The sequence below is a fragment of the Budorcas taxicolor genome, chromosome 15 (genome assembly GCF_023091745.1).
Source record: "Budorcas taxicolor isolate Tak-1 chromosome 15, Takin1.1, whole genome shotgun sequence".
NCBI lineage: Eukaryota > Metazoa > Chordata > Mammalia > Artiodactyla > Bovidae > Budorcas > Budorcas taxicolor.
Genome location: NC_068924.1, coordinates 46,084,335 through 46,142,292, shown reverse-complemented (window position 1 = coordinate 46,142,292; position 57,958 = coordinate 46,084,335). Strand labels below are relative to the sequence as shown.

Below are 57,958 nucleotides of genomic sequence, written 5' to 3'. Positions count from 1 at the left end.
CAGTCATGACTCACTGGAGAGCTATGCATATGGAAGTTATTAAGCTCTATTATTTCTTTCAGTCATTTCAGTCATTCAGTCATGTCTGACTCTTTGCAGCCCTATGGACTGCAGCATGCTAGGCTTCCCTGTCCATCACCAACGCCCGGAGCTTGCTCAAACTCATGTCCATTCAGCCAGTGATGCCATCCAACCATCTCATCCTCTATTGTCCCCTTCTCCTCCTGCCTTCAGTCTTTCCTAGCATCAGGGTCTTTTCCAATGAGTCAGTTCTTTGCATCAAGTGGCCAAAGTATTGGAGCTTCAGCTTCAGCATCAGTCCTTCCAATGAATATTCAGGGTTGATTATCTTGCTGGTTTGATCTCCTTGCTGTTCAAGCGACTCTCAAGAGTCTTCTCTAACACCACAGTTCAAAAGTATCAATTCTTTGTACCTCAGCTTTCTTTATAGAGCAACTTTAACATCCATACATTACTTTAGCCCCTCTTTAATTCCTTGTGAGTGATCACTACTACTAAGAATACAGAGAGGATTAAGAGTAGAAAACCTGCCCTTCTGGTCTCCAGCAGTACTCCTGAGCTTTTTTCTCTCAAAGAGGCACTCTGTTTCTACCAAGTTAAGGAACATCTAATTCTAGGATGAGAGATCTGTATTCCTACTCCTAAACAAAAAACCACACCAAAATTACTAACCGAATAAAAGAAGCACTCTTTGTAGAGGTACCAAGTTTGTGCATTCATCCTGTGTCACAATTACTGAAGATGTTTCTTGCATTGGAGATTAAGTCAGACACTTATCTTTGAGAAGTAAATGAAACACAAAAGACTCCTATATACCAGAAGCTTATGGCTTAAAATGGAAGCTATATACAAAACTACTAATACCAAAAATGAAATCTAAAATGTAATAATTCTGATTCAGGATGCTGGATTGAAAATATGATGTACTTTCTCTCTCTCCCAAAAGTCTCATTTAATAGACAAAGAATTATAAAAATAACAATAACAGTTCTAGGATACAGGGAAGTGTAAAACGATTAGTTCAAATATTTTCTGAATTTTCTGGATCCATAAGTCAAATTGGATTGGAAATATAGAAAAAACAAAATGAAAAAATCTGCAAACCAATGTAAATGTGGATGGTAGAATTATAAGTTAGGGTAAAGAAGTTAGTGAAGTCGCTCAGTCGTGTCCAACTCTTTGCGACCCCATGGACTGTAGCCTACCAAATTCCTGTGTCCATGGGATTTTCCAGGCAATAGTACTGGAGTGGATTGCCATTTCCTTCTCCAGGGGATCTTCCCGACCCAGGGATCAAACCCGAGTCTCCCGCATTGTAGACAGACGTTTTACAGTCTGAGCCACCAGGGAAGTTCAATTCAGAGATAGGAAATGTTCTTATTAAGAGATCTAGGGAATGCTCCAACCTTAGAACAAATAATAACATAAAAGAAAAATCATTCAGTGAACTGATGAAATTATTCTTGTAGTGTCAGAGGAGATGGGTCACTTTAGTATCCTGTGCACACAAAGTGGCAAGGAAACCAGCTCCCTCTATAAATGAAGGAGATGTTGCTGAATCTCCAAGCCCTGTCATTGCTGTGGGGCCAGAGAGAATCAGTTAATTCTGAGATAGTAAACCAGCAGGAAAGACAAGAAGGTTAATCCAAAGCATCAGTACTAACATTTAGCTGAATGGCTACACAGTGAAATACTTTCATAATATTGATAAATATTTATCATGGATAATCACGGAAAAGAGAAAAAGTACAAGTAAACACTGCTAGGAATGAAATAGAGGATATACCAGAGAACACAGTAGGAAATTAAATAATAAAATAATTTAAATAATTTTCTCATACTAAACTTGGATGTGAGTAAAATAAATAGATTTTTAGACAAGAACCACAAATCTTTTCAAAGGGAAATTTTTAAAGACATCCTTCAGGCAAAGAAATATGTATACTACTAGAAAGATCTGAGATGAAAATTATATACTGCTTAAGCTATAGGTTAGTCTGTTGTAACAAAGATCCCAAAAAAATACTGTGGCTTAAACCAACTTCAAGTTCATTTTTGTCAGAGATTTAAGTCAGGTTTGGTGGCCCAAGAAGAATCAGGACACAGACTTTTCTATAATGTAGCCCTGCCATCTTCAACACATATTTCCATCTTTTGATCCAAGCAAGCTGCTTCACATCCACATTCCAAGCACTGGAAAGTGGTATAAATGGAAGGACAAAGCAAATTACTCCTTTTGTAATCTACTCAAACTAAATACCTCTAGTGTCAAAGTAGTTCTTTTCCAGTGTGTGTGATACAGCATAGGCTTCCCAGGACAATTTTACCATAGTTTAAATCCGAGTGATGAGAATATGCAATCCCTCCTGCAATAAGAACTCAGACCTATCCTCCTTTACTCACCCACGTGTGACAACCAAATTAATGACTTCATACTCAGCTTTATAATAGAAAACTACTTATTAGAAGTAAAATTTACAAAGAAAGGAGAAATTGGAAACACTAACCATCTACCCTACCACTTCTACCATGATGGAATCTCAAGATAGGATACTCTGATCACTTGAGCATCTTCCTTCTAGGTACCAGTGACTTGATTTCTTCCAGGACTAAAAAACATTGTAACTTTTTTAAGGACTCAAAATAGTTAAGATCAATATTAAGGCAATATCCTACAAACAGGCAACAAATCAATTATGACAATCCTCTTTTAACTTTTTACCCAGCTCCTGTTAGCAGAGATGGAGGGAGGCCTCATTGAAATCACTCCATATCCACATTTCAGAAAGAGTAACTCAGTTTAAGCGGCATAACTGCTTCTAAATTTACTAATAAACCTATGTTTATCAACATCATATTCTAGCATACATTATAGTTGTGAGATACAAATAATTACATGGTTACTTTTTCTTGGTTAAATTAATACTTTTCAAATACATAAATTCAATGCTTTATCTTATTCCTTCTTTATCCAAAGAAAAATAAATTAAAATGTAACAAATCTGAAATACAACAGATCTTTTTAAAAAGAAAATCACTATTCACATGTGGTTCTTCATTAAATACAGGGATATCACATTATTCCCTATCACAGTATCTGCTCCACATAAGTTTGTTTTAAATAAATAACACCCATATTATTTCAAGAAAAGGTATTTTCTCACATTGTGACTGTCTCAAATGATTTGAGAAATGTTCTTACTACACAGGAGCCTAGTGACCTGAAGCTCATAGCACTTACAAATTTTGATGACACTCAGAACTAAAACCAGACAAACATTGGAACTTTCCATACACACTCTAGGAGATGTTGCACAGTCAATCATTAGACAGAGAAAATGGCATACCCAGAGCCAGCGTGTGTGTCTCCTAACCCGGAACCCCTCCATCACCAGGAATAGAGAAATGTTTGGATTAGGAAATAAAGAACGGAGGATATATTCACAATCAGGCTCTCTAGGCACATCCCAATCAGCCGTGGAGCCAAGTATTCATGATGTTCTTTGCCATGAGACTATTACAACCAGAAGGACTTCTCACAATAGCAGTGGACTCTATCCATTTGGCCAACACCAACCATGGGCTCCTGGCAGCATGGCTGGAAAGAACCTTTGAAGAAAATGATTGAGATGTGTTCAGATCTGTCCTTTTATGTCAAACACCCTGAGTACTCGCTGGCGAATCTGCTGAGTCTTCACCCCATAGACCAGAGGATTGAGTGCAGGTGGCACCAGGAGGTAGAGTGTGGCCAGAAGAACATGGACGTGATGGGGCACCTGCTGGCCAAAGCGGTGAGTGAGGAAGGAGAACATTCCAGGCACATAGAAGACCAGGATGACACAAATGTGAGATCCACATGTGCTAAAGGCCTTAAGTCGGGCCTCACCCCCTGGTACCTTCAGCACTGCCCGCAGGATGAGGGCATAGGAAACACCAACGGCCAGGACATCTAGACCAACCACAAGCAGCGCCACTGTCAGCCCATAGACTCGGTTCACTGTGCTCTCTGAGCAGGCGAGTTTTACCACGGCCATGTGCTCACAGTAGGCATGGCCTATGACGGTGGCCTGGCAGAAGACAAGTCTCCTCAACAAGATGGGGAAGGGGAGGAGGAGGAGCATCCCCCGCACCAGCACCGCCATCCCGATGCGCCCTATGACCCTGGGATGCAGGATGGTAGAATGGTGCAGAGGGTGACAGATGGCTACATAGCGATCCAGAGCCATGGCCACAAGTACCCCCGACTCCATGGAAGAGAAGGCGTGGATGAAGAACATCTGGACCAGACAGGCGGTGTACCCGATCTCATGGGCGTGAACCAGGAGCACTGCAAGGGTTTTGGGTGCAGTGGAGGAGGCCAGGACCAGGTCAATGCCAGAGAGCATGGCCAGAAAGAGGTACATAGGCTGCTGCAAGGATGGGTCAGTCCAGATGGTGAAGAGGATGGTGACATTGCCCAGCAGGGCAAGGAGGTAAAGGACACACAGCGGCAGTGCTATCCAGTGCTGGCTTTCCTCTAAACCTGGGATGCCGATCAGGAAGAAGGATGGCTGGACCGGCCTCCAGCTGGAATTACTCAGGGTTTTCATCAATGGTTTGGAAAGAGAAGAGGCAAAAAAAACCAAAATCATGATTTCTTCATTCTTTATGGATTATCACATTGTCCAGATCTGGCTACCATCTTCATGAGATGAAGAAAGAAGTTTAAACTGTAACACAAGAGAATAAAATCAGATACTAGGAGGAAAATCTCTTTTTCTTCAGATAATTTAGCAAAGGCAAGATATCCACATATCTTAATTAAGAGAGACTAGTTTCATTAAGGGATAAGGGTAAGCATAGGCTGCTTTTAGAGATATGTTGAAACTCAAACATTCAATTACTTCTAGTCTGACAGTGTCTACACAGAAGAATTCTTTTTTTGCCCCTTGGCATTGATCAACACTATAAATCAGTCTGCTATTTTTTAAATTAGTATTCCTCAGATTCCATGACTTAGCCCTCCACCAGTGTTTCTCTTATATCCCCAGTCCACCGCTTTCTACATTTACTTGTTAGTTATATGTTGCTGATTCCAAGGGTTCACTCTTTCCTCTCTTCCATATTCTGTACTTTATCCCTGATTGAGCTCACATGAGTTTAAGTATTTATATACTTTAATTTATATACTTCCAAACAGCTTTTTTTATGTCAGATATCTTTCTGAAACACAAATCCACTTTTCCACTTGCTTCCTAAATATCTGTACCACATGCTCAACATATTCAAGACTGAATTAACTTACCTATTCTTCCTAAATCTGCTCTATTTCACTTTTGCCATGTTTTTGTGAATTACATCACTGTCAACCTTTCCAACCCAATATACGAACTTGAAATTACCCTTGCTTATTATGTCTCTCTTGCCTACAAAGTCCCTTGGACAGAAGAGCCTGGTGGGCTACAGAGATTCCGACATTACTCAGTGCGAACGCCTGAGCATGCACAATTCTGTCTCTCATCGTTTTTACATAATCACAGTATCTGTTGACTGGATTTTTAACCCTTCTTATATCCACTTCTTTTTCTCAACCCCCAATGTCAGTGTTTAGGTCATACTCCCTACTCCTCCAAACTGGATTGTTTCCTTAAATCTCTCTGCTTTTGTCACTTATCCTTTCAATCCACTCTTTATTCTCAAGCCAAAGGGTTCTTAAATGCATCTAAAATGCAGATGTCATCATGTCACTCCTACAGTTAAGTTTTTTTAGTTCATTTAATCTGTGAAATAAAACCTACATTTATGACTGGTATACAAGGTTTTCAAAGTCTATCTTTTTGTATCAGTTTGACTTGCACTTAAAATATTCCCACATGTATAGTTTACTTGTTTTTCGAATTATATGAGTATACCATCCTATTTTACATGGGCCTTTTTAAGTATTCTTTGTCCTCCTCTTTATCTGAATTGCTGTTTCTTCAAACTTCAGAGTCCACTGTCTTCTGCCTCTTAAAAAGAATTCACTGACTATGTTTGAACCACTGATTGAGTTATGGGCATTTTATTTTATTATCCTTCTTTGTTCATCCACAATTTTCTGTTTTATCTGTATCATAGAAATTCTTTCAGTGTCTTAATGATTTATATCAAGTAAAGGACCATGTCTTATTGAAATTTATAATTATCAGCTAGCTGGCAGAGACTTCATGATGTAACAGGCTAACACAAGCTGTGCAGGAAGACAGATTAAAAGTTTAATTCTGCACCATTCGCATTCTAAATGAAATCTTGGTATGATACTTAAACTCTCTGTCTATGATGCCTCATCTGATGGTACAGCAAATATTATGTCTTACAAGTGTTTATAAATATTAATTAAGTGATGTATATCGGTTTACTATAAATTATACACAAACTCATAGCTGGTTCTGTAATCTTACCTCAAAGGCAAAGCCTATTATGATACTTCTCCATAGCAGTCCTGGTGACTGTGAACAGGCACTGAGCAGGGAAGATGTTATTACCAGTTGGCAGGTCCCAGAGGCCACCCAAACCCATCTGAATAGAGCCAAAGGTAACCTCCCAATTGGTTAGAGGCACACAGAGCTAAGTCTGCTGTCCCAGGATAGCTGATTGGGTAAGCAAGGAGTCGTACCTACCCCTGAACAGATGGCTAATGTTGGTCCAGTGTTGGTCATCATTTCTAAGCCTGTACATCCTGATTACTATGATAAGAAATTTCATGTTCAGGAAGCTAAGAAACCCCACATTGCTGTGTAAGCTCAGACTTCTCATATTCACAGGTCAAACTCAGACCCAATAAATACTTTGGTGGATTTTGTACTTCAGTATGTTCTATCTTCCATCTATTGTGAATGTTGTGTGCTAAAAGTTACCATAATTGAGCCATTCCTTTGGACAAAGAGCTGATTCACACAAAATTGCTTCTCTTTCCTGAGTGTAGATCTTGCTCAATGACTGGTCTATGTACAAATACAACATCCTGACATATTTTCTCCTATATGAAACAACATTGAAGTACCATCCCAGCTCAAGAGCATCCCTATGGAATCAACATCAGCATCTGGGATAACTGGATCACAGTTTAACTTCTTTCTCTGCCTCATCCTGCTTCCTTCACTCTTGACAGGTGTTATTTCCAAGCATACTTCAAAATAAGCCACCTACATATAAATCTCTGCATTAGGTTTATTCTACGGAACCTAACGTAAGATGAATGCCACCTGTCTCAGGTGAATTGAGCACTCTGCTTCTGTTTGGGAAATTGTGGCAAGCATACAAACATCAACTTCAATACTATAGCAAGTATAGGATAAATACACATCTTAGACAACTCATCCCAGGAAGTTTCCAATGAGGTAGGCTAAGATCTTCTTTATCATATCTTTCCATCACCAGGTAAACTCTTCCCTTGGTCCCATCTCAGATAAAGCAGCTACCAGTCCACCCCAGGGACCATGTTCATCTTTGGGATACAGTTTCTAGTGCAGTCTTTTCATTCTTCCAGTCTACAAACATTTCACTTATAGCTATCAGGAAGTCTCAGTTATTCATTTATTCAATAGATATTAAATATCTACCAAATCTAAGTGCTCTAATAGATGTTGGACAAAAAAACAGCCACCAACAGCTGACGTGATAAAATGGTCCTTGTGATCACAGATCATGGAATGATACTTTTAAATACATGATCATAAGAATAACTAATAGAAGTTATAAGTGTTATAAGTCAAAACTAAAGTGTTTTATGAGAACATTCACAGCCTGGAGAGTTCAGGGAAGCCATCCTAAATTCAAGTTCATGGCCAAAAGAATGGGTTCAAAGTAAAGAGAGGGGTGAGAGCAAGCTGAGGATACAAAATTCCTGAGGCAAGAGAGAAGGGAGCTTGGTATTGTCAAAGACCTGAAGAAATCATGACATTGGGGAATGTAGTTCTCAGGAATTTAGCCTGGCCTGTAAGTAAGACTGTAACATGCACGTTTTGGGTCATTTTAAAGGGCAGCAGAAAGTTATGAAGATTTTAAGCAGAAGGTTGAAACACAATCAGAATCTCATTATTAAATCTCATACTAAGAGTGTGGATAGGAAGGAATGGTGCGTAGATGATGGGACATCTGTTGGAAACAAGCATAGCAATCTTTAATGAGGTTCAAGTATAAGTAGACGTCATGGGAATCTGTAAATGAGATAGGACTTTTGGTAATAAAGAAATGAAGAATAAGAAAACCTAGAGTGTTCAATGGATCATTCACCCTGAAGTCTCCCTCCAGGACTATGGGTAGCCAAATAATAAAGAAGATATTGATTAAGTCATCATTTGATGAAAGAAGAGATATTAGTAACAGCGAGAGGTAGAGGATGATATGCATGAGTGACATGAACCTCGAAAGCAGCAGTCTGTGCTTGTTTGTTTGCTAGTCTGTTTTTACAAAAAAAAAAAAAAGAAAGAAAGAAAGAAAGAACTGAACATTGCATTTGGGAACAAGAACAGTAAACTCAATTCCAAATCAGAGGTAAAAAAGGTGTGAGAAAATGGATGTTCCCCACTTAGTAGGAAGGGTAACATTTTCATTCAAAAAATATGAGAACTATGAGAGTACCATCTTCATACACATTTAGTAGACATTAAATGACAGAGTTTATGTATAATGCAGTTTTATTCTCTAAGCTTCAGGATACCACAGAATAAGAGGAAAACAACAAGAGCTTTTCATATTATCAAAATTTTACACTAATATCAATACAAAGAGGGAGCAGCCACAGGGCTGTAGAGGGAGATACCTTAGGTGGATGGAGGTTTGAGTGATGATTACCATCAGTAGAGAGCTTTGAGCTCTGATGGAGCTTTGATGGAGCAGCTTTGGCTGCTCCCTCTCTTCTGCCGATCTTTCTTCCACTTCTATCAGTGGAGCAGGGATAAGAGAAAGGGGGTCCTCTCTTTTTGCCCTTTCTTTGAAAAGCTTTCTTCTTACTAATAATATTGAAGATTAATATTTAACAGAGAAAAATATCGGATCATACAGTGTGCATAGAACAGAAGCCACTTCAGAGAAGGACTGAGGCAGACTCCCCATAGGGACCATAAATTTAATCCTGGTCCACTTACCCACCCAACAATTCAGGCTCATAGTCTCTAAATTCTGGTCATTTATAGCATCAGTCTAAACCCAGTCTAACCCATGTCCCATCTCTTCCCATGGCCTCCCATTGAGAATTAATACTCTATAACTTAGAACCAATCTTTACCATAGCACTGTCACATTTTATCATAATTTCTATATTTTCAAGTTCATTTCATCATCACACTGACAGCCTGGCAAATACTCAGGGTCAAGAAGAAAATAATGAAGAAAAGGAGAGCAAATAAAGAAAAGAAGAAAAACAAATGCTAGTTTTCTCTTTGTTCCTTGCTTCTGCACAGCAGATTCTGTGTTGTAAATATGTCCTCTAATATGTTTATATAGTATCCAAAATACCACCAGTTGAACTTATAACAAATGAAAAGACTCAGTTAATGTGCCTTTAGTCATGACAATGATAGTGAAGACAGTACTATAAATAGTGATTGCAATGGCAATGACATTTTTGTGAAAATTTATTTAATTTCTCCAATAAAAATGTATTAGTACCTACTGTTACACTTATGAAGATTTATGTATTTATTTATGAAAAAACACAATGTGACTGATGAGGAAATATGCTAGTGATGACACAGTCCATGAAAAGAATGAGATGTATTTATTGAACAAGCATTTATTGAGAGCCTATTATATACCAGGTACTATGATAAGAAAACAACACATCTAACTTACAATTTACTAAAGATGGGGGACAGAGATCATTCATTCAATCAGTACGTATATTGTGATGGATAATGAGAGAAATACACACAAAGCTCTGGGTTCAAAAAACAGGTGACCTTATCTAGTTCAAAAAACTCTTCCTCAAGAAGGTGAGGTTTGACTTGAAATTCAAGATGAGTAGAAATGTCAAGGTAAAGGACAGGATGATGCATTTCCATTAGGAAGAGCCCTGACAATACATAACTGGAGGAAGCTGGACTCGTGAAGAACTAAAGAAGGTAACATGTTATTACAAATATATAACACTCACTCAACACTACATATATTGCAAGAGTATGTAAATACTTAACAGCATACAAGAAACATTACAGTGAGAACCAGTGGTAGAAACTAGAAGACAATGGGCAAGAGAGTTAGAAATGAAGACATAAAATAAACAAACAAAGCAAGAATTAGAACAATAATTATTGTGTGCAATAAACTTTAACTCAGGTCTTTGTACCAGAGACTAAAAATAAGGAAATAAAGAATTAGTATTAACCTGAGAAGTTAGAAATACATAATACTATAAGAGCCATAGAAGGTCAGCCATCTCAAAAACAGGCTAGAAAAATACAAAGAATAAAGATTTCAAATGTTATAGCAATTTTGGGGTCAGATGGAACATGAATATTTTACAGTTTCTCTCATAATCTTAAGACTTAAAGTATCTCCAGAATTTGCCACCCCAGTTTCTGTGATGCCAAAGTTTTTCTGATAGAGGGAGCCTTACTGCTTCCACAGACAGGCTATGTGTCAGCGTCATGGTGGTCGGAGGTGGCCCATGTTTTCATATGAACTCCTGAGTCACTTGATCCAGGTCTATTAAAGTCTAATTATTTCTTAATTACCTGATGCACTTATTTTGTCAAGACAAGTAAATAACAAACTTTTAGGGGAAAAGGTATCCAAAGAAGTACTTGCTGATTGATCAACTGATACTCCCCAGCCCTTCTCGATTTTCATCCAAATATCTAAACACCATAGGTCTCAGAAGAGATTTCCCAACTTCTAAACACTCAGGGTAACTTCATTTGCTCTCTCTTCTTTGTCCCCACCAGGTAAGTAGCATGGTCTTATGGGGCTCCCATCCCACAGTGGAGGGTCACCTTGGCCCCCGAGGTCCAACTAATGAGAACTACACTCAGGTGGGATCAATACAGTTGAGACTTAGAATTTTACACAGGTGCTCCAAGATCTGCTTCATCTTGACAATGGGGTCCAGTGCAGGGGGAAATAGCAAGTAGAGATTGGCAAGGATGACTTTCACAGCAAAGGCTGTGGGTTGGCCAAAGTGCTGCATGATTACAGAAAGAAAGCCTGGTCCGTAGAAAAAGAGAATGACGTACGTGTGCCGTACGTGTGCTGTCTGCTTTAGCACGTGCCTCAGATGAAGGCAAATGAATCAAGGTCCTCACAATCTGCCATAAGAGTAGGCAATAAAGGCCACATCCCCAGCACCAAGAAAAATCACCACAGCAAAGGCAGAGAGGTTATCCATGGTGGGGGCCCCACAGGCCGGTTTCACCACTGCCATATGCTCACAGTAGGTGTAGGCAATTGTGTGGGAGCCACAGTAGGACAGCCGAGGGGCCAGGCTTGGAAAGGAGGTGGTCAAACCCACACCTCAAAGCACCATCAGGCCTCCAGTCTTGGCAACAACTACCAGGGTAAGAATGGTTGCATAACATAGTGGGTTATAGATGGCCACAAAGCGGTCCAGGGCCGTGGCCACCAGCCCTCCCGATTCCATGGAAGAGAATGCATGGATGAAGAACATCTGGAAAAGACAGGAGTAGGAGCTGATGGCTATAGCACCAAACCAGAAAATGGCCAGCATCTTGGGCAGAGTGGAGAGAGAGAGAACCAGGTCAACAAAGGAGAGCATGGCAGAAAATAAAAACATGGGCTGGTGAAGACTGCATTCTGTCTGTCTGGATTACAAAAAGCAGGACACCATTCCCAGTTACTGCCAGGAAGAACATGAAGCAAAAGGGAAGTGAGATCCAAATGTGGACAGCAGTCAGTCCTGGGATGTCAGCCAAGAAGAAAGTATGTGAGAAGAGATGAGAATTATTGGAAAAAGTCATGGTGGTCATCTCACTTAGAAGTGTGAAGTGCCCCTGCATGGAAAGGCAAGCAAGTTAAATTCAATGAGAAGGTTAGGAGCTCAGAATATGTGGTCTCACTAACTCCACCATCACCATCAGTCTTCCCCTATTATTCTAAGAAAATAGTCAAAAGTAATTTTCAATTATGTCGATGTTTCTGCAAGATCTTTAAACACGGAAGAGGCAAGTCAGCTTGGTCCAGTGGGAAATGCATTGAACAAAAAAAAAGCAGAAACCAGTTTCCAGAATTACACTTCCTACTATATCTGTGACCTGGAGCAATTCACATAATTTAAGCAAATCACAGATTCAAGGAGATGCCCAGGAACTGTTGTAAATGAAACTCCTTCCCATCATGCTCTTATTCCCAAATTCTGAATGCTAGTGATTGATCTAATTAGCACAGACCTCACATAACTCTTACATAACCAACCTTCATCTGAAACTGCCCCAAATCCTAACACCTGGAAAACTCCTCAATTTGGAGACATTCCACTTCTCCAAACTCCACTGACTTCTAGGTTATGGAATAAATGGTCCCTGATGACTCCAACATTGATTAGATTCTTCCTTGGGTTATTCCCCAATCATTTCACAAATGTATATCTTGCTTCTTTCCCCAAAATCTCAATAGAGATCTGATTTCACCACCTCCTGTATCTCCCTCTCCTTCAAGGTGGTGTTGTACAGGGGTAGACACAAAGTTCAGAGTTGTGGTGACCTGGAATAAACAGAAACTTTTTTAATAATAATCATATGAAAGTCAAAAACTATATCACAGCTATACTGCTAAGAACAGGAAATAAAATGATCAGCTATACCTTCCAATTCAGCTTTTCATGTAGTCACATAAAGTGTACAGAATTATACATATCCTCAACATGTACTATGCTCAAACCGTCATTTTGTAGGTTAGGAAACTAAGGTCTAGAAATAAGTAAAAGACCCAGAACCCCAGAGTTATTAGTGACAGAATCAGACAAGAACTCGCATCCACTGATGCACGAGCTAGGAGGTATCATCTAGTCTTTGAGTGAACAGTGACTGCTATGGGGCAGAGGAGGAACACCCAGGACACTGTGACCAGGAGTGGGTAGCACAGGAACCAAATAGCATGGCAAATGAAGAACGACTTGGGGATTAGGTGTCTCTCAGCATCCCCCAACATCTGCGGTACCACAATCCTCTCATGCCAAAGAAAAGCACAAGGACATGCAGGGACCTGGGCCCAGGGTCTGAGAGGGTTTTGGAGCATAACAGTGATTCACATTCCAGGCAGAGACGTTACAGCTGGGTTCCTCTCATACTTTCAGTGGCAGCAGAAGGAGTCTCTAAACATGAGGGAAAGGAGCAGAAGTTAGCCCAGGAGCATAGTTCAGAAAAGAAGGAACATATATGCATTAACATACAATATTTGTTTTTCTCTTTCTGACTTACTCAATTCTGTATAACAGACTCAAGGTCTAGCCACATCTCTACAGTTAACCCAATTTCATTCCTTTTTATGCCTGAGTAATATTACATTGTATACATATAACTGATTCACTTCATCATAGAGCAGAAACTAACACTACATTGTAAAGCAATTATACTACAATTTTTAAAAGGAAATTAAAATAAGAAGGAACAGTGCAGCTTTAAAATGACCAAGAACATTTTGCTTTTCTCTCCAAGAGAAATTACATGACTGTTGCCGATACCTTCAACCATAGCTGCTAAGGAGACTATGTGATAACAGCAGAAGGCATAAGGGCTTGGAAGATAAGGAGATTTGAGTGGACCTGTAGTAACTCAAATTCCTGTAGTTTGGAATAAACACTGGACCAGAAGTCAAGATCCTGGTTCGAGGTACTATTTCTGCCATATGTCTGCCATGTGACTTTTTAAGCAAAACATCTAACCATTTTCAAGGCTTAGTGTCTGCACATGTGAAATGAACATATTAAAACCTATCTCACAAGATCATTATGAGAATCCAATGACATACAATATGTGAAAATTCCTTATCAAATGCTAAAAACAGTCATTTTATTGTCACTGAATTGCAAGAAGTAAATGATGCATTAGGAGTTATCTGATTAAGAGCAACAGAAACTTTGGCAATTCAGAAGCAATGCATTTGATTTGACCAAAGATGATAGGTTCCAAAAAAAAAAAAAGGAGTTTCATCTCATATGTGGATGTTGTTCAGTAGTAACCCAGAGCCACCCAGTCAAAAATAGTATATCCTTCCAGATAATGCTCCCTTTCTCCCTCCCAACACACATTGTTTTCCTCAGCATCCCAAGAATATGGTGCTGTGAGGGAAGGAGTGTTGGAAGGTGTCAAGAAATGTGGCTTTGATCACTTGAGCACCTGCTTCAGATTATCCAAAAAGTTGCCCAACCTTAAGCCTCAACCCACTTTGTGGAATTAAACAGTGTCTTCAGGACTGTGTAGGAAATAATTAAATCTAATGGCCCAACTATCCCCTCAGGACCCAGCAAATGTTCCTCATTATAAACCTTATGCCTCAAGCGAAAGTCTATCTCAGTAAACTCAACTCTTTTATTTCCATCAGGGAAATAGTAAAGATTAAGAATCCTAGAGCTAAAGGATTCCTGGAGGCAGATGTAGGGGCCTCCATAAATGTTTCCCTAAGGTTCGCCTTGCAGGCTTCAAGGAGGAGCCAACCTATAAATAACTTACTATTGAGCCAGAACCAGCAGGATGTTTGCCTGCTTTGGAGGAAGTAATTCTCACACACCCAATTCCCCCCGCTTGTATATGACACAATGTGAAAGTGTTAGTCACTCAGTCCTGCCCAACTGTCTGTGACCCCATGGACTATAACCTGCCAGGTTCCTCTGTCCATGAGATTTTCCAAGAAAGAATACTGGAGTGGTAGCCATTCCCTTTTCCAAGGGATCTTCCTAACCCAGAGATCAAACCTGGGTCTCTCACATTGCTGGCAGATTCTTTACCACATAAGGCACCAGAGAAGCCCATATACAACACAAAAGGTCTAGATAGATCTATGATGATGTACACATCATCAATATTGGTGCTATTTCCCCCTTTTCCCTACTGTTATCAATACAATGCATTTTTACCCCCAGACAGCCTATCAGATTATTCAGATCTGGGAAGGTTGGGGAAAAAATTAAGTTGTAGATGTAGCCTATTTGAATCTCTCTTCCTTGGGCCTACCCTTAAATATTACTCACCAAAGAGGTGCACTGACCTACGAGGAATGAGAAGTTAAGCTACCAGTCAGGTCCCAAGAACAGAGTATTTAATGGGTACCTTTTCAGGCACTGCCTATAGGGATCCAAAGTGAAACTCCCACCACCCAGATACCAATTAGTACTCTGCTCCCCTCTTCAAACAAAGGTCTAACAAGGCCTCTTCTTATTACTGAGTCCTCAGGGAACATCCCCAATGGGGAATATTTTGAACATCATACTCCAGGGTGCCATGTCAAGAAAGGGCTAAGGGCCTGCAACCAGAAGCAAGGAGAGACATCCTGTGATGGGAAATGGGACCACCTAATTTGATCACCAAGCAACCTGATTTGGGGAAGGTAAGAGGAGGGCAGGGAGATGGGGAGGGACAACACCAGGACCAGCTACAGTATTACCTATATAACCCCATGACATAGGTGGAACCATGAGAGAAAGAATGGATTAATAGGTGACAGTGTTTATAAAACGAGAGAATCTGGCCATGGAATAAGGCTGGAGAAAATGCCAAATGTCTCCTGTGCTAGATTTCAAAATGGTAGACACAAGGGCAGGCCAAGTCCTGTAGGTATTGCCATCCATATCTTATGTCACCTTACTGAGATTACCTTCAGCTCTGTCTCTTCTTAACCAATTTCTCTAAACTTGACTCAACTCAGTCACTAAAATCACTCCTTAAAGTGGTGCCAGATTAATCTATGAGAGAATATTCAAGAGAATAGAGGATCTGGACATTGCATTGGATTGAGAAGGATTGGAAAAATTGAGTGTGTACATAAAAGGAAACATGTGGTGGTATGCATGAGTCTTCATGGATTCTTCAAATCCAGTAAGAAAAAAAGTATTTGTATTTTGAAGAAAAGAAGTATTTTTTTTTTTATGAAGCCAAAGGAAAAATAAGAACAAATACATGAAAATTTGTAGTTTGGGACTTGGCCAGATTTGTATGCCTTCAGAAGGATAATCCTTAATTAGAAAGATAGAAGTTAACACAAGTTATATTAAAAGAGAATAGCACAATTTGATTGGAAATGGTGATTGCCCAGAACCAGTTCCTCCATTTAGGAAAGCCATGTTCTAAGGGTACTAACCCAGTTCCAGAGGGAAGAAGACATGCTAGGTGTCATTTTAGGTAGAGCCAAGATTATGAACACTAACGTGAAGCACTCAACTTTCTGACACTGAAGCCAAGCTTGGTAACAATGAGCTTAGGACAGATCATTCTATCTTAGAGGATGCTAGGATATCTCTTAAACTTCAGGATATTGGTTTTATAAGGTAGAAAATATCAGGTCACAACCTCATCGGAGGAGGAATGAGTAGGCAGGAGCAATACAAAGGTCAATCGAGTGGAACTGAAGGAGAGGATGAGTAACTGAAACAAGAACTTAAGACTCAGAAAATAGAGAAGTTGGGGGTTCCGTGGCAAGCCAGTGGTTAGGACTTCACACTTTCAATGTGAAGGGTACAGGTTCAACCCCTGGTCAGGGAACTAAAAGCCTCCAAGCCATGTGCCCTTTGGCCCCCAAAAAAGAAAACTATTAAAACTAAAACATTAGATTAATATAAACATGGACCATCTAACTGAAATCCTCAAATCCTCATCTAAATTCTGAAATTGGGTAAAATATCAAGAGATCAGGACAAGACCAAAGCTCCAAGAACATTCAAGAGGATTTGGATCAATAATCTGGATCAATAAAAGTATTTCTTGAGTTCCTCTTAAGGGTTGTGAAAGAAAGAAAGAAATATGGATTTTTAGAGTCAGGTGAAAGATACACATCAAGCTAAAGCAAAGCATCACCAAAGGCAAGCAGAGGTACAAGCAAAGATTTCTGTGGCCACACCTTGGAGAGATGGAAACACCTTGGGGAGACAGAATCTAATTATGCCTGTGGGAATCAAGGAAGGATATACTAATGAAACAATATTAAGAGGAAAGTTGAAAAGTGAGAATAGAATATTTCAGGATCAGACATTAACATTAAAGACACCAAAACTACTAAAGTATGGAATTCTTGATGAATAGCCAAAAACTGAAAATTGAAGGATTAGTGGAGAGGAATGAGATTTAAGAGGGAGGTTGGATCCAGGTTGCAACACGTCCTAAGTGCTCTTCCGAATAGCACTACATGTTAAATATGAGCTCAAGGGAGACAACGAACAAGGGAGTTGTTTAAGCAAAGCAGTGATGATAATAAATTAGTGACTTAGTAGATTTCTTACATATATTCTGGGCATGAAAAGAAAGACATGATATCTGAATGAGTAAGAATTAGTGAAATCCGAGAAGAAATCTGTGGCAATGAAGTAAAAAGGAGGAAACTGGATCAAGTCTTTACTGAAAATATTGTCAGTTAACAAATAGACAATAATCCTGTGCAAATTTTTAGAAAATAGGCGAGGAGGGAACACATTCCTACTCATTTTATGAGGTCAGTATTAACTGATAACAAATTAGAGACTTACAAAACAAGAAAATCCAGGCCAATAACCCTCATGAACAGAGATATAAAAATCCTTTACAAATGATTAGCAAATCAAACTCAACAATATATAAACATGATGATAAGTATATGGGGCTTGATGATGCTGTGAAAGTGCTGCACTCAATATGCCAGCAAATTTGGAAAACTCAGCAGTGGCCACAGAACTGGAAAAGGTCAGTTTTCATTCCAATCCCAAAGAAAAGTAATGCCAAAGAATGTTCAAACTACTGCACAAATGCACTCATCTCACACGCTAGTAAAGTAATGCTCAAAATTCTCCAAGCCAGGCTTCAACAGTATGTGAACCGTGAACTTCCAGATGTTCAAACTGGTTTTAGGAAAGACAGAGGAACCAGAGATCAAATTGCCAACATCCGCTGGATCATGGAAAAAGCAAGAGAGTTCCAAAAAACCATCTATTTCTGCTTTATTGACTATGCCAAAGCCTTTGTCTGTGTGGATCACAACAAACTGTGGAAAATTCTGAAAGAGATGGGAATACCAGACCATCTAACCTGTCTCTTGAGAAATATGTATGCAGGTCAAGGAGCAACAGTTAGAACTGGACAGGGAACAACAGACTGGTTCCAAATAGGGAAAGGAGTACATCAAGGCTATATATTGTCACCATGCATATTTAACTTATATGCAGAGTCGAAGTCAAAAGTGAAAGTGAAGTCATTCAGTCATGTCCAACTCTTTGTGACCCCATGGACTGTAGTCTATCAGGTTCCTCCATCCATGGGATTTTCCAGGCAAGAGTGCTGGAGTGGATTGCCATTTCCTTCTCCAGGGGATCTTCCCAACCCAGGAATCGAACACAGGTCTCCCGCATTGCAAGCAGACACTTTACCATCTGAGCCACCAGGGAAGCCAGAGTACATCATGAGAAATGCTGGGCTGGATGAAACACAAGCTGGAATCAAGATTGCCAGGAGAAATATCAATAACCTCAGATATGCAGATGACACCACCCTTACCGCAGAAAATGAAGAAGAACTTAAGAGCCTCTTGATGAAAGTGAAAGAGGAGAATGAAAAAGTTGGCTTAAAGCTCAACATTCAGAATACTAAGATCATGGCATCTGATCCCATTACTTCATAGAAAATAGGTGGGAAAACAGTGGAAACAGTGAGAGATTTTATTTTGGGGGGCTCTAAAATCATTGCTCTAAAATGACTGCAGCCATGAAATTAAAAGACACTTGCTCCTTGAAAGAAAAGTTATGGCCAACCTAGACAGCATATTCAAAAGCAGAGACATTACTTTGCTGACAAAGGTCCATCTAGTCAAAGCTATGATTTTTCCAGTAGTCATGTATGGATGTGAGAGTTGGAATATAAAGAAAGTTGAGCACCGAAGAATTGATGCTTTTGAACTGTGGTGTTGGAGAAGACTCTTGAGAGTCCTTTGAACTGCAAGGAGATCCAACCAATCCATCCTGAAGGAAATCAGTCCTGAATATTCATTGGAAGGACTGATGTTGAAGCTGAAACTCCAATACTTTGGCCACCTGATGTGAAGAACTGACTCATTGGAAAAGACTCTGATGCTGGGAAAGATTGAAAGCAGGAGAAGGGGAGGACAGAGGATGAGATGGTTGGATGGCATCACTGACTCAATAGAGATGAATCTGAGTAAACTCTGGGTGTTGGTGACCGGACAGGGAGGCCTAGTGTGCTGCAGTCCATGGGGTTGCAAAGACTGAACGACTGAACTGAACTGAACTGAGATGAGGCTTACCCAAGAATGAAAGATAGTTTAACATTCAAAAAAGTTGATTTAATTCATCAAATTAACAAAATAAATGATGAAATCACATACAAAATAAAATAAAATCATCATTTCTGGGGAAAAAGGTAAAATGATTATCACTTGACTACAACATGACTGTAAGTAGAAAAACCTATGATCTGTACTATTAAGTAAATCTAGCAGGGTCATTTGATAAAGTCAATACAAAATTGATTTGCTGCACTTGTACACAGTATTAATAACTATGAAAAACTGGAAAATTAGATTCATAAAATCATTAAGTATGATGACATCAAAATATATAATATACTCAGGATTTAATTTGATAGACTATATCTGAGTCTTTGCACTGACAATTAGAAAACATAGCTGGGAGAAATTATAGATTTAAGTTAATGAAGAGAAATGCTATGTTCATGCATTGGAGAACTCAATATGACTAAGATGTCTAGTCTCCCAAATTGATCTATAAATGTGATGCAGTTTCAATGAAAATCCCAGAAGATTTTTTGTTTGTAAAAATTAGACAACTTATTCTCAAACTTATCTGAAATGCAAAGACCCAACAGAACAAAAATAATTTTGGAAACAATTCAGAAGTTATCAAAGTCAGAGGACTTATTTCAAGACATTTTAAATCTACAATATCAAGACAGTGTAGTATTAACATAAGGGATAGTTTAATAGCTCAATGGAACAAAAAACAGAGTTCAGAATACACACACACACATATATATAAATAATCAGATGATTTTTTTTTAAACTAACATGCAAGGTACTGTGATGGGAAAGGGATAAACTTTTCAATAAGGGGTATTGAAAGAACTGGATATTCATATACAAAATATAAACTTCCTCCATGGAGACCAAGTAGAAATTGAAGACACACACCACCCAGATAAACGGCAAGGATAATAAGCAGGGGGATTTACTTCGGAGGATTGTCTTGGGCACCCACAAGATGAGTAAATCTTCACACCAACAGTCAGAATCTTTGGAGTTTATAGAGAGATCTTAAGTTGATTCACTCAGATGGTCTCAACAACACATGACTCTCTCTTCAGCTGCATCCTTGATAATGGGTCTGGCTATGGGAATGGTGGGTGGTACACCCATTCCAAGCACAGGAAGGGAGTGAGGATCCTGATTGCCCAGGTCTAGCTCAGGAATCAATCAGCAGTCACATCCTCTGAATGAGGTAATCCAAAAATCTTAAGACAATGTAAAAGCTAAAGTTATGAATTTTCTAGGAAAAAAATAGGATAAAATCTTTGCAACTTTATGTTAAGCAAAAATGTCTTCAATAGGACACAAAATGTGTTTTATTTTAAACTATAGTTTACTAGTTTTCTTTTATAATTTTATAGTTTTATTTTAAGCTATAAAATAAAAATTGATTCCCTGGTGGCTCAGACAGTAAAGAAACCACCTACAATGTGGGAGACCTGGGTTCAGTTCCAGGTTTTGGAAGATCCCCTGGAGGAGGGCATGACAACCCACTCCAGTATTCTTGCCTGGAGAATCCCATGGACAGAGGAGCCTAGTGGGTTGCAGTCCATGGGGTTGCAAAGACTCAAGACATGACTGAGTGACTAATCACAGCACAGCATAGTTCATTAGCTTTATTTTATAATTTTATTTCAAACTATAAAATAAAAATTGATATATTAGAATTTACCAAAATTTTTAAATCTTCTCATTAGAAGACACCATTTAGAAATAAAAGACAGAAGGAAGCAGGTGGCTGATCTGTCGGCCCCTTGAGGGGCGGCACCATGCTGCTCCCTGTGAGCCCAGGCCGCCGCCAGGTGGGTGGCCAGCCCCAGGGCAAGGTGCCATGAAGCTGTATAGCCTAAGGGTCTGTACAAAGGTGAGTCCAAGGCAGTGCTGCTCAAAGCCACATATGATGTGTCCTCTTTCAGCTTCTTCCAGAGGTCCAGGGTTTAGGAATTCACCGCCTTCACAAGCCAACTGATTGTGGTGGTGGTGGTGGTGGTGGTGGTGGTGGTGGTTTAGTTGCTAAGTCGTGTCTGACTCTTGCAACCCCATGGACTGTAGCCTGTCAGGCTCTTCTGTCCATGGGATTCTCCAGGCAAGAACACTGGAGTGGGTTGTCATTTCCTTCTCCAGAGGATCCTGATTGTGGAGTGCTCTGCAAAAGGTAGCCAAGCTTCTGTGGAACAAGAATATCTGTGCCATGTCTTCGTCAGAAATGACAGTCTTGCAGAAGTGGTCATTGCTGACAGTGAACATCCATCCTGGGGGTCTTTTACCTTGCTAGAGAAGGTACTAGACGAATTCTCCAAGCAGGTCCACAGGACAGACTGGCCAGTTGGATCCCGTGATATTATCCAGTACACAGGCCTGGACAGTCACCTCAGTAGACACCAGAACCCCGGAGAAGCTGACTCCATGACTACAGTGCAGGCTGAACTGGATGAGACCAAGATCATCCTGCACAACACCATGGAGTCTTTATTAGCGCCAGGCGGGAAGCTCGATGACCTGGTGTCCAAATCCGAAGTGCTGGGAATACAGTCAAAAGTCTTCTATAAAATGGCCGGGAAATAAAACTCGTCCTGTGCAACCATGTGATGGCCGCCGTCAGAGCCCCTGCGCTGGCACATCACCGTCTTTCACATCAGAACCGCACCCCCATCCCCCACCCCAGGAAGCAGAGCCACTTCGCAATGACCCTAGTGGGACAGACTCAACTTCCGCTTTGGAGCTCCTGGGAGGAACCGAAGGGTGGAAGGCACCTAGGGGTGGAGAACGTTCAAATTCACATGCCTAGTTATTTTTGAAAAGATAGCTTGAGGCCGGTAAAAGTGTTTTGGGGCCAAATGGAACCATAAAGCTCAGTGACTCTGCAAAATAAATAAAAATAAAAGGTAAGTTGCAGACTTGGTGAATATATTTGCACTGCATGGGTCTGAGAAAGGATTTGAATCCAGATTATGTAAAGAAATTATACAGAGAAGTAATAAGACAACTCAAAAACAATAAAAATATTTGAACACTTTTCAAAGGAAGATTTATGGATAGCCAACAAGTTCAGAAGCATATTAAAAGATGTTCAATATCATTAGTCATTGAAGAAATGCAAATTAAAACCATAATAACTTACAATGATAGCCATATTAGGATGGCTAAAATTAACACTGACCATACCAAGTGCTGGAGAAGGAAATGGCAACACACTCCAGTACTCCTGCCTGGAAAATTCCATGGGTGCAGGAGCCTGGTAGGCTACAGTCCATAGGGTCGCAAAGAGTCTGACACGACTGAGTAACTTCACTTTCTTTCTTTCTATAGTTCCTTTTGGAGAAGGAAATGACAACCCACTCCAGTGTTCTTGCCTGGAGAATCCCATGGACAGAGGGGCCTGATGCACTACAGTCTATGGGGTTGCAAAGAGTCAGACACAACTAAGCAACTAACACACACACACATACCAAGTGCTGATGAGGATGCAAAGCAACTGGAACTCTCAAATTGCTGGTAACAATGTAGAATGGTAGAACCACTTTGGAAAACAATTTGGTAGATGCATTTTAATAAAATTAAACATATGCTTATCACATAACCTAGCAACTCCATGCCTGAATTTTTTAAAATTTTTATTGGGGTATAATTGAGCTTGGGCAAACTCCAGGAGATGGTGAGGGACAGGGAAGCCTGGAGTGGGGTCCATGGGTTCCATGGGGTCACAAAGAGTTGGCCGAACAACATAAGTGATTTGGTGACCGAACAACATAAGTGATTTCCAACTTGCCTTAATTTCAGGTGTACAGCAGAGTGAATCTGTTATATATACATATATATCCACTTATTTTTATATCCTAATGTTCCATATAGGACATTACAGAGTATTGCATAAAGTTCCCTGTGCTATACCATAGGTCCTTATTAGTTATTCATTTATATACAGTAGTTTGCTTGTATCAATCCCAATCTTTCAATTTATCCCTCCCAACCCCTCCCAGGTAACCGTAAGTTTATTTTTTACATTTGTAACTCTATTTCTGTTTTGTAGATAAGTTCACTTGTAGCCTTTTTTCGAGTCCACACTTAAGTGATTCATATGACATTTGTCTTTCTCTGACTTACTTCACTCAGTATGACAATTTCTAAGTCCATCCATGTCACTGCAAATGGCATTATTTTGTTCTCTTTATGGCTAAGTAATATCCCATTGTATATATGCACCACATCTTCTTTATCCATTCACCTGTCAAAGGACATTTAAGTTGCTTCCATGTCTTGGCTTTTGTAAATAGTACTGCAATGAACATTGGAGTGTCCATGCCTAAATATTTACTAAAGAGAAATGAAAAATTTTAGGTAAAAAAAAAAATCCAGTTTTATTAATCATTTCCTTTACATTTAGTCCTTTTTTATGAGCTATTTAAGAAATTTTTATTTACCCCAAGGTTATGAATATATTCTTATATGCCATCATTTAGAGCTTTTACTGTTTTTAACCTTTCACATTTATTCTCAAAATGACTTTTATGTGGCTAGGGATCAAGGTTCACTTTTGCCTGTGGACAGCCTATAGACCATCTACCTTTTAGAAAAAAGACTGCCCTTTCCCACACTGCTTTGTGTTCATATACATGTAGGTTTATCTTTCAGCTCTCTCTTCTTTTTAATAATCTTTTTTTTTTCTTTTTGCTGTACTACACTGTGTTAATTATTATAGCCTTATAATATATACTGCTTATAAAGCTTAAGTTCATCAATCTGATTCTTCCTGTTTAGGTATTTTTATAACAAATATGTGGGAAAGTATCAATATGTAAGATTAGGTTGAGTGCCATATCAAAATACCCATGATATCCATGGAAATTCTTGTCTCTGGCTTTCCAGTGTCATATATATGCGCTGGTTTGTCAACAGCCTCTCATATCCTTGTGTCATGTGGAGAAAGATGTCACCCTATCCCCTCTAGAGCTCTGAGTCAGTTGACTGAAGCCTCTCACACTGCATCACAATCTACTTCTCCGTTTACCCAATCTTTCCTTCTCCCTGCTTTTCCATGGGTTCTGATCCCCAATAAACTTCTTGTACCCTTGATTGTTTCATTGTCTACTTCCCACGAATCAAATCTGAGTCCCTTTGCAGTCCACCTGAAACCATCACAAGTTAATTGGCTACACACCAATGCAAAATAAAAAGTTTTTAAAATCTGATACATTTTGGTTTAGTAGGAAGATTGGAGAATATAAATCTCACATAGATTTAAAAGAAAATGAGAGGTAAGGAACTGGGAGCTACACATTGAGAGAAGTGCTTTAGGAATTTGTGGAAGAAAGAAAAGAGAGGGAGCAGATTTAGCACAAGAGTGCCGGGTGGGAGAAAGTTGAGATCAGGAGGTATATTAGTCAAAGTCCTAGCAGGAAACAGATGATACATGCAAAAGGAAAGATTGAAGAGAGTATAATGAAGAGAACAGTCAAAATACATGGGAAGAGTTAAAAATAATAATAATAATAAAGCAGGGGTGGCAAAATACACCAGGGCTGGTAACATCAAAGGCATTACCCTCCCTAGGCTGGACAGCAATGGAGAGCTCACTATTGGAAGAGTCATCAAGGGAATCACCTCATGGGAGCAGTGGCCTTAGGAGAGGCCCCAGGCACTACAGAACAGTGAGTGGACTTGTAAGGGGTCCCCCAACTTGTCTTTCTTGCTGCCTCTGATCAACTGCCAGTGCTTCCTATTAGCCAAACCTAACAACATCCAGAGGCAATAGACTTTACCTTCTCTGGGTACAGAGCAAGGTGTAAAGTGGGTCTGGGGGTGGGGGAATCAGGTAGAATGTATTTAGAAGAGGAAGTATAAATATGCTCTTATATGGGACAGATAACCCATGAGAAAAGACATAGTAAAACATAAAACAGAGAGAATACATCTGCTGGAAAATGGTCCCTATGGAGGGTGAAGAAAATTGTGTCTTGTGGGAGGGGCAGGCCTTGATGGAGTCACACAGATGGAAAAACACCTCTCTCTAAACCTTCATCAGCAGAGATGAGTGCTAATAGTGCTTCCCAAGGGACTGAGGCCTGAGTACTTCTCTTCCCTGAGATGAATTTGATATGCTTCTAAGACTGTTGAAGGCCTTTCCAGGCTGCAGTGAGAAAACATCAAGTTTTGATGCACACAGGAAAAAAGATTAGAGAGAGCTTCTTGGAGGACCAAGGGAGTAACATAAAGGGTCCAGGGCACCTCCAAGTTCCAATCTATGCAACAACCCAGATGCCAGGGGAGAGGAAAGGATGTACTCTTTACAGCAAAAGTAAGAGTGTAGCCAAGAGAATAGAAACTATAAAGAAGGCAGAACTGCAAAGAATTGCTTCTTTAGAACTGAGGTGCTGGAGAAGACTCTTGAGAGTTCCTTGAACAGCAAGGAGATCAAACCAGTCAATCCTAAAGGAAATCAACCCTGAATATTCATCAGAAGAACTGATGCTGAAGCTGAAGTTCCAATACTTTGGCCACCTGTTTCGAAGAGCTGACTCACTGGGATGGTTGGATGGCATCACTGACTCAATGGACAATCTCCGAGAGACAGTGAAGGACAGGGAAGCCTGGAGTGCTGCAGTCCATGGGGTCACAAAGGGTCGAACATGATGAGCAACTGAAAAACAGCAACAGAAGGTGGTTCCATATGCAGAGAATCTCTCCAAGACCTCCTAGCAGGGAGTGACCAGGAGACCGAGGTGAGAGGAAGAGGCTCATTTCCTGCCCTGTATGCCCTGTGTGTTCTGGTTGCCCAGCCTCTTTCTTCCTTCCCTGTCGGTGTTCTCACTTTGTTTCCCTAGTGTGATCATTGCAATTCTGGCCCTCTTTTCTGTCAAAAACAAGTGAGAAAAGTGTACAGAAAGAACAGAAACCCCTACCGGAGGAAAGAGTCCCAGAACCGCTGCCTCTTGGAGCCTGACACAGAGGAGCCATGTAGTAAATGCTGAAAGGATGGTGAAAGCAGGACAACATTCTGTTTAAATTACAGATCCAAGAGCCTGAACAGAGATAGTGACTTAATTCACTCATTTCTGATTTTAAAAAGCAAATCAAGAATTAGAAATAGACATAAAATCACCAAACCAGTTAAGATTGTTTATCTGAAAAGCATTCAAATATCAATAACCTCAGATACGCAGATGATACCACTCTTATGTCAGAAAGTGAAGAACTAAAGAGCCTCTTGATGAAAGTGAAAGAGGAGGGTGAAAAAGTTGGCTTAAAACTCACTATTCAGAAAACTAAAATCATGGCAGCTGCTCTCATCAATTCAAGTGAAATAGATGGGGAAACAATGGAAACAGGGACAAATTTTATTTTCTTGGGCTCCAAAATCACTGCAGATGGTGACTGCAGCCATGAAATTAAAAGACACTTGCTCCCTGGGAGAAAAGCTATGACCAACTTAGACAGCATATTAAAAAGCAGAGACATTACTTTGCCAACAAAGGTCCATTTAGTCAAAGCTAAGGTTTTCCCAGTAGTCATGTATGAATGTAAGATTTGGACCATAAAGAAAGCTGAGTGCCAAAGAACTGATGCTTTTGAAGTGTGGTGTTGGAGAAGACTCTTGAGAGTCCCCTGGACTGCAAGAAGATCCAACCAGTCAATCCTGAAGGAAATCAGTCCTGAATATTCATTGGAAGGACTGATGCTGAAGCTGAAACTCCAATACTTTGGCCACCTGATGCAAAGAACTGACTCATTGGAGAAGACCCTGATGCTGGGAAAGATTGAAGACGGGAGGAGGAAGGCATGACACAGGATGAGATGATGGATGGCATCACTGACTCAACGGTCATGAGTTTGAGCAAGCTCGAACTTGCTTGTTGGTGATGGACAGGGAAGCCTGGCGTGCTGCAGTCCGTGGGGTCACAAAGAGTTGGACGTGACTGAGTGACTGAACTGAACTGAATGGATTCACCAGCACCACACTGAGGAGAGCTCCAGGAACATACTATTTAAAGTTCAGATCTAGACAAGGATGTTCACCATCAGTGTTTCTTTATATTGTTTAGAAAATTATAAAGATTTTTAAAAGATGCCAAATATAAATAAGAGCTTATATTAATTAAAGTTATTCCAGTGAAATTTCAGCAGTGCATCTTCCTGCCAAAAAAAAAATGATAAATACCGAGGAGAATCTCCTAAATAATTAGCTTTGAAAAGCAGTAGTGTAAAATAGCTATGTTTTGTGAAATGTTTTAGAAAGCAATAATGATCCAAAGGTTTTTAAGATAATAATAGCTAATTTGGAACGATAAAGAGATAAAAGAGAAATATAAGGTAAAAAATTCTAAAACTACTTATGACATTTATGACAGAAATTTCCATTAAATTTCTGAATGGAAAGCATTAACGAGATAAAGATAATCAGTTCTTCCATATTACTCTATATGTTCCAATTTAATACAACCAGTGTTTTTTTAATTGAAAAAATTATCCAAAATTATTAGTAAAACCCTACTCTAAAGTGAAAGTGAAGTCTCTCAGTCATGCCTGACTCTTTGCATCCCCACGGAGAGTAGGCTGTACCAAGCTCCTCCGTCCATGGGATTTTCCAGGCAAGAGTACTGGAGTGGGTTGCCATTTATCATTTGGTAAATATACTAATTCAATTAGTACTGGCATTAAAAACAGAAAACTGACTGGTCATGCAATGATCCTTGAATATATGTTTGAATTTAATATTTGACCCAAAAAAACACATTGCAATAAATGGAAATGTTTATTTACTGAAGAGTGCTGCAACAATGAGTTAGCTATCTGTTGTCAGTCACTGTCAGGTCTGACTCTTTGTGACCCCATGGACTGCAACATTCCAGGCTTCCCTGTCTTTCACCATCTCCCAGAGCTTGCTCAAACTCATGTCCATTGAGTCAGTAATGCCATCTGACTATCTTATCCTCTATGGTCCCCTTCTCCTCCCTCCTTCAATCTTTCCCTGTGTCAGGGTCTTTTCTAATGAGTCAGCTCTTCGCATCAGGTGGCCAAAGTATTAGAGCTTCAGCTTCAACCTCAGTCCTTCCAATGAATATTCAGGACTGATTTGCTTTATGGTCCAAAAGGACATTTTGGAAACTCAGCTTTGTTTATGGTCTAAATCTTACATTCATACATGACTACTGGAAAAATCATAGCTTTGACTAGATGGACCTTTGTCGACAAAGTAATGTCTCTGCTTTTTAATATGCTGTCTAGGTTGGTCATAACTTTTCTCCTAAGAAGCAAGCATCTTTTAATTTCATGGCTGCAGTTACCATCTGCAGTAATTTTGTAACCCCAAAAAATAAAGTCTGTCGCTGTTTCTACTGTTTCCCCATCTATTTGCTGTGAAGTGATTGGACCAGATGCCATGATTTTAGTTTTCTGAATGTTGAGTTTTAAGCCAAATTTTTCACTCTTCTCTTTCACTTTCTTCAAGAGGCTCTTTAGTTCTTTGCTTTCTGCCATAAGGGTGGTGTCATCTGCGTATCTGAGGTTATTGATATTTCTCCTGGCAATCTTGATTCCAGCTTATGTTTCATTCAGCCCAGCGTTTCTCATGATGTACCCTGCATCATGATGCAGATGGGTTGTACATAAAGCCATATACATAAAGGATGGGCTGTACATAAAGCCAAAACAGAAAATTACCTAAAGTAAGTAAAGGGGGGGAAAAGATCTTTTAAAATGTCAAAGTTAAAAAATAGTCAAAGTTCACAAAACAGTGATGAAAAAGGTAAACCAAAATTATAATATCAATTTTTACTTATTCTAATAATAAAGATTTTTTAATTGAAAATTTTAATTATGGCATGGATGTGATGAAATAGACACTCATAAGCAAATTCTGGATGTGTAAAGTACTATTGTATATCTATGAAGCAACATTTCAGTGTCTGTCAAAAATATAAAAGCCGATATTGTCATAAAGGGGTAGAAAAACCTCTTTGAAAGACAGTTTAGCAATTATTTTTTTTGGTCCATTTCACCCAGTAATGTGGAAATTATGGATAAACTTACATATATGCTTAAATATATATGAACAGTAATTTTATTGGATCATGTTTTACCATAGGAAATACAGGAAAAAAATTGAATGTCTTTCAAAAGTTCTTATTAAGATATCGGACATTTATGTGGTACAAAATCATGCAACTTAGCAATGGGGCATATCTATAATATGATATGGAGTGGTCTCTGAGACACGTTAAAAAAGAAAAGAAGAGGAAACAAAAAGAAGAGGATGATTAGTATGCTAACATTTGTTTTTCTCTTTTATGGGAAAATATATATAAAAACTAAAGGTGCAAAAACTATCTCTAGAAAGATTCCCCAAGAACTGGTATTACTGGCTGCCTCTGGTGAAAGAGAAGGGATTTGGGAGGCCCAAACACAGGAGTCTTACTTTCCATTGTTTTACTTTTTAATGTTATTTGATTTTTTTTTTACTATCTGAATGTGTAACACTAAGAATATAAAAATACTATTAAAAGTAAAATTTTAAGATGTCTATGCCCTTTCCCAGGTAACTCAGTAGTAAAGAATCTGCCTGCCAATGCAGGAACCACAGGAGACTAGGGTTCCATCCCCGGGTTGGGAAGATCTCCTGGAGGAGGAAATGGCAACCCACTCCAGCATTCTTGACTGGAAAAACCTATGGACAGAGGCTGCAGCCCATGGGGTTGCAAAGAGTCAGACGCGACTGAGTCACTGAGCACACACACATGATATGCTCTTTGTACATATCACCTTTGTATCATTTCTTAAATTCTACTCAAAGGAAATAATCTGAAAAGTAAAATACTGATGAGTAATATATGAAAGAGCCAAATATAGAAATACAGAAATTGAGATTTCACATGGCTTTTAATACTTAAATTCATGGTTCATTCATTCATCCATGCAATAAATTTTTACTGCCTATTTTATGTCTTAGGGCATACTACTAAGAGACAAAGGCAAGATACAAAATTATTTTATAAGATATAAATTTCTTAAATATAAAGCAAAAAATGGGGGTAAAACAAATATTAATATTTGTTATCTGTTAGATAACAGGTAACTGGTTATTGTTGATATATTTGGCCATGTAGACATACAAGTAGTGATGACAAATAGGTATTCAAATATTTCTGTTTAGAATTAACTTGGGCTTTCTTTATTGCTCTTCTGTGGAATATTTCCCAGAGCCAAAAAAAAGTTGAAGGTCATTCATGAATAACAGAAACTGTGTCATTGATGGCAGTCCCTGATCAGAACTGGAATGGGTGAATTTAACTCAGATGATGATTACATCTACTACTGCGGGCAGGAATCCCTCAGAAGAAATGGAGTAGCCATCATGGTCAACAAAAGAGTCCGAAATGCAGTACTTGGATGCAATCTCAAAAACGACAGAATGATCTCTGTTCTCTCCAAGGCAAACCATTCAATATCACAGTTATCCAAGTCTATGCCCCAAACCAGTAACGCTGAAGAAGCTGAAGTTGAACGGTTTTATGAAGACCTACAAGACATACCAAGGGAACATTTCATGCAAAGATGGTCTTGATAAAGGAAAGAAATTGTCTGGATCTAACAGAAGCAGAAGATATTAAGAAGAGGTGGCAAGAATACACAGAACAACTGTACAAAAAAGATCTTCATGACCAAGATAATCACGATGATGTGATCACTAATCTAGAGCCAGATATCTTGGAATGTGAAGTCAAGTGGACCTTAGAAAGCATCACTATGAACAAAGCTAGTGGAGGTGATGGAATTCCAGTTGAGCTGTTTCAAATCCTAAAAGGTGATGCTGTGAAAGTGCTGCACTCAATATGCCAGCAAATTTGGAAAACTCAGCAGTGGCCACTGGACTGGAAAAGGTCAGTTTTCATGCCAATCCCAAAGAAAGGCAATGTAAAAGAATGCTCAAACTACTGCACAATTGCACTCATCTCACATGCTAGTAAAGTAATGCTCTAAATTCTCCAAGCCAGGCTTCAGCAATACGTGAACCATGAAATCCCTGATGTTCAACCTGGTTTTAGAAAAGGCAGAGGAACCAGAGATCAAATTGCCAACATCCACTGGATCATGGAAAAAGCAAGAGAGTTCCAGAAAAACATCTATTTCTGCTTTATTGACTATGCCAAAGCCTTTGACTGTGTGGATCACAACAAACTGTGGAAAATTCTGAAAGAGATGGGAATACCAGACCACCTCACCTGCCTCTTGAGAAATCTGTATGCAGATCAAGAAGCAACAGTTAGAACTGGACATGGAACAACAGACTGGTTCCAAATAGGGAAAGGAGTACATCAAGGCTGTATATTGTCACCCTGCTTATTTAACTTCTATGCAGAGTACATCATGAGAAACGCTGGAATAGAAGAAACACAAGCTGGAATCAAGATTGCTGGGAGAAATATCAATAACCTCAGATATGCAGATCACACCACCCTGATGGCAGAAAGTGAAGAGGAACTAAAAAACCTCTTGATGAAAGTGAAAGAGGAAAGCAAAAAAGTTGGCTTAAAGCTCAACATTCAGAAAACGAAGATCATGGCATCTGGTCCCATCACTTTATGGGAAATAGATGGGGAAACAGTGTCAGACTTTGTGTTTTGGGGCTCCAAAATCACTATAGATGGTGACTGCAGCCATGAAATTAAAAGACGCCTATTCCTTGGAAGGAAAGTTATGACCAACCTAGATAGTATATTCAAAAGTAGAGACATTACTTTGCTGACTAAGGTCCATCTAGTCAAGGCTATGGTTTTTCCTGTGGTCATGTATGGGTGTGAGAGTTGGACTGTGAACAAAGCTGAACGCTGAAGAATTGATGCTTTTGAACTGTGGTGTTGGAGAAGACTCTTGAGAGTCCCTTGGACTGCAAGGAGATCCAACCAGTCCATTCTGAAGGAGATCAGCCCTGGGATTTCTTTGGAGGGAATGATGCTAAAGCTGAAACTCCAGTACTTTGGCCACCTCATGTGAAGAGTTGACTCACCAGAAAAGACTCTGATGCTGGGAGGGATTGGGGGCAGGAGGAGAAGAGGACTACCGAGGATGAGATGGCTGGATGGCATCACGGACTCTATGGACATGAGTCTGAGTGAACTCCGGGAGATGGTGATGGACAGGGAGGCCTGGCGTGCTGCGATTCATGGGGTTGCAAAGAGTCAGACATGACTGAGCGACTGAACTGAACTGAACTGAACTGATCAGGACCCTCTGCTGAACTTTCAAATGCAACCTCTTTCTTATTTCAGTTTATGGAGAGCCACCAAGAATAGCATCACTGACTCATTGGACCTGAGTTTGAGCAAGCTTCAGGAGATGGTGAAGGACAGGGAAACTGGCATACTGCACAGTTCATGGGTTTGCAAAGAGTCAGATACGACTGAGTGACTGAACAACAACCAAGAATAGGGCACCTATCCCATAGATATTTCTACCAGTGTTATGAACAGTTTCAGCCTCCAGATTTCCCAGTTCATCTTGATGGGGCCCCCAAGCACTCGTGATTGGCAGCACTGGCTCTCCCTGCCCCTGGCTATGCTCTACTTTTTAGTCCTTGGTACCAATCTCCTTATCACGACCACCATCCAACATGAGCCCTCACTGCATGAGCCCATGTACCTTTTTCTCTGCATATTGACAGCTGTGGACATTAGCCTGGCTACCAGCATCATGCCTAAGATTTTGGCTATCTTCTGGTTTGATGCCAAGGCCGTTCACCTCCCTAAGTGTTTTGCTCAGATCTGTGCCATCAGATCATTTCTGCTTCATTTGCATGGAATCTACTATCTTCCTCTGCATGGCAGTGGACAGATACGCACCATCTCTCCCCCACTTCAATACCTCTCCATGGTCACTAAAAACTTTTTGGTCAAAGCCACAGGGTTCATGGCACTCAGGAAGAGCCTGTTGACCATTTCAGCGCCTATGCTGGCTGTCCAGAGACGTTAATATTCCAGGAATGAAACTGACCACTGCCTATGCTCTAACTTGGGGGTTGCCAACCTGGCTTGTGATGACATCATTGTGAAAAAATTTTACCGACTGATCTTAGCATGGATCCTGACAGGGAGTGACATGGCTCTGGTTTTTTCTTCCTGTACTTTAATCCTTGATTCTGTGCTGAGACTGATATCACCAGAAGTAATGTCAAAAGCTCTGAGCACCTGTAGCGCCCACATCATCCTCATCCTCTTCTTCTACACAGGTGTCATTGTGCTATCTGACATACACCTTGCAGATAAAAAAGCTTCCTATTATCCCTGTACTCCTCAGTGTGCTACACAACATCGTCCCTCTGCACTCAACCCCATGATCTATGCACTTAGGATCCATGAGCTCAGACTGAGCATCCAGAGGCTGCTTGGGATGCACAAAAACGAGTCGACCATTTAACTCCAGTTTACTTCATTTTATTTTTTTAATTTTATTTTTGTCACACCAGGTCTTTGTTGCTTCACACAGGCTTTCTCTAGTTGCTGTGAGAGGAGGCTATTCTTCATTGCCCTGCATGGGCTTCTCATTGCCACGGCTTCTGTTGCTGTGGAGCACCAGCTCTAGGTGTACGGTCTTCAGTAGTTGTGGCACACGGGCTCATTAGCTGTGGCGTGTGGGCCCTTGAGCTTGAGCCTAGAAGTTGTAGCATGGGGGCTTAGTTGTTGCACTACCAAGGAAGTCCAACTCCAGTTTTAGAATGCTATTAAGGTGCTAGGTAAGGACAGAAATTTTAGCTCTCAATAGACCTGGGTTGTAATCTGCCTTTATCTCTTACTAGGAACAAAATGGGCAGTAAAATCATGAACACTTGTCAGTCTCACTAATCAAAATACACATAGGAAAGTTACGATAAAATTTCCTATTAATGTAAAATAAGAATAGAAAAAATGTAATGTTCCTGACAGCTGATGCCACCCTGAGATTGATACTCTTTTTTAATTTATTTTTAGTTGGAAGATAATTGCTTTACAACATGAATCAGCCAGAAGTATACATACGTCCCTTTGCTCTTGAGCCTCCCTCCCTCCTCCCACCCCATCCCACCCTTGTAAGTTGTCACAGAGCACCTGGTTGAGCCCCCTATGTTATACAACAACTCCCCACGAGCTATCTATTTTACCCGTGGTAATATATATGTTTCAGTGCTACTCTCTCAATTCGTCCCTCGCCTCCTTCCCCCGCTATGTCCACATGCTGTCCTCTACGTCTGTGTGAGACTGATCCTCCTATGCAGTGAGTAAACTGTAGACTGATAAAAATGTACCAAAAAGAAATTTGACAAAATCTATCAAATGTTCATGAATGTTCAAATTTGTTTATTCATAACTCTATTTTTAGAAAAATATCCAGAGGAAATAGTTTAAATGTAAGCAAAAATTTATTCATGAGAAGTTTGTTGTAACATTACTGTTCATAGAAAATGGAGTCTTTAAAAATGTTTATATAAATTTACTTGAACTGTTAGATATTTGTGTTTTTCCTATGTAATTTTCATAACAAGAAAAATTTTAAGTATATGTTTATTAAGAAGGGACAGAGAAAAGTTTTGTACCAGAAAACCTCAATAGCATCAATAATAAGAATTATTCTTAATTAATGGATAATAAGTGTTAAGTACTTCTTATAGGCCAGAAAACTGAGACATACATATTAGATATTACATTTATGTATACATATATATCATTTGATTTAATACAATGACCCTATGAGGCTGGTACAATATTATTCTAAATTTACAGCTAAGGGAACTGGGGCACTGGCAGTAGGGATATAAAACTTGCCTCTGCCAGTAGTTTTCAAGTGTGAGAGCTGGGATTAAAGATATTAGAAGTTTGATTGCATAACCTTCGCACTGTTCTCCCTCTTAGTCTTGCTGTGTTCCAGAATTTCTGCGTGATTTTGAGCAACTTATGAAACCTCACAATGCTTCAGTTCTTTAACTTAAAAGTCATAATAATCAGAAGTTTTAGTTCTCAATAGACCTGGGTTGTAATCTGCCTTTGTCTCTTAGCAGGAAAAAAATGCTAGAAATCACAGCATGCTGTGACAATCAGACAATCAAGGGATAATAAAGAAAATGCTTTGAGATATGATACACACATGGAGAAAAAATGGTTGAATTGTGTAGCAAAATTTTCTTCCTAGGAAAGGAAGACAATGGCCCCAGAAATGCCTTAGAAAAGTAGCTCCAAATAACCAATTATTTAAATCTAATTTTATTTTTTGAGCATCTAACAAAAATGCACACTTTCACATTCAAGAACTCTGATCCTTGATCATTTTGTATGCTCTCTGTGTTTAGTACAGAACTCCGTACAAGTGTGTGTGTGTACTCACTCAGTTGTGTCCAGTTCTTTGTGACCCCATGGACCATAGCCCACCAGGCTCCTCTGTCCATGAGATTTTCCCAGAAAGAATACTAGAATGGGTTGCCGTTTCCTCTGCTAGATTCTTAATAAAGACTTTATCCATGATGCAGTGATTCAGAGAAGCATAACACAGTCTGCTTAATCATTTGTATCAAAGAAAATACCCTAGACCACGGTCTGGAAAAAGACCTCAGGAAGTATGCCTGTGAGTCCACCTTGGAAAACAGCCTCTTGGAAGACAGCACTGGGCTTGAAACAACGTCAGAAACCGTGAGCTCAGCCCACCAGGGAAGTAGCTGCTGGGCAGCACAGCAGACCTGCAGGCAGTCAGCCCACCATCTGAGACAGGCCATCCTAAGAGTTACGCCTAGAAACCTACCCAAGAACAAAGGCTACGAACTTCCTCCAAAAGGAATTCCTGCTTCACTATTGTTGGACAGTGGCCACTGATACAGATCGAAAGCAATTCTACACAATGTGAATCTATGTGTAGTGCCCAGATTGCAGACCATTGCCAACAACTGCTGCGGTGATGTGTCTCTCAACTCTTTTAAAAATACATGAACATTCAATATGCAACCTAGAGTCTGGGCAAAATTTCTGATACAACAGAAAGATCAGAGCAGTTAATTATGCTCTCTGCACTCTGCACCATGAATATAAAAAGGTGTGCCTTCTGTTTAATCTTCATGAACTGTGTCTGAAGTTCAGGCATGTAATAAACATTCCTCTGTCATGTTTATTAAATTTACTCATTTGTTTTGCTTTATATAAATATAATACTGTCACACTACTTTATTTTTAATTGCTTATTTATCTTTTCTCATGCATTTATTTTCATATCCAGTTGATATTTTAATTTGGGCCTGTCTTTTCAAAACAGCATTAGCTGCATCTTTATTATTTAACCTATTCTGAGAGACTTACCATTTAAGTAGAGAGATTCAACCTAGCCACATTTATCATAATTCCATATTTGTGGTTGCCTTTGTCATCATTTATTTTCATTATGTTTTCTCATTTTTTTTTTTTTTACTTCTGACTTTTGCTGAATTGATCCATTTCATGAGTGAAAATTGCTCAGTCGTGTCCAAATCTGGCAACCCCACGGACTCTACAAGCCATGGAATTCTCCAGGTCAGAATACTGGAGAAGGTAGCCTTTCCCTTCTCCAGGGGATCTTTCCAACCCAGGGATCAAACACAGGCCTTCCGCATTGCAGGGGGATTCTTTACCACCTGAGCCACAAGGGAAGCCCAAGAATACTGCAGTGGGTAGCCCATCCCTTCTCCAGTGGATCTTCCCGACCCAGGAATCAAACCATGGTCTCCTACATGGCAGACAGATTCTATACCAACTGAGCTATCAGGGAGGATCTCCCTATATATCTATTTATTTGACTTAGAAGTTTTATCAAATATATCTGTTTGACCAGCTACTATACTCATAACTTTAGGGACACTTTCAACTTTATATTTTTGTATTATTCCAAATTATATGGTAGTGATTCAGTATTTTCTCTTTCTAATACTAAGCTCAAGATAAGAATGTAAAGCATTTTTCTGTCTCTTTTATTCCCTATCAAGCTTCTCACTGGGTATGACATGCAAAGATGACTGCAAAGTCTCCATCCCTCAGACTTTTTTGGAATGTAACCAGGAAATTCCCCATTGAGGAGTTGAATCTAATTACTGCCCACTACCTTGAGCTGGCCTTAGTGAATCACTTACAGCTAATAGACTGTGACAGAAGTCCTGGCCAGGAAAACACATCCAGCATCCACCTGTGCCTCTTGTAATGTTTGGTCCCTAGATGATGCTCCCACTAAAAATCTTGCGATCATGCAAAAAGAAGTCTAAACCACATGACGAGGCCATGGGTAGCTGTTCCAGTCAGCAACCTCAGCTGAGCCCAGCTTTGAAATTGTGTCAGTCCAGGAGCCAGGCCTGTTGAGTGATTCCAACCCTGGGAATTTGATCACCCCCAGCTATTTGAGGCTCCTGAGCTGAGGTTTCAGAAACATGGGGTAGAAAGAAAACCTCTCCACTGCACTGTTCTTGAGTTCTTGACCCACAGAATCTGTGAGTGATAAAATAGGTATTGTTTTATACTCTGTGCTTGCTCAAAGCATAAATAACTTGAACACTGAACTTTGCTGAAATCATTTGGAATTTTAGTCTCAAGTCATTGTTAATGATTAATATAAAACATATCTCTTCTATATCAAAAGTATTTTAGAGCTTCTAGTATAGCTCACGATTACATTAAGAAAATTTATTTTTGTTTCACTGTGAAGCTTTACCAAATTCACTGTTTATAATTTTTTGTATACATTTCCCCAATGTGTCATTCTCTGTCCAATAAAGAGAGGGAAGCCATATAACCTGAACAGGAAATATTAAATAAAAAGAATTATCAACTATAATAAGGAACTGGAAAATCAAGGGATTGCCTAGAAAGCAGAGAGAACTCTAAAGATTATATAAATAGCAGCTATAGGAGCAGCCACTGCCACTGGAGGTGAAATGGATTCTCCAAAGGAAGAGCTCCACTGGGCTGAGATCCAGTCCTTGTTGGAGAGGGTACAGGATGGCACACTGAATGGGAAAGTTGCTGTGACGTTGTGCCAGCAGAACTTGCTAGAAATCCAACTTGCAGGGTGCCAGAGAAAACTGTTCACAAGGAGGTATATTACCAGAGGCATTCTGCTACAAAACCATAACAGGGAGCTTCTAGGAGGGGCTGCTGGCTACCACGTGCTGCATAAGCTGTACTGGAGAAGTTAATTAGGCTCAGCAAAGCCTGCGGGCACTTAATCATACAAAGATGACTGAATCTCAGTAGGAGAGCTCTGTGGCATTTTAACTAACCTAGGCTCCAACTCTCCTTCTGTGACTCGGTGACATTCCTGAAAAGAGCAGCCTGTGCTCCCTGTGTGGGCTCGTAGTCCTGGAAGGAGTAGAGCAGACCTTGTTCTCAAAGAATTGTTGTCATTTTTTAACCCAGCTGGTGGCTCCCTGAAAGACAAAAACAATGTGTCTTTGTTTCAGGTAACTCAGAACTCTCCCCAAATAAAGTAGAGGTTATAAAGATATAGTAGAGGTTACTTGAGGGCATTTGGCAAAAAATATTTAAACACAAGTGTGTTAGCCTCTGTGATCTGGAAAGGAATGACAGTCAAAGCAAACCATGGACACACCAAATGCTTGGGAAGAAAGGCTGAGGAGTGAGATGTCTTGGCAAATAACAGCTTTGAAAAGCTCCCACATATTCCTGGGGAGCGAGAAGGCCATAAGCATTCCCAGGGCTAGGGGCATAATCAGAAAGACCAAGAGAAAAAGAGAAAAGACTCAAATTACAAAATTAAGTATGAACATGGGAACATGACTACCAAGCTCACAAAAAGGAAAAGGATTATAAGAGAATAAAAAATTGCATGCCAGCAAATTTGATAACCTACATTAAAGGGAAAAATTTCTAGAAACATACAAACTACCAAAACTGGCTTAACAAGATATCTAAAATATAAACAGACTTATAACAAGTAAAAAGGTTGACTCAGTAATCAAAAAGCTTCCAACAAGAAAAGCCCAATGCCAGACAGCTTCACTGATGAACTCTCTCAAATGTTTAAAGAATTAACACAGAGCCTTCCTAAATTATTCCAAAAAATAAAGGATAATAGAATACTTTGTGGGCTCCCCAGGCAGCGCTAGTGGTCAAGAACTCACCTGCCAATGCAGGAGATGTAAGAGACTAAGTTTCAATCCCTGGGTTGAGAAGATGCCCCAGAGGAAGTCATGGCAGCCCACTCCAGTATTCTTCCCTGGAGAATCCCATGGACAGAAGAGCCTGGTGGGCTACAGTCCATGGGGTCTCAAAGAGTCAGACACCACTGAAGTGATTTAGCATAGCACAGCACACACAGAATACTTCTAAACTCATTCTATGAGACCAGAATTACCATCATCATACTTTTAAATTCCTTAAGACTTCTCCCATATGCCTCTTCTCAATATTTATTCACACATTTGACAAACATTTATCAAACATCTACTAAGTGTTGGGAACTAATCTAAGTGCTGGGTTGAGAGCAGTGAACAAAAACGGCAAAAAGCATTCTCTCGGGGAGCTTACAGTTTACTACGAGAAAAAGAAAAGAAAAACAAACAAATGACTTACAATATGCATGTCATGAGATGCTATGTGGCATGGAGATAAATTTAAAGCAGAGAATTATATAGAGTTGGAGTTGCTAATTTAGATAGAATGATCAGAGAATACATCTCTCATTTAAAGAGCACTTTATCTGAATACAAACTCAGTATCACTCTTTTATTCCAATCCGTAAAAGTACAAGATGGTGCTGTAGAAGGATGTTCACTCATCTTCTGCAAGAACTCCACAATTACAACTTGCTGCTGAACAACCATCACCACCACCACCATAAAAAGATACCCCACATCCAAGGGCAAAGGAGAAGCCCCAGTAAGATGGTAGGAAGGGCAAAATTGCATTTAGAATCAAACCCCATACCTGCCAGATAAGCTTGGAGGGCTCAAACAAAACCTTGTGTGCACCCAGAGAACCCATCGAGACTATCAGTCCTGCCTTTGAATGTTTGAGTGTCTCCTGCGGAGGTATGGGTCAGCAGTGGCCTACCACAGGGGCAAGGGCTCTGGATGCAGCTGGGAATGGCATAAGCTCTCTTGGAGGAGGTTGCCATTAACCCCACCATAGAACCACCAGAAATTACACAGGGCTGGGGAAACAGACTCTTGGAGGGCACAAACAAAACCTTCTGGGCACCATGACCCAGGAGAAAGGAGCAGTGACCCCACAAGAGACTGACCCAGACTTGCCTGTGAGTGTACAAGCGTCTCTGGTGGAGGCATGGGTCGGTGGTGGCCTGCTGCAGGGTCGGGGGCACTGAGTGCGGCAGGGCATGCACAGGACCTTTTGAAGGAGGTCACCGTTATCTTCATTACCTCCACCATAATTTGGTCTCAGGTGAAACAACAGGGAGGGAACCCAGCCCCGCCCATCAACAGAAAATTGGATTAAAGATTTAATCCCATTCTGATGGGCCCCACCCATCAGACAAAGATCCAGTTTCCCATTCAGTCAGTCTCTGCCATAAGAAAGCTTCCATACGCCTCCTATCCTTATCCGTCAGAGGGCAGACAAAATGAAAATCACAACCACAGAAAGCCAATCAAACGGATCACATGGACCACAGCCTTGTCTAACTCAATGAAACTATGAGCCATGCCATGTTCAGCTCAGTTCAGTTCAGTTGCGCAGTCGTGTCCGACTCTTTGTGACCCCATGAATCGCAGCACGCCAGGCCTCCCTGTCCATCACCTATTCCCAGAGTTCACTCAGACTCACATCCATAGAGTCAGTGATGGCATCCAGCCATCTCATCCTCTGTCATCCCCTTCTCCTCCTGCCCCCAATCCCTCCCAGCACCAGAGTCTTTTCCAATGAGTCAACTCTTTGCATGAGGTGGCCAAAGTATTGGAGTTTCAGCTTCAGCATCATTCCCTCCAAAGAAATCCCAGGGCTGATCTCCTTCAGAATGGACTGGTTGGATCTCCTTGCAGTCCAAGGGACTCTCAAGAGTCTTCTCCAACACCACAGTTCAAAAGCATCAATTCTTTGGCGCTCAGCTTTCTTCACAGTCCAACTCTCACACCCATACATGACCACAGGAAAAGCCATAGCCTTGACTAGACGGACCTTAGTTGGCAAAGTAATGTCTCTGCTTTTGAATATGCCATCTAGGTTGGTCATAACTTTCCTTCCAAGGAGTAAGCGTCTTTTAGTTTCATGGCTGCAGTCACCATCTGCAGTGATTTTGGAGCCCCCCAAAATAAAGTCTGACACTGTTTCCACTGTTTCCCCATCTATTTGCCATGAAGTGATGGGACTGGATGCCATGATCTTCATTTTTTGAATGTTGAGCTTTAAGCCATTTAGGGCCACCCAAGACGGACAGGTCATGGTGGAGAGTTCTAACAAAACGTGGTCCACTGGAAAAGGAAATGGCAAGCCACTTCAGTATTCTTGTCTCGGGAACCGCATGAACAGTATGAAAAGGCAAAAAGATAGGACACTGAAAGATGAACTCCCCAGGTCAGTAGGTGCCCAATATACTACTGGAGAATAGTGGAGAAATAACTCCATAAAGAATGAAGAGACAGAGCCAAAGCAAAAACAGCACCCAGCTGTGGATGTGACTGGTTTTGGAAGTTAAGTCTGATGCTGTAAAGAACAATATTGTATAAGAACTTGGAACATTAGGTCCATGAATTAAGGCAAATTGGATTTGGACATTTTAGGAATCAGTGAACTAAAATGGAATGGGTGAATTTAACTCAGATGACCATTATAGCTACTACTGTGGACAAAAATCCCTTAGAAGAAATGGAGTAGCCCTCATAGTCAACAAGAGTCTGAAATGCAGTACTTGGATGCAGTCTCAAAAACAACAGAATGATCTCTGTTTGTTTCCAAGGCAAACCATTCAATATCACGGTGATCCAAGTCTATGCCCCAACCAGTAATGCTGAAGAAGCTGAACTTAAATGGTTCTATGAACACCTATAAGACCTTCTAGAACTAACACCCAACAAAGATGTCCTTTTCATTAGAGGGGACTGGAATGCAAAAGTAGGAAGTCAAGAGATACCTGGAGTAACAGGCAAATTTGGCCTTGGAGTACAAAATGAAGTAGGGCAAAGGCTAATAGAGTTTTGCCAAGAGAACACACTGGTCATAGTAAACACCCTCTTCCAACAACACAAAAGAAAACTCAACACATGGACATCACCAGACGGTCAATACCAAAATCAGATTGATTACATTCTTTGCAGCCAAAGATGGAGAAGTTTCATACAGTCAGCAAAAACAATACCAGGAGCTGACTGTGGCACAGATCATGAACTTATTGCCAAATTTAGACTTAAATTGAAGAGAGTAGGGAAAACTACTACACCATTCAGGTATGATGTAAATCATATCCCTTACGATTATACAGTGGAAGTGACAAATTGATTCAAGGGATTAGATCTGATAGAGTGTCTGAAGAACTATGGACAGAGGTTCATGACATTGTACAGGAGGCAGTGATCAAGACCATCCACAAGTAAAAGAAATGCAAAAAGGCAAAATGGTTGCCTGAGGAGGGCTTACAAATAGCTGAGAAAAAAAGAGAAGCTAAAGGCAAAGCAGAAAAGGAAAGATATACCCATTTGAATACAGAATTCCAAAGAATAGCAAGGAAAGATAACAAAGCCTTCCTTGGTGATCAATGCAAAGGAACAGAGAAAAACAATAGAATGGGAAAGACAAGAGACATCTTCAAGAAAATTAGAGGTACCAAGGGAATACTTCATGTAAAGATGGGCATATTAAAGGACAGAAATCATATGGACCTAACAGAAGCAGAAGATATTAAGAGGTGGTGAGAATACACAGAAAAACCTTACAAAAAAGATCTTCATGATCCAGATAACCACAATGGTGTGATCACTCACCTAGAGCCAGACATCTTGAAATGCGAAATCAACTGGGCCTTGCAAAGCATCACTATGAACAAAGCTGGTGGAGGGGATGGAATTCTAGCTGAGCTATTTCAAATCTTAAAAGATGATGCTGTGAAAGTGATTTACTCAATATGCCAGAAAATTTGGAAAACTCAGCAGTGGCCATAAGACTAGAAAAGGTCAGTTTTCATTCCAATCTCAAAGAAAGGCAATGCCAAAGAATGATCAAACTACCACACAACTGCACTCTTCTCACACAGTGCAAAGTAATGCTCAAAATTCTCCAAGCCAGGCTTCAACAGTATATGAATCGTGAACTTCCAGATGTTCAAGCTGGATTTAGAAAAGGCAGAGGAAACAGAGATCAAATTGCCAAATCTGTTGAATTATCCAAAAAGCAAGAGAATTCCAGAAAAACATCTACTTCTGCTTTATTGACTATGCCAAAGCCTTTGACTGTGTGGATCACAACAAACTGTGAAAAATTCTCCAAGAGATGGGAATTCCAGACCACCTTACCTGCCTCCTGAATAATCTGTATGCAGGACAAGAGACAACAGTTAGAACTGGACATGGAATAACAGACTGGTTCCAAATCAGGAAAGGAGAGTGTCAAGACTGTATATTGTCACCCTGCTTATTTAACTTATATGCAGAATACATCATGCAAAATGCCAGGCTGGATAATTCACAAGCTGGAATAAAGATTGCCAGAAGAAACATCAATAACCTCAGATACACAGATGACACGATGCTTACGGCAGAAAGTGAAGAAGAGCTAAAGAGCCTCTTGATGAAAGTGAAAGAGAAGAGTGAAAAATTTGGCTTAAAACTCAACATTCAGAAAACTAAGATCATGGCTCTAGTCCCATCACATCATGGCAAACAATGGAAAACAGGGAGAGATTTTATTTTGGGGGGACTCCAAAATCACTGCAGATGATGACTGCAGTCATGAAATTAAAAGATGCTTGCGCCTTGGAAGAGAAGCTATAACAAACCTAGATAGCATATTTAAAAGCAGAGACATTACTTTGCCAACAAGGGTCCATCTAGTCAAAGGTATGGTTTTTCCAATAGTCATGTATGGATGTGAGAGTTGGACCAAAAAGAAAGCTGAGCACCGAAGAATTGATGCTTTTGAACTGTGGTGTGGAGAAGACTCTTGAGAGTCCCTTGGATTGCAAGGAGATCAAACCAGTCCATCATAAAGGAAATCAGCCCTGAATATTATTGGAAGGACTGATGCTGTAGCTGAAACTCCAATACTTTGGCCACCTGATGCGAAGAACTGACTCATTTGAAAAGACCTTGATGCTAGGAAAGACTGAAGATGGGAGGAAAAGGGGATGACAGAGGATGAGATGGTTGGATGGCATCACCCACTCGATGGAGAGGAGTTTGAGTAAATTCCAGGAGTTGGTGACAGACAGGGAAGCCTGGCATGGCATGGTGTAGTCCATGGGGTTGCAAAGAGTCTGACATGGCTGAGAGACTGAACTGAACTGAGTTGAAATGTACAATGTCTTGAAGGACAATAAAGCAAGTGGACCCAATGGGAGGAACTTATCAATTCAGAAAAATAAGGAAGTTTCAGGTAAAATTCAGTTCTAAAAATTATGCCATATTTTTGGCAATTGAGGTCATTAATAAGAGCAATTTCTATGTGATATTGAAAAATTAAATTGCAGTGAGGATGTGAGGATAGGGCAGTGACACAAAGGGCTTACTCATGTTTATGAAGCAGGAAATGGGGGGGGGGGGGGAAATCTGTGGAAAGGGTATGGAGTAAAGATACATTTTGATATGGGGAGACTTCAAAACTTTCTCTAATGAAGAGCACTATTCATCACAAAAGGGTGAAGTAATCCCTCAGGATTCTGAGCTGAAAAGTTGTCCATCTGGCGGACTGCCCTGGGACTAGAGTTGAAACTACTCCCAGACATTAAGTGGCTAACCTCTAAGAGCCCTTGGGTTCTATTACTACCACAATGTAAAACAAAAGATCCTGAAGTGCCGGGGTCCACCCCCAGTGGATCCAGGGAAATTCGAAGCGTGGACGGCGTAGGCGATGAAAACTTATTTGTTTATTAATATAAGAATATAAGATTAGATTAGGGAGAAATAGTGTAGTAGGAAAATTAGGTGGAAAAAGAAGGCTGAATAACTTGGCTCATGGGGAAGGCCAATAAAGTTCCAGACAAGGAGCTTGCACCATGTACTTTGGGCCACCAGCACCCACTTGAATATCGAAGGATGCCCTGCCTTAGGCTCCCTTTCACGCGGGTCTTAAAAGCCAGGGCAAGTAAGTAGACGTGGTGAGCTGCCCTGCTCCAGATGGGAATTCAGCCTGAAATTAGAGTAAAGAGGAGAGGGAGAAAAAGAGAGAGAGAGAGAGAGACAGGGGGAGCCAGATTCCCAAGAAACTAGGCCGAGAGACTAGTCCGAGAAATTGGTCCATCCTTTATTGTTCAGAAGGCTTTTTATACTTTTGATAATACATGGAGATCAATGGGTAACACAAAGTTATGCAGCGTTAGCAGCCCAGATTCTTATCAAAACCAGGCTTTTCTCTCTGCATACCTAGTTGTGTACACAAATCTTAGGTGATTTACATTATCTTCTGGCCCAAAAGGGCCAATTAACATTTTATAGCCTTTTTTCTGATAAGGGTTTGTTAACTAGAAGACTTATTTGTGTTGATCTTCCCAAAGTCTGGTGCCACTCTCAGAAAGCACTAAATAAAGTTACATAGCAACTTACATAGCAAAGATACAGCGACTTATAACAAGTAAAAGGAGTACAGTGATTTATAACAAAAGAAAAGTAATTAACTCAAAAGTCTAGTGTTGCTAACATCAAAACTATGTATCTTTTTCTACATCCCAATTACATTGATTAACATCTTCCCAGGTGCCTAAAAGATAAAGAATATGGAGGCCTGGCAGCAATCATTGAGTCAACAGTGAAAACCTGTCACCAATATGATTTTTAGCTCTTTAGGAAAGGCTCTGTATCTTTAAGGTGCTTTTAAGCTTTGTGCCTCTTGCGGTTGGGGGGCTGTAAGCAATTCACAAGCTGTAAGAGGTCCAGGGGAACCTGTTAGGCAAGCTAGAGAGCTATCAGAGGGGTTTAACTGAAACATCCCTTTCAAATGCAGAAGACTAAAGCCCTAATTTGAATTTTTCCGAGAATATCAGAAGAGCAGAGTACAAAAGCTGGCAGATTTCTGGTTTTTTGGGGTACATGCTCAGGAAATTCCAGGGGGACACCCTGAAGCCTGATCACGTCCTTGCGTTTTGTCAGGCTTCCTTCCTCATGACCTTGTCACGGGCGGGATTTCTCCCGCTGGCTTTCAGCACTGAAGGATGCTTCAAATACAGTAGGGAGAGCCTAGAAAGCAGCACACCAGGATTAGACATCTCAGGGATCAAATTTATTCAAAAACTCCAAACTCTGGGCGTGGCCAGTGAGGACAGGAATCTGTTCTGAATAACAAAAGGCCAAACACAAGCAACTGAAGCAAGGAGAGCAGGAGCACCTACAGAAGGCATTGCAGCCTGAGAAGCTCTCCAGAGCTCCTTCTGAAGCTGAGCAAACCAATGAAGGTATGACCTGCATTCTGGGTAAGGGGACGGATGAATCCTGCGTTCTCATAATGCTGTCCTGATCTCTGATTTTGATTATATAATTTATCTACGGCCTCCATAGTTAGCTCTTCTTCTTTGATTTTTCACGTTTAGTTCCTTCCTTTTCTCAGGCTCTCCACATTTTTAGGGACGATGGTCCATAATTTAGGAAACAGGAGGGAAATGACACTGAGTTCTAAAATTGTCAGTGAATAAATGGTAAACAGAGGGGTCTAAAATAAAAATTCTATATTCAAGATTCTCAGAACAAAAAGGAACTTCAAAGAAAAGACTACTTTATTACATCCAGAAAAAGAAAGACATATAACTTTTAAAGTCACATTCAAGCTGAATTCCTATTAAAATCTGACCAAAAAAACTGAAGAAGTTTTCCATCATACTTATCTCACATTAATAATGAATTTTCAACCATATCTTTGAGATATGAAGTGAAAATTAAGATGAATTAATATCCATAAAAAGAGAAAATAACAAGGTATGCAATCAACTTTTTGCTTTATCTAGAATATCAGAAAAAGAATATCAGTGTTAAGAATTGACAACAGTTTAGAAAAATGGCTAATACACAAGACAAAAATAAAACAAATATAACTTCAACATATAATAAATCCAAAATATACTTTATGTGCAATCATTAATTGGTGGATGTCATACAGACACTCATAAAATGTTTTAAAGATGGCACAACTTTAGCACAATGGATGAATGAAAAAGGAAATTAAAGAGAACAATATAATTACACTGAAAATAATAAAGTTAATGAATTTCCATCAGTCATTAATAACATTGGAATACATAATACAAAAAAGTCATATTCATTTAAAACATCCCAAAATACTATTTGTCATAAAAAGAATGGTACAGAAGAACAAAAAAAAAAAAAAAAAAAAAAAAAAAAACTTTTTTGACTGGGTCTGAGATAGGTTCATCTTTTATTCAGTTCTTCTTTGTGGGCACTTGTGAAAGAGTAAAGGACCGGTGACTCATTGACAAGGACGCCAGACAAGATATCTAAGGCCATCAGGCCATTATCCTTCCTCTGATCACCTCAATTAGCATATCTTTCACATCGTTGTTTCTCAAAGTGTACATCAGTGGGTTCAGCATGGGTGTTACTGTCCCATACAACACTGCAATGATATTATCCTCATCTTGGGAAGATTGAGAGTGTAGGCACATATACATTAAGATTTGACAAATGCAGACAAAAATAATACTTATGAATGAGAAAACTTGACAGCATAAGGATGTGAACTTTTTGTCAAAATTAATCTACAAATTTAACATAATTCCAACTAAAACTACTATTTTAGAACTCAACATGGGAATTCTAAGGTTAATCTGGAAAATAAACACATGAAAAAGATTTTGAAATTAAAGAAAATAAGTAATAAGAGAATATAGTTCTATTGTATATTAAATATATTATAAAACTAAAACTTTTAATTCAGTTTCAAATAAAAATAGAAATAGTTGATTGCCCAGGTAAAATTTATGCATATAAAAGTTTATTATGTGACAAAGAAGGCATAGTAATCACTTGAAGAGAAATATAGAAGACATTTCTAATAATTATTAGAAATTGACTTATTTAAATACTTCTCATTAACAGTAAAGTTAACTCCATGTACATAAGTTAAGACACAGAACCAGAAAGTCAACCATTAAAAGATGGAAAGTCATAAGAGGTGATTTGGTCAAAATTTTGAGTAAAGAATAATTTCTTGTAATTGTTTCCTGTTTGTAAAATGGAATGCTTTGAGAATTTTATGAAAGCTACATGGCCCCTTCCCCCAAAATAATGTAAATATAGACAAAAATTTTTTCATATGAATTTGGGAAATTTACAGTTTCTGATAGATACCTTCCAAAAATTTTTGGTGAAAGAGTTCTAATTAAGCTGAAACACACATAGAAAAAAAAAAGAAAATAATATAAGTATCAAAATAGAATACATACATATACACGTAAAGCCAAACAAAAGCTAGGGAAAATGTTATAAAAAATATGAAAACTTTTAGTGGCCATTGATAATTTATAAAATTTATAAATTTTTTAAGACTTAAAATGCTTTTAAAGAGTTCTCCAATTAGGAAATTTATATGTACTATATTAAGAAAAAGCACAGAATAAAGGATTCTACTTATGCAAAACTTCATCTGTATAAAAAGATTGCAAAGAAAAATGCTGAAAATTAAATGTTGTTAACTGTTAAACATCATTACCTTTGTTGAGATTTTGATTTATAGTTACTTGCATTTAAAGTTATTTTTTAGCTTCTTTGTTTTCTAAAAGTGAAACTGCATTGTTTTTCTTCATCAATTTCATGGGAAATATACATTTATTATAATCTATAAATGGCATGGTCATTCATTCTTCACATAGATGGTGAAGGATAGAGCCTTGATCTTACTCTTAATGCCATCAAATGAATCAAAGACAGAGATGTGGAAAGGAAATATTGACACCTAAATATTTGACAAGGTAAGGTAGTATTCACAGATAAAGCTAGCAAAAAGAATCTAAGATATTAATGGATTCCAAAAGCTTAATGTCCATGTACAATTTTTGGTGCAAACACTTGAGTATATTATACAACAATTCAAGAATGAACAAAATCAAGAATGTCAGAACAAGGAAGATCAAGTATTAAAGGACCAATAACAAGACATGAAATTACTTAAACAAAAAAGTCTAAATATGTGCAGTAAATGCCCTCCATATTTCCTACCAATACCACACAGAAATCTGGAAGTAGGTGGAAGTTTTTTGGTAATTTTCTCTCTTTATATATTTTATTAATAAAATTGATGATTTAAAAATATTCCTTTAACAGACTCACAGATATAGAAAACAGACTAGGGGTTACCAGTGGTGGAGTGGGGGGCCAATGTAGGGATTTTGGGAAGTGAGAGGTATAAACCACTGTGTGTAAAATAGGCTCAAGGATGTATTGTACAATATGGGGAATACAGCCAATATTTTGTAATAACTGTAAGTGGAAAGTAACCTTTTTAAATTGTATTAAAAATAAAATTTTTAATTAATAAATTTTTTTAAATAAAAATATTGCTTTAGGTATATTTTTAACATTACTTTCATAATCAAAACAGGAACAAATGGTATTCCTAAAGGGTATTGAACTTTCGGATATGATTTGATGAAAAGGGTGGTGAAATTAAATGCAAAAGGTTAAAATTTTGCTGCAGCTTATTAGTGTTTTCAATATATGTTTCTTATCTAGACTGATCATTTAAGTGCTGTATTCTCTATGCATGTGTGAATAGCAACAGCTATTTGATGAAGATTAAATGAGATGGGTTTTGTCAGAAATAATTTGTCAGCTTCAGGTGCTGTTTAGAGAAAAGCAAGGTTCTCATTGTGGCTTATTCTCTTTCTTAAGATCTCCAAGAATAGGGAAAACACTGCTGCCCTTAAACTTTACCTCCTGAAAGTTTGGATTCTTTACATATGCATATGTGTTCTGCTGTGTGTTCGTAACCCCCACATATTAAAAATAACTATTCAAAATTTCAAGAAAACAAAGCCATAAATCTTCACTTTTATTCTGCTAAAAGCTTTATCTTAGAATCTGTTTTGGCTCTTTCATTGTTCTTATCTGAACTTTTTCCAAGGGTCTCAAGCAAGTTGAGACATGTTATGCTAAAAAGAACTGAGTCATTGGTGAATCTTATATCCCTCTACATGAATTTTGACCCTCAACTGGGCTAACTGCAGCCTATTCTTGTTTTCCCTTAATTCACAGATAAATGTTGAGAAGAAGACATCCCATGACATGGATACTACCCTAAGTATAACCAATGGCTCAAGGTTTCAAGTGACTGAATTTGTCCTGATGGGGTTTCCAGGCATTCACAGCTGGCAACACTGGCTCTCCCTGCCCCTGGCTCTACTCTACCTCTTAGCTCTTGGTGCCAATCTCCTCATCTTGATCACCATCCATCATGAGTCTACCTTACACCAGCCCATGTATTACCTCCTTGGTATCTTGGCTGTGGTGGACATTGGCCTGGCTACTACCATCATGCCCAAAATCCTGGCCATTTTCTGGTTTAATGCCAAGACCATCAGTCTCTCTGAGTGCTTTGCTCAGATGTATGCCATCAACTCTTTCATGGGCATGGAGTCAGGCATCTTCCTCTGCATGGCTGTGGATAGGTATGTAGCCATTTGCTATCCCCTTCAGTACTCTTCCATAGTCACTGAGACTTTTGTGATCAAAGTCACACTGTCCATGATGCTCAGGAATGGCCTACTGATCATTCCAGTGCCTGTGCTTGCTGCCCAGAGACACTACTGCTCCAGGAATGAGATTGACCACTGCCTATGCTCTAACTTGGGGGTCACCAGTTTGGCCTGTGATGACATCACTATTAATAGATTTTACCATTTGGCCTTGGCCTGGTTTATGGTTGGGAGTGACATGGGTCTGGTCTTTGCTTCTTACATGTTGATTATTCGCTCAGTGCTGAGGTTGAACTCTGCTGAAGCAACATCTAAGGCCCTGAGTACCTGCAGCTCTCATCTCACCCTCATTCTCTTTTTCTACACCGCTATTATTGTAGTATCTGTCACCCATCTGGCAGGAAGAAAGTTTCCCATCATCCTTGTTCTTCTCAATGTGCTGCATAGTGTCATCCCCCCAGCCCTTAACCCTATGGTGTATGCCCTTAGGACCCAGGAGCTGAGAGTGGGCTTCCAAAGGTTGTTTGGTCTGGGTGAGAATATGTCTAGGAAGTGAGCCAGCTTTAAATAGCAGAAAGTTATCATTGGTATTGAAAATGCACAGGCTTTGGAGCCCAGTCATTCTGGGACAAAATTTTAATATCGCAATTAGTAGGATCATCAATTCAAATTAATTCACCTGTTTTGCATAGTACATACTATGTGCAAGGCACTGTTCTAGACATTTCACAAATATTAACTCATTTAACTCCCAGAAAACCCTGTGAAGCAAGACCCATTGTTATTTACACATTTTGCAGATGAGGCAAGAAAGTTGAGAAACTTTCCTAAGGTCAAAGAGGAAGGAAGTTGTAGAGTGAGGTTGGAACCCAAGCAAAACTTAGGCTATGAATATTCAAAGAATTGAATCATCTTACTTTGACAGAGTGGGTTAAACAGAAAGGCTTTATTGTATCTATGAACAAGGCTTATCTATGAACCATCTGCTTTCACCTGTTTTTTCACAGTGATCCCATACACCCCCAGCAGAAGTATTGCAGCTGATAAAAAGTAGTGTACAAATGCATGGGTCAAACTGCCTGTTTCTCTTTCCATATGGTGCTTGGACTAAGTCCCTGAGATCCTTTAACATTTCAGGGAAGGAAAAATAAATCCCAAAAGAACTACTGGAATTGCTTCTAATCTTACCATCCAAGAGACTGGATTTCCATTCTACCAACAGGCTGATAAGGATAACTCAGACAAATCCTCCCAGGTAGAATAAGGGTAGAGAGAGAATGGAAAACTAACAAATCAGTAAAAACTACGTGGCTAAGGTCTGAGTGTCAAAGAAAACTCGGACAGATTTCTTTTCTGTTCCAACATATAAAAAGAACTTAAGTTGCTACTCCCATCCTTATATTAAGATGAACCTGAACAAACTAAAAATCAACTGTTTTTCTGGACCCATCAGAGAACTGAAGTCACAGAACTAACCAACAACCTGGAGTCAGAGAAATATCCCCCACTCCAGGTAGGATATGTCTCTAGTAAAGTCTTTTCCCCTGGAGAGGAGGCCTCTAACATGGAGCATGCTCTGGGCTTATTTCACAATCCATTCTTGGATCTTCACTATACGAATCTGCTAGAATTGCTGGATTTAAAGTGCGGAGCCTCCCTAAGACTACAGCTCCAAGTGTTTCTCATTTTCATGCTAGTCCACACACATCCTCCAGGATTTGTCTAAATTACCTTTGAAGTTTCCTACCGGTTGATGGCTCCAGTAGCTTCTGCTCCTATTAGCCAGGTTCTCTGTATTCTCTGTCTTTACCTGTCCCCCTAAATTTGGGGGTAGAAGTTACCCTGCAATGTCAGTTCTCCGATGAGTCCAAGAAAAGTTACTGAATTTCCTTTTTTTCAGCTTTTTGTTGTTGTTGTTGTTGTAAGGATAGGAGTGATGATAAAAAGCTCTTTACAGGTCAGAAGTTCTAGTATTGGATTATAACTAAAGTACAAAATAAATATCCATGACTCCATTCTGATATAAATAAATGATCCAATAAATAAATATGTAAGGGAGAATAGACAAACCTCTTAAGCAGAAAAATTCTAAATAATATATGTAGATACACTCAGAAGGCAATGGCAACCCACTCCAGTACTCTTCCCTGGAAAATCCCATGGACGGAGGAGCCTGGTAGGCTGCAGTCCATGGAGTCGCGAAGAGTGGGACATGACTGAGTGAATTCACTTTCACTTTTCACTTTCATGCATTGGAGAAGGAAATGGCAACCCACTCCAGTGTTCTTGCCTGGAGAATCCAAGGGATGGCGGAGCCTGGTGGGCTGCCGTCTATGGGGTCGCACAGAGTCAGACATGGCTGAAGCAACTTAGCAGCAGCAGCAGTAGATACACCACCTTCAAGTAGGTGAAGTATATTTCCTTATTTCTTAAGTGCATAGTGATATCTTCCCGGAAGTCTGCCTTGGCTGCAAGTAGAAAAAGGAAAATACAACAAAAACATGTATTTGAATGCCTAAATTTCATAGATTTGTATACCCTCTTCTTCAATATGCTGTCAGTTAGCTGAATGTTAGCAATTTCTTGAATCAAACTGACCTTCCCCAACTGCAGATTCCCTGCAGATATAGGACCTTTAAAAATGGGGTTACCACATGGTTGAGAGCCATAGAAACACATGGTTTAGAGACTAGGAGAGAGAAAAGGACTGAGCTCTATTCAACATTTTTTTTCATTAAACGCTCAGATTAAGACACTTAAGAGTGTCCTCCAACTCTGGAGAGTGAGTGAAGAGTAAACAGAAGTGTTATGGCAAAGGACTGGCCAGCACATGGCACAGAACATCAAGGAGAGAGAGGTGCCTCCTTACCTTTAGGTAGCAAACTATTAGGATTGTGTTTGGCTGTATATGAGACAATAGATAATAGTGGCCAACCAAACTGGAGCTTATTTTTCTCATCACACACGTATACACACCACAGTCAGGCAGTTCAGAATTATTAAAGCAGCACTGTTGTACCATGCTGGGAAATGTTGAAGGCAAAAAGAGAAGGGGACGGCAGAGGAAGAGATAGTTAGATAGCATCCCCAACTCAATGAACATGATTCTGAGCAAACTCCAAGAGATAGTGAGGGACAGATAAGCCTGGAGTGCTGCAGTCCATGAAGTTGCAAAGTGTCAGATATGACTTAGCGGCTGAACAACAGCAACAATTTTGACATGAAGGAATCAGGCTCTTGCAACTTTCTGCTCCATCATTCTAAATTATAGATACCTTACTCCACATTCATCCCCACATTCCCGACAAGAAGGAAGTTATTTTAAAGGGAGTCTTGACAGAATTTTACTCTTACCTGGTTGGCCAGAAATGAGTCTGTTGTTCAGATATGATTGCAAGAAAGACTCAAAAGTTAAGTCTTTCACATTCCCAGCCTCTGTGATGATGGAATGCTATAGAAAGTTGGGTTTGAATACGTTCTGAATGTACTAACTTCTGAAAACAGAAAATATACATCACATTCTTTCCATGCAATAGTTTCAGAAATGTGTAACATAATTTGCCATGAAGAAGGTCTCAAAGATTCCAGAGTAAATAAGTTCCAAAGATTTCTGAATCTACATGACAAATTCAGCATTCACAGCAGCCTCCTCCTTCCACTCTAAAACTTAGTAATACTGACAAGATAGTCAATAGTAAGTCGATCTATAACATGATACAAAACAAATCTAGAGCCATTTTAAAAAGAGAAAATGTAAAGAAACTCCAAAAGAAGAAAGACATCTATAAAAGAATTATCGGAAAGAATGGAAACCCAAAAGGCGCATGGAAAAGGACTGCTACAAACATAATACTGATTGTCAGATTCAGAAATATCTAATTCTAAAAGAGTGGGGAGGGGGGCAGCATGAGAAAATCAACTTGCTGATTAATGGGTAGCAGAGTAGGAGCAGGTAGGCAGGACAGCCTTTTGCACATACACTGTTAGACCAAGAAGTGAGCCAAAAGTCAGGCAAGAGGGGTAAGTGTTCCAGAATAGTGGTGACTGGGTCAGAAAATAGGACAGTGACCCAAATGGATGCAAATATTCATGCCCCATGAGACATGGAAAAGAAGCTTAACCGTAAATCTACCCCTGGCACACCCCATATCTCCCCAACAACAGGTTGCATTAAACAAATACAGCAGCATTCTGAGATTGCCAACTAGAAAGAAAAGCAATTAGCCAAATGACCAAGATGGCTTGGTCTAAACTTTAGACAGATTTCTTCCCTGTTAGCATCTAGCCTCCCTATTCTTAGGACATTTGCTTGAGAAAACTTGTAAATTCTTTCTCTACCCTTTTGCCATATAAATAAACCTTCTGTCAATCTTTTCTCAGTTTTACAACCTAGAAATAAATGTCTTTCTCAAGACCTGGGAACTTTCTCCTAAAATATAAACATCAAAGGAGATAGCACCCTATCTCTCATCCTCTATGGAACCTGACTTCCAAGAGCAGCAATTAGCGAGCACAGATGGCCTAATCACAGACAAAAGCCTTTGCAATCTCAGGAATAACTCCATATGCTTGACAAACCCTACTGATCAACCTCTCCCTAAGGTCCTCTAGTACTTTTCCACTAGCACAGCCCAGGGCTGAAATCCATTTCTCCTGACACCTACCCCAGCCCAACTCCACCTTCTGTTTTAGTAGAACTGAGTATCTAGACGTGGTCTGTGTTTTCTCCCCCACTGCTGGCAATAGTATCAAATAAAATCAACTTCCATTTGCTCATCCTGTTCAGTGCAATTTTTCTTTACTACCAAATACAAAATTTTTGAGGAAAATCAACATGAAAGAGTGACATAAATGTTTACAAACATAACTCAAACCAGAAAAGATAAAATAAATTCAACAACATCAACCCAAAAAAGAACCTCCTCTAGAGGTAACCTTCTCTATGCCAGCTCTCTACTTCAGCAATCCAGTCACTCAACCCTTCACAGCTAGCGGTGGTGACATGTGCTGTTACTTACGAGCCCTAGATAACAGCATTTAGGATCACTTAGGATCTTGTACTGACCATATCCTTCTAAATAGTCCCTTTGTAAGCAATTTGAGAAATAGTACAAAATTTTTGAGCCTCCCTGATAGCTCAGTTAGTAAAGAATCCACCTGTGATGTAGGAGACCATGGTTAGATTCCTGGATCAGGAAGATCCACTGCAGAGGGGGTAGGTTACCCATTCCAGTATTCTTGGGCTTCCCTGTGGCTCAGCTGGTAAAGAATACTCCTGCAATGCGGGAGACCTGGGTTCCATTTCTGCATTGGGATGATCCTCTGGAGAAGGGAAAGGCTACCCACGCCAGTATCCTAGCCTGGAGAATTCCATGGACTATATAGTCCATGGGGTCTCAAAGAGTCAAACACGACTGCGTGACTTTCACTTGTAAGTAATTTGAGAAATAGTTAAGTATTGCCAAGAATGTGGAGAAAAGGGGATACCTGTATACTGTTGGTGGAAATGAAAGTTTGTGCAGCCATTATGGAAAACAGTATGGGTTTCCTCAAAAAATTAAAAATAGAACAAATGTATCTTCCAACAAGCCCACTGTTAGTATTTATCCAAAGAAGAATAAAAATACTAATTTGAAAAGAAACCTGTACCCCCATGTGCACTGCAGCTTAGAAGATAATAGGCAGATCCTGAGGACAGAGAAATGAGACTGGAAAGTCCCACGGAAAGACCTAGGGATAAATATGTGGAACAGAGTTGTTTTAAGTTGACAGTCATTTACTGAGGTGCATGATATGGGAGAGAGGAAGTCTGTTGACAGAGGAGAAAGTGATTACATACACTCAGTTCTGCTGTGTCACTTGGTTTGAACATACAAATATGTCCCAAAACCAATGATACGTTTTGAAACAATTTGAGCATAACTGAATTTCACATTTGCCCTTGGGCAATTTTGTACCTAGTAACACGGGTTGAATGGAGAAAGTTGCATCAAGCTGAAAACAAACTACGTTAGAAGTACACAAAACACACACACTCAGCACACACTCCAAATATCTACCAGCTACCTCCATTCACTTCACAACTTTCCATTTGATTTCAGATAGTTATTTCTACCACTTCAAAATAACTCACAAGCTGCAATCTGTTTACCTACTTCCACAAACTCCATGTCTTTTTCAAAGTATTGTATTCTTTGTAGTATTTGTATTGTTCTTAATCATTTAACAAGTGTAAAACTCTGGTACTGTTTATATCTTTTCTCTCTCTTTTTTTTACATGCCATTGACAAAGTTTTTGCATACTGTGCTCCTAACTCCATTCTTCCATAAATCCTATGGGTTTCATGTGGGATTTGCATAGCATGGTGATTTTTAAGACTTTATAATGTAACATGTGTCACATTATAACAAAACTGACTTTACTTGCTAGAATGAGTGGGGAGAAACCCAACTGTGGATAGAAGGGAGAACACATCTTTTTTTTTTTTTTTTTCCAGCCATACAGGACCTTAGGATCAAACCTGTGCCCCTTGAGGTGGACGCTCAGATCCCTAACTTCTGGACAGCCAGGAAATTCCTGAGAACACAGCTTATACCTACAATTCACCCTGGCAGAACTGTTCATCTGGTGGTACTGCCTCCCAAGATTAGGTTTGAAAGGGATGGTTCACAGATGACCAAGATAAACCCCCGAAGTCACCAAAGGTCCCTCTTGCTGGAGTAAAACAAT

The 57,958-nt window shown here is 39.6% G+C and overlaps 2 protein-coding genes and 2 pseudogenes across 2 annotated transcripts; 3 read left to right on the top strand and 1 right to left on the bottom strand.

Moving 5' to 3' along the window:
• Positions 1-3,656: 3,656 nt before the first annotated feature.
• Positions 3,657-4,668, bottom strand: LOC128060818 (olfactory receptor 52L1-like). Its single transcript, XM_052653187.1, has one exon. The coding sequence runs from the start codon at positions 4,650-4,652 to the stop codon at positions 3,657-3,659; it is 996 nt and encodes a 331-aa protein (XP_052509147.1). The 5' UTR covers positions 4,653-4,668.
• A 16,609-nt stretch (positions 4,669-21,277) lies between these two features.
• LOC128060861 (synaptobrevin homolog YKT6-like) lies at positions 21,278-22,035 on the top strand (annotated as a pseudogene).
• A 5,232-nt stretch (positions 22,036-27,267) lies between these two features.
• Positions 27,268-33,852, top strand: LOC128059841 (olfactory receptor 56B4-like; annotated as a pseudogene).
• Positions 33,853-50,818: 16,966 nt separating this feature from the next.
• LOC128060799 (olfactory receptor 688) lies at positions 50,819-51,784 on the top strand. Its single transcript, XM_052653173.1, has one exon. The coding sequence runs from the start codon at positions 50,819-50,821 to the stop codon at positions 51,782-51,784; it is 966 nt and encodes a 321-aa protein (XP_052509133.1).
• The last annotated feature ends 6,174 nt before the right edge of the window (positions 51,785-57,958 follow it).

Bases quoted from the DNA above. Each gene is read 5' to 3' on its own strand.
- LOC128060818 (XM_052653187.1), bottom strand. From the start codon at position 4,652: ATGATTTTGGTTTTTTTTGCCTCTTCTCTTTCCAAACCATTGATGAAA.
- LOC128060799 (XM_052653173.1), top strand. From the start codon at position 50,819: ATGGATACTACCCTAAGTATAACCAATGGCTCAAGGTTTCAAGTGACT.